The sequence below is a fragment of the Oreochromis niloticus genome, linkage group LG7 (assembly GCF_001858045.2).
Source record: "Oreochromis niloticus isolate F11D_XX linkage group LG7, O_niloticus_UMD_NMBU, whole genome shotgun sequence".
NCBI lineage: Eukaryota > Metazoa > Chordata > Actinopteri > Cichliformes > Cichlidae > Oreochromis > Oreochromis niloticus.
The window spans coordinates 54,939,345-55,011,433 of record NC_031972.2 but is presented as its reverse complement, the minus strand read 5'-3'; the positions used below and the strand labels follow the sequence as shown (position 1 = coordinate 55,011,433).

The window sequence follows — 72,089 nt, the reverse complement described above, 5'->3', positions numbered from 1 at the left end:
ACAAAATAATTGTCATGGTCACTGATGTGTCTTTTCCTGTCTTCTGTCAATGATTGATGTATCTGAGTGCGTTCTTTTTCCCTGTGTCTTCAATTTCTCTCCCGTTTTCTCATTTCTCGGTTTGCACATCTTCAATTTGCTTCTTCACTCTCTATCCTCATCTTAGTCCCTCCCACATGACATATAAGAAAAGAAGAAGGCAAGGAAGATAAATCGTGAAAGAGGAGTTGGAAAAGCAAGCATTTCATGCTTCAAAGCTATCATTTTAAACCACTTTGCAATTAAACCCTGCATGTGGTACATGTGCAACATATGTCCATTGTTTTGTGTGCAACATACGTCCAGTGTGTGAATGTGTGTGTGAATGGGTGGATGACTGGATATGTAAAGCGCTTTGGGGTCCTTAGGGACTAGTAAAGCGCTATATAAATACAGGCCATTTACCCCCCACTGTATTTTATGATGTCTGCATGAGCATAACTGTTTCCATGACAACATATATATATTTGCTTTTGATTTTAGGAGACTGTAAGAGAAATGTAATAAGAATGTCAAAAAATATCTTTCTTTTTCATTATTACGCCTAGAATTCAAAGAGAGTCGAAACTTTGATTATGCAGTTGATCATATATCATAGCCAGTGACTTCTTTCCTGCTTTCACCATGATTTATATATTTAATGTCAAGACTCTTTTATACATTACGGGTGAAAGGGATACACCTGTTCACCATCCCTGCTCATAGCTCCTCCAGCAAGACTGGAACCGGGTCTTTGTTGTTACTTAATACGCTTTTCTCGTCTCCTTTGTTGTCCGTCCGCCTGTCTGAGACTGAAATCAATTTCAGCACACCACGCTGAAAGATGTCTTAATTCCTAAAATGCATCTGGAGGACAGAGCAGAGAGCAATCTTGCTAGAAGGGGGAAAAAAATCAAAGATGAAAAGGTGTATTCTCTGTAGAAATGTTTTCACCCTCATTGTAAAAAAGAGGCATGACGCATGGCTTGAATATACAAACCAAAGTGGGAGGAGAAGTTTTGAAACAACTATTCAAGTGCTATTTATATTCATTTGTTGATTAAGCATTTATGATGATCCACTGCATGTTTAAACTTTATGAAGCTTATGTGTAAGTTCAATAAGGAAGAGCTGTAATCACTCATGTGCCTGCTTTGCTGGTTGTTCGGCTGCTTTTCTGTTTACCTGTCTACCGTTTTCCCACACTGTCAGTCTTACAACTGACATCATTACTCTAGTCCATTCATCTTCTCACCTGCCAGCTTTGAGCCAATCATGGTTTAAATCTTTGCTCTCCGTCGTTCTCCCTTTCAGACTGTCTTTTGCACAGCCCACCTCCTCCCCACCTCCACCTCAGACACTTCAGCCAGAGCGCTATTCAAGCCTGAGTCTTCATCTTCACCACCACCAGCGTCTAGACTTCGGGGGTCCTGTCCTAAATCCTATCACAGCTGGGATTCCATTCTGCCATGATGGGTCATCTGAGTCTAATCGCCAAATACATTCATTTCTCTAAATCAGTGAATCATGTTCAGTTCTTCCAAGTGATCTCTTCTTACTGAGCTTTATATTGTCATATTGTGCCATTCTGTGATTATAATTAAAATTAGCAGAAGTTAAGTTATAACAAAATAATTTAGTGATGCCTAAGCATTGCAGCTGTGCCAAACTTCATATTTAATTGACATTGCTTTAAAATGAGGCCCTGAAGCAAGGCTGTCTCATTATGTTAAATGCCTGTTGTTTCACTTCCTCTCTTCTTTGTCTCCTCTGCTCGCATCTCTGGTGGGAGGAACTACGATACAAGGAGACAATGTGAGGTGAGGATGTAGAAACTCAGAAATGAGAAAGGGGCGATGTGTTAGTTGCATCCTGTCTCATTCTTATCGCCGCCTCTGTGATTCTCAGATCGTTTCCAAATGTTCCCAATAAGCCTTTGGCCTTGTCAGTCCTGTTGGTTTGTCTGTTTCTCCCACTCTCCTCCTGTCTCTATAGATAAGTTTATTTCCAACTTTTAAATAATTTATCTGTTTTTGTGTTCACCCATTAACCCTATAGTGCCTGTTGTTATGTATCTCTTCAGTAAGTTTTATAAAACTTCCTCTTTATTTATTCATTTCCATATTTAGCTCATCATTTTGAACCCATGCCGGATAAAGAAGCGTTTACATTCATTTTGGCTAGTCTGTAGAGTTATGGGTCTAAATATCGCAGTTGCTGACAGGAAGGAAAGAAACCAGGCTCACCTCTGCATGGTGTGTGTTAACCTGGTCCAGGCTAAGAGAGAACAGAGCATTCTTGGCACCAACATAAAGCCTCTCGTGGCCCTCATCCAGCAGCATGGTCTGGGGTTGAAGTGACACTCCATGTTTCTGGAACACCCAAGTCCTGTTCAGCTGCCAAAGCTCTATATAGACAATACAAATAAATTGATTACAATAATAAACACCGCACACATTTAGATATACTTTACATGTATGTAGCTTTTTGACTGTAGTGAAAGTCAATTTCAGCCAGATACCCTTCCTCAAGAGATTTCTAACAACTTTAGAAACCTGTGCCTAAAGCCCAACTGCTCAAGTGGCCAAGGTCGTATTGCAACATGTGTTTTTGATTCATACCAACCCCATGAGAATCACAGACAGCAAAGGTTATCTTTCCATCTTATGTCTCCCTTCTTAGTGATACCTATATCTCACTTCAATAGTGGTTATCATCCCTAAATCTGAAAGAAATGACAAATAAGTGATTTCTTAGAAGATGACTACTATTTTTAGTCACAGCTACATCATGAAAATGCAAAAAAGCTGAAACGATTCAGGAAGTAATCTCTTGTATAATAGAAGGGTCATTTGAGTTGCACTAGGCTATGGTTTCTTGTACTGAGAGGAAGCAGTTTTGTCAGACAGGAAAGCGAACCGGCTCCTTATCAGCCATTAGTTTAGATGAGCTGCCACTCCCTGTCAGTTTTAATTTAGGTGATTTGAAATCTTATTTTAAAAAGGAGCCAGTGGACCATCACATGCATATCATTTTATATAAACATAAACGCACCAGCAAACACAGTTTGCATCACAAATACCACCCATGCACATGCACACCTGAGATTGAGCTTGGCAGGCTGCCCCACCATACCTGCTCTCTGTAATCTTCATGAAAGACTGAGGGTGAGGGATTTAAACTAAGTCCCAGACTTCCAGAGGCGTGCACTTCCTCTGGGCTCCACTGGCCTGAAAAACCTTTCATTAACACATGATCGGTTGGGCTAGGTGCCCTCGTAAAGGAAGAAAGGGGATCTGGTGTGTGTTAATGGTGCTTTTGAGACCTTAGGTCAACCCAACCAGAGAAGCTAGAATTTGTGAAAAAAAAACCATTTATTAGTCCTACTTTTCATGAAAATGGTAGTTCATCTTCACACTGTACATCAAACTCCTTTTGAAAGAAGAGAAAAAAAATAACCTCCTTGCTCATATTACTGTACCAGCCTTTGGATTATTTAAAACAATGCTGAGGTGCCTCTACGTGCCAGGGCTGCAGGGGGTAATTGTATGATTTGTTTTTCTAGGCGCTGTATATTTTTAGTGATACTCGATCTCCAAGATAGGAGGAGAGAGTGTTTATCCTATTTTGCAGATCACTCTTGGCAACAGTACTCCACTCCGTGGAAAGTTTTATTTGTTTAAAATAGGATTAGGTATCCACAGAGGAATGGGTGATTGTGTATATTTTGTTGCTATTAAGATTTCTGCGTTGGAGACAAGTGACAGTTTGTTTGAGTAGAATTAAATCTTTGGTGGTTAGGTGGCAGAGACGGAGAGTGGCAGTGGTGTTCTGCCAAGGCTCAGACATGCTTCCTGTAATTATCTAATCCACACACATACACATACAGACAGCCCCCACCACACACACACATACACAGAATTCTTTCAGTTTTTGTGTCACTCACATACAGATTTTTTTATCTCCTTGATCCCTCTGTGCTAAGCTGGACTTGCATTGAGCACAATCCCCTAACACTGGCTTTCAATCAGCTCTTTCTTTTTTTTTGTGATGTCAAATTTGCAGCTACTCACCTTAGATGACTGACTTACAGGGCAATTTAAAATGATGGAATAAACAGTGTGTAAGTCAAACCCATTTTTCGATCTGCTTTTCACTTGTCTATGTCAATAAAGATGAGTTGCAGCTGATTTATATGGACACATGCACATAACAAGGCGCTAAGATAGACCTGTAGGACTCTCTCACACACACACGCACAACTGCAAATAAACTTACATTTAATTGTGTAGATTTGTTTTTTACATTGTAGATATATCGTGTTCACCTCTTTTGAACTGGAATGTTTTTACAATAAGCAATGTTTATTTGAAGAAAGAAAACGAAAAGGAAATGCAAAAATGCAAGTTCTAAAAACCTATAATCACATATAAAAAATGTTATAATTACAGTTGAAGTTACAAAAATACAATCAGTGGATCTCCTGATTATACAGATGCACTGAAGGATGTTTCAGAGGAGTTGTTTAAAGATTTCTCCTCTGTCATTATAAGTGCATGCCACCCCACTGGCTGAATAAAGGAATGGGGGGATTTCCACAATTCTCCATACTTCTCTCTGTCTCTCTCTCACTCTCTCACCATCTGCAGCCAGTGACAGCTCCTTAGCCAACAGCTAAGTAGTTGGAAGGAGGAAGAGGGTGTTTCTCTACCAGCAACTTTGCCAAAGAGACACATGGCCCTACTGTGATCCCACTTCAAATGACAGACACAAAGAAAATGGACTCCCACAAGGCACACACTTTCATCCGTTGTCTGAGGAGTGCTGATAGATGTTTAAGGAGATTTGGTGTGATGAAATCAAAATAAACTTTGTCATCTCTTCTTTATCCATGTATGGAAATACTGTTTTGCTGCATGAGGGGATACAGTATGTGTATGCGTGTGTCTCCGTGTGTGCAGCAGTACTTTAGCAGCATTTCATCTATAGCCACATACACCAAGGTAACTGCACACAGGAGATCATGGAGAAAAAAAAGAACATTCCCCTGGAAACTTAAAAACACAAATTAAAGTTTCTATCATAATTTTGTATATTGCCAAGGACTAAGCATACATTTAACCTAAACTTGAGGCAGACAGGCTCATATTTCCAGCAAAATAAGCTTACGCATGTTACACTGAGTAATGGGACTTGTGCAGGAACAGAAACAAAGAGAATTATTGAAGTGAACTGTTAAAGGGTAAAAAAAAATGAGAAGGGGGTCTGTTCTCCTGAAAGCCTGAGTGAGACTGCAGAACTCCTGGGGGTGGGGTCAGGAGCAGAAGAACTGTGGTGTTATGCCATTATCGGTATACAGCCTTGTGTTTCTATATTCCCTTGTGTGAGGGGGAATGATGTCACAGAGCAAAATGAAACCCACATGGTGTGTCTGTGGAGGGTGAGACAGAGTGTGCTTCTCTGTAATGACAAGAGTGCAAGTATGTTTCCTGATTGAAGTTATAAATTAAGATAAGACCTGAAAACCACATCAAAAGGCAAGCAGATACATACACTTCATCTGTACTTCATCTCTTTGCAAGGTTTGTGAATATATCACTGTGCTGTCTTTGACTGACATGTAATTAAAGCCTGTCCCCATCTGTTACTCCTTCACTCATATATGAAGTAGGCTATGTGGCCTCTGAGACAAAAATGAATGACTTACTGGATAACTTGATGTATATCAGCGCTGTATGTTAAAGGACCAGAATGTATAAACTGATTTCAATGTCAACTCCAGCACGGTGAATGCAGTAGTGTCCACAAGTCTTTAGCCACACTAGCGAATTATTGAATCATACTGGAAATGTGGTGTATAAGGAAAGAAGAGTTTTTCAAGACTTTTTCAAGGTGGTGTTGCAAAATTCCGATTTTGCTAAGCTCTCCAACACCACTGGCTGAAATTCATCCCCAAACTATGACAGAGCATCCAATGTGCTTTACAGATGGCTGTGGGCACTCACTCTTTTGAACATAATTAGCTGCATATAATTAGCTGGGGACATTAAAAACATTTTGGATCAATATTGTGTGAAACCATTTATTACAGTTCTCCTCTCTTCGTATTTCCTCCCAAAAGCTGGCAGAGTGAAATAAAAGAGAACCTCCCTGTTATTTCCTCTCTTTGATGCACCAGCCTACAACAAACAATATCCACAATGAATCCATCACTTTTGCCATCCTTCATCCTCCTCCCTTGTAATATCATTGCAGCTTAGACTCTACAGAGGCAAACAATTTTTGTCCCATCTCTGCTTCCCTGTTACAAACTTAACTTATCTAGTCTTCATGCTCCCTTCACTGCGAAAAGGTCAGAAAGGATATTAGAGTTTCACCAGCTGCCTTCCCCTCTGGACATCTCATTAATGAACCAGAGAACACATACATAACACAATGGGTGAAAAAAATGATGGTGAGATGTACACACACAAAATGAGAATATGAGAAGGGTGATTGTAGAGGCGACTGGAGAAGGTTGAAAGATGATCCCTTTTCCTGTGCTAGCCTAAAAGGTGTGATTTACGCCACCATTCCCTTCATTTTCTAGCTGTTTGATTTAAGGTCTACAGTATGACTTGTGCTGTGACTGCGATGCGGTGTGGTAAATGCTAATTATAGGCCTCTTCACACACAGGGAAGAAACATAATGGGACTCCTCACTTAACATATTATATGTAAGTAGAAAAAACAAGAAGCAAAAATCCCCATTTCTTTTGAGGCAAACACATCTAGAGTCACACTGGTGTTTTCCATCTTAGCCCCAGATGAAAGTCACTCACATATTCATCATTTCACGATTGTAAAGTACACAGAAAGAGCTTTTTCTTGTCTGGAGTGGCACCTCTAAAATTATAGTTTCAAAGGACACGAGTAATTACTACCTGTGTTCACAGATGCTTGCACCTCAGCTGCCTCTGCTCAAATCACACAGTTTTACAGTTTCTACCTAAGAAAGGCAATGCTAAGCACAAGCTTTGCATTTCTCAACAAATGTATTTACTTATCTATACCTACACTGTAACATTTTTAAATAAAAAGCGTGTTTCACTCACACATGTGAAAGAAAGAGTAAATGATGAAATTCAGCTCAAAAGTTGTTTTTTTAACTTTCTTTCTCTTAAAGTTTCCAATTGGACATAATGAAGAAAGTGCATACGTTTATTTATATAAGCAGTCATATACAGTATGATTTTAACCTTGCCAGAACAACTTTTTCACCTTTATTGACTCGCTGAATTAAAATATTTATGTTACTAAATGCTTACAGCTTTAGTGAAAATGTGTCCTTGGCAGACGACTGAGGAAATTCCTGGTCAATTTAATTATTTTAAAATGGTCAATATTTTTCTTTCTTTTTTCTTTTTTTCTGTTCTGGATAGGTATCTTTTATGTGGCAGGAGAAAGTGATGTTTTAGCTTTGCTAAACAAGCAATGTATTGTTCCAATTTGTTCATAAATTAAATGCACAAGTTTCTGGGTGTGACTTTTTTTTCCAGTTGGGTCATTAGAACTATGAAAACTATGAAATCTGCTGCATCAAACTCTCTGCAGCTTAGGCCGAGTATGATGAAAGTGCTGAGGAAGCAGCAAAATAAATCTAAGTCTGACCACCTATCTGCAGCCTGTCAACATGCTAGCTGTCCAACAGCTTCATTAGCAGCAAAATTGATGGCTGTCCTAAAGGAAGAGCTCATTTCACTTCACAGTCCTGGAGAGCTGAAAAAACAACCTGCTGCCGAGCACCTTGAATGATGCAAATCCAAACTGCATGGCTCTGTGTCCAAAATTTTCAAAACAAACAGTGTCTTTTTATTTCTGTTTTATGGTCCACATATCTCACTACAGGGGGCTTTCTGTGTGCTATAGTCCAAGATTTAGGGAGTTTTATTGGGCAAAAGCCCAAACAACTGAGATGCATTAACATCTTTATGTTATTTTTAAAGCCTTTTAAATCTGTGCAGCAGAAGATTACGGTCAAACAGCACAGAGTCTGTGTTTGTAACTCGATACACCATGTGATTTAGGTAACAGCTCGGAGTTAACTGGATGTGTAAGCACATGAAAGAATGAGTGGGATTAAAGTGAATTAAATGCATTTAAAGAAGTTTTCACTGGACCAGAAGTCTTGAAAAGAACATTGGGAAAAGATCAAAAAAGAAATAGTGAATAATTCTTCCATAAAATGTGCAAAGTATGGCTCACATCAAAGTGCAGGGAGATCCATACTGTATGGCAGTAATGCCATCTTTGAAACACATGGTAATGGGCCCAGAGGAATTCAGTAACTCTGAAAATTTGACCTGTTCATTTATTGAGCTTTCTATTGATCCCACACCATGGATCTGACCATCTAACCAGAAGCAGAATACAAGTATTTCATTATTGATATTATAATATTTTCTTTCCCATTATTAAACTTTCTCTTAAATAGAAGAATTTAGTTTTGTAACCTGCTTTGATACCAAATGTTATGATAATGTGGTCATACTTCTAGGAGTAGGTTAGTAAAACCACATCCATCTCTTTCCATCTTCCTGAACTGCATTCAAATTGTCAGCGTGTGAAGAATTTACAGAATTTATTTCGCCTGTACATGTGTCTCTCTTTGTTTATGCATATGTGTGAGTTTAGGGTGTGTGCAAAAAATCACTGACAGAACAGCCCATGAGGCATAAATTAGGACTTAGATGTTTTTCATTCCATAATGATAGGATCCAACTGCAGCCATTTCAAGCTCCCCTGTGCTAGCCAGAGCATGTAGCGAGAGAGAGAATGGGAGAAAGAGTGCTAGGTGGTATGTCAGTGAGTGTCTCAGCTCGCCCCTCGGGCAATTAATAAACCGAAAGTAACAATGATAATTAATACCTACTTTTTGTGACTAAGCACATGGTGATTTTCTAACATTTGTTTTGGTGTGAACTTTGCCTTACTTTTCATTGAAAGTTATTGTGCTATTGCTGACACATTTATCTGAGCAAAGACGAGGAAAATAACGCATGCTGTACATATCATAAAACAGCACACCCTCTTACTGATGAACCAGACTTGTCAGCTTTCATAACTGAGTCCAAACACGTATTTTTGAGTTATTGACCATCCAAATTCCACACCTATTTTCAACCATGACTAACAGGCTTATGTGGAATCATCACCTTCTGTTGCTGTAGAGATCAAAGAAACTGTGAGAAAAGGCCAGTGTTTACTCAAGAGTTTTATCTGCAAAGATAAAACCCTCATTATTGTCTGAGAGATACACAAAAATCAGTCTACATACCAGGGCATCGCAAACTCCCACACACACTTTAACTGGCACGTGCACGCACATTCCCGCGCACCAAGAAAAGAAATAAACAACGTTTCCATCACACCACCAGTATAGCATGAGAGAAAGCCACATTTTAGATTCTCAACCACCATGGCTGGGGCACCAAAACAAACTACAAGGAGGCTCCTTAAATATCAACAGTGGGTGAAAAAAAGGGTGCACTTCCCAAAGTCAAAGCAGAGCTCAGTCTTCCCTGAGCCAACGCTGCACAGTGCCAGGTTAAAACATAAATCTTCAATAAACATCTAATTACATGGTAATGATAACTAACAGCATCCTGAACTCACGTCCAAAGAATGGTACTTTTTTTTAACTCCACTATTTATTCACAGAGCATTTGAGCATTTCATTTTATTGCTTATGTATAACTTTATGCATATTTTCTGCAGGAAACTATAATGCTTTAAAACTGTATAAAAACTAATATTACCTATTAAATATTTAGTGCAGTCATCAACTATGCTGCAGTGACTACTGGCAGAGAGCAGAAATCTATTAAAGTATAGACAATGATTTTGCATTATACCTGTCTCATTTCCAATTTCCAGCTATTAGTCTGTGCAGAAAAATCAAAGTGCGCTGACTAATTTTTGACAGTATCAGAAAAATCAGATTGTCTCTATATTAATGAAGCACAGGGAGCATTTTAAAGCATGCTACATAAATATTTTTTGACAAAATAAATGAAAAGAAACACACAGTAGATATCTCTTACCTTTGTTGGAGAGCCGTATCCTTGGGTTGATGCTGTGTGCTGTGTGTGTCATGCCCAGCAGAGCAATATACAGCAGCATCAGCGAGAGATACACAGTCCGTATGCACTCTACCGTCATCATTGATATACACATTCTACATTTGCCTATTTAGAAGCCATGCAAGTCCAGAGTCTCAACATAACCTCCAAGGTCTTCAGAAAAAAGAAATTGCCCACAGGTGTTTGCTCAGCAGCGTCCTGCAAATACTCTTCAGTAAGATACAATCTTTAATATAACAATCCAACAAGAGCTTGCTTGGAGGTAGCAGTCCATTTTCTAATGATCAAAACAATGTGAATTGGCTCAATGTATCTCTGCAGCTTCTATATAGCCTCTGCTTTCCCCTATAGCAGTCGACTGAAAGCTGCATCCACCCACTACCTCTGTGGACAGGGTAGTGCTTTGGGTATTATCCTTGTTTGGTTTTAGTAACCAGGGAGAAGAGAAGTCCACTTGCTACATTCACGCCGCAGTGCTCACTGTCCTCTGTCCATATGTCAGTCCGTCTGGTTTTTTTTGTCTGTCTGTATGAACAGCTTAGATCCACTCTTTCTGATGTGATGAATGAAGAGAAGATAGAAAAAATCTGATCTATGAATCCCACAAAGGTGTAGATGCAAATTTGTAAAACCTCAGTGTATAAGTCTATCCCACTTGGAGGGCAGACAGGCAGATCTGGAGCTGGAGCTGGTGTGCTCTGTCTTCAGTCTGTGTTCCTCCTCTTGGGTCCACTGGAGCCAGTCATTCTCTGGACGAGAGCCCAAGCAAAGGATGAGTAGAAGAGGGGAGGAGTGGAGAGCCTCGTGCCTGACGTGCGGTCTCTCTGCACTAGGAAAGAAAGTGAAGCTCTAGCTCCTAACTCTGCTCACGCTCAGTCAGGGAGGCTCCAAACCTCAGTTGAAACCTCTGTCAGTCACTTGAGATGGTTTCTACCACAGCTACTGATCTGGGCAGAGGCCACCTGCCACAGTGTGGTGTGTTTGAGTAAAAGCCTGTGTGTGTGTGGTTGGAAATGGACTGAGTGTGTATCAGATAGAAGGGCTGAAAATTGCCTGCTCCTTCCTCTAAACTGCCTCAGGATCTGTTTTTCCCTCCCAGGCAGCTGGATTAAGTGCAGTGTGTCTCCCAGGCAGACTTCCCCTCCTCTAATGTCACTGTACAGACTACCCCCACTTCTTCTCTACCCTTGCTCTACTCCTTCACTACCTTCGGTTTGCTCCTGCCCCTTCTGCATTAATATGGACCACAGCCAAGGTTAACTGGCACTTCTTTTCATTTTCAATTATTTCCCTCTTTGTGCTTGTTTCCATGTGGATAGTCATTACCACTGTTACCATGGATTTCCATGTACAAGGTTCCTTTCATGAAGATTTTTCCTTGCTTGCTTAGGTTCTCATTCTTTTTATCTTCCTCCCCATCCATCAAACTCATCAGTTCTTTAAAACCTTGTTATTAGTGTATGCTGCACCGTCTTCTCTGGTTTATCCTACCAGGACGTTTGTTTCTGTAGTCTGTCTAAAGTTAATTTCTATCCCAGGTTCCCGCAGCCCTTGTGTATCTGTTACAGTGTTTAAGTTGAGGTATCCAGGTCTTGTCAGCATTGTAGAAAAGACTGACTTAACATGTTTTGCAAACACATGCAAAAACTTACCGAAACACACAAAAATAAGTGCAAGAAGAGAACGGAGTCATTACTGAATTGCAGATACCCCTCAAGAAAATAACATAGACGTCAGTCCACTGGAGCAGAACTATATCTGTCTTCTGTGAACCTCTCTGAAATACATCTGTTTTTCTCTGTTCTTTCTCATGGCTGAGTGTTGACATCAACATTAAGTCATGCTGATCCATGCTTAGCACCCCAAGCAACCCATCAGTCTCTACAGAAAGAAAAAAGAAATTTGTTTTGTTATTCTCAAATCTGTGTCTGCTTTGCATTGCTTTTCAATTTGTGAAGCAGGGATTTAATGAGAACATTTCCCAGTGACAGTACTCATTCATAATTGAGATCCCCGAGTCAATTAACAGCAACAAAAAGGGGGAGTGCAAAACAAACAAATGTGACTTAATAATTAGAAAGAAAGCTTGAAAACAACACATACAGTAGTGTTAACATTACAGATTCTATAAAAATGTCCTCATCAACAAATAGCAATTAAAAGACATGCAGTCACAGAAATGATTGCATTAGGCTGTACGTGGCAGCTGCACCAGCAACCCCACGCCCCTTCACCACCCTAGGATATCATGACTACACTCCCACGTTGCACCTGTTCCCTGCAGAACAGAAGGACTTTGTAAGTATATGGAGGTCTTGTAACATATACTATCTCTGTTATTTCATTGCCTGGTGCAATTATAGACTCTCATCTGTTGTTGAGCGTGAGACAACTGTTCATCGTCAAAGTTCCCGGAGCTGGCACCGTCAGATTGACTGTGACACAGAGTTTCATCAGTTTGAACCCAGACATTAATGCAAGAACATATTTTAGCTCTGCCTCCAGATGAAAGCTTCTCCAGAACATTTTCATTTCCGATCTCTTAAGCCAGTGCCTAAGATTAATAGTCATTTAAAGAGTCTAATGTAGATAGTCTGGCAATGCATTCTTTTGCTTATATTATCCCATCATTGACTGAATGGGTCTCTAATTCCTCTACCCTGTCTAAGAGCAGTAATCAGTCAGGAATATGCCTCAATCCAGAAACAATAAAAGCTCAAATAACCTCTGTCTGCACTCCTTTTTTATTTTTTGTACTATCCTCATTCAGTGTGTCCCTGCTTCCCTTACGTTTTCTTGATTTGTGTGTTTCATTTCAGCCTTCGATGTTGCTATTTGTACGAATCAAGTTTCACTGGTAGCTTTTTACCCAGGCCCTCCAAAGCAGCACCCCTACACATGTTAACAACAGCAGCTACTTTCTTACCAGCTCCATTGAAATTCTGTCCTCTTACACGTGTCCCTGGGATTCCACCAATACCTGAAATTTTTATTCAGTATGTAGTGCACTGCAGAGATATTTGCTCTGCAATGTCTGCAGTCTGTGAATGCATCAGACTGCAAGGATGGCAACATTCATGGTCACATTTTTTGCCTGTTTTCACATCACTAAATGCCTTCTTCCGTCCTAGTTGCTGTTTTAGAAGCCTGAGAGGGTGAATGTGTTTTTGATTGAGTACTGGTGTCTAATGTTTGTTTGAACAGGCCATGTCAAAATGTCTGGTGGCTTTCCTTTCATGCCCACTGAACACAGAAAATATTTTCATTCATGATAATGCTGTGTCAATATGAACCCTGTTCAACAGGAGCCTCTCTCACCTCCTGTTTGACCTGCAGAGATTGACATGCACTCCCACTGCTCTCCTAAATTACACATGCAAACTCTCCATTTTTGTCTTTTTAAGTATTCTACAGCAATGCGCACTGAACTGCACTTTGTCATAATTTAAGAAAAACAAAAGGAAATAAAAAGATTAAAATCAAGCACTGGGTAAATATGCATAGATTGATACATACATTTATGCATGAAACCGTGCCTAGGTGTATGTCTACTACTGACCACCTGCAGAGCAAAGAGGTCATGTCTCTGGTCTTCCGTAGCAACAGAAGCAACACTCTGAGGATCCAGTGTTTTCGAGCCATGATGCACTCCAAGCGTTTACACAGGTGGTTATCATATGGCCAGTAAGACATACTTAGAATCTGAAGGCATGTATCAGTACTTGTTTCCTCCAGCAGTCATTACACTACATGATATAACTGAAGTGAGTAATCTTTGCACTTTTTGGATTTCGTCAGAGAACTGAAGTTTCAGTGTGTGTGATATCACGCAGAGACAGGGAGTAACATGGAGAAATTAACCAAGAAAGCGAGACAAGCAGGGGCACTTTCTGACGGGGAAGCCGGGGTGTTATGGTTGGCTTAGCTGTGTCTGCTGCGTGTGAGTATTACAGTATAAGACCTACTGTGCACACCTTCACGCATATGAATTTATACTTGGAACCACTTTTAACCTAAGTCTTGAGATAAGTGGAAATAAGTCTGTATATACTCTGTCACAGCCCATTTGTGCTCAACATCTCTTCAACCGTGTGCTGTCAAACCTCAGCTGAGGCCCTATGTGGGTGAACATCTTGCATGTATGTCTATGGCACCAAAGGATAGTAAATGCAGAAAACTAGTGCCAAAGACCACAATGTGTCAAAGCTCAGGTGGTTACAAAACAGTTATCAAAAATGCTATGTGGTCACCATTTTCTTGCTTCCTGTGATTCAACTTTCAGGACATATTTCTTTGTTATAGGTATAGTAATGGGAAATACAGACCAAGGCAGTGGTCTGCGGTCACAGACTGTGAAGAGGAGGAATGGGTTACGCCTCTGGAGTGATATGTGGAAGTTGCCATCTGGTCTCTTTTGTATTCTCATCCATCATCATGGTAACCATCAACATAACCTACAGGTGAGGGAGTGAGGGTCAATTTTTGTGAATGCATATGCGTTGTTTACATGGGTTTGTGAAGTCAAAGTTTAATGCGTTGTACAGTTAAATGACTCCAAGTTTAAAATAAGGCTAAATCGGGCTGTTTGAGAAAAAAAATTCTTTAATACTCTCTGTCTTGATCATTGGTTTTAAATATGTTTAACCATGATTGCTTTTGGCTGACAGATACATATAATAATAATGGTGAGAGGCACAGACTAAACATCTGCCTTCAACATGTACTTACTGCTGTTTTTTCTACCTCACTGGTGGGTGATTTAAGCGCATACAGAAATGGCAGACACATTTCCGTCAGCAGCAAAACGAAAACAGAGGGGGATGCGCGGAAAAGCAGCAGGGCAGTGTCGTGCACTGCATCAAAATGCACAAGATGTTTTGCTCGAAGAAAACCCCTCAGCATAAAATTGTTGCTCCTTGGTGTGTATGACTGTGGACATCTATCCATGAACCTCAGTGTTTATGAAATATGAATAGGGACACCTTAATTGAATCAGTAATCCCAGGCTTGCTCCAGGGCAGGACCACCATGTGTTGCTACGAAGAAGAAGCACTTTCTGACTGTCTGCTTTGAAATGGCTGAAAAGCAGTAAGAGTTCCTGAAAGCAGTAAAACACAACTCTTATGTTTAAACCCCTCCTTTAATTGCACAACCACTGTTGTTTGATATACAAAGACAAAAATACTGAAAACAAATTAATTGAGACCAAATGTCACATCCACATCACGCATTTAAGAGTCTGAGTCATACTATGTGTGTATCTTCGGGCTTGCCTGTTTCCTCTAGTAAATAACTGTTTTAGCCGTTTCCTACATTTTTGCCACCTATAAATACCAGGCACTCTTCAAATCAACGCCTCACCCTTGTCTAAATTCGGGCTTTACTTATCAAAGAGGACTAGATGTGGAGGTGAACCTTCAGCACTATCAGGGTCACTGTGCTTCAGTTGCACCCAATGAACAAACACAGTGACAAGTTGTGCATATTAGTCACTGTCAGAAATGACCCAAAGTGTGAGTTGGAACACTAGTGCTTTTTCCAGATGTGTTGTTCATTGTGGGAGAACTATCAGTTAACCTGTTAACCTGCTCTATATCACACTGACTGTTCCAAAAGACACTGTCGGTAATTTGTGTCAAAACCTCCTGTTAATCCATCTGTCGATGTCACTGAGTTTACATTGCTCCCTAACTGATTAATAACAGCTAACAGTCGTTTGGACCACTATGAGACAAATTCCAGAGATATGCAGTGTAGGCTGACATATTGTGTTGATATTTTACGCGCACACCTACGTACAGAAACATGGCAGGCAGCATCAAAACCTTGGAAAAATAAAGATAGGGTTAACATTAAAGCAATACTTTGGAATTTTCAGTGTCTTATCCAGCTAGATGAGGAGATTCATGGAGAAATTCCAAAGTTACCACCGACAGCTGGTTTTCTAAGCTTACCACAAAGACTTAAAAACGTGGAAAATGCTACAGTGGCTCTATCCAATGTGACAAAATCTCACTGAACACAGCTTATCTTATTTGCTTTAAGTGTTCAAAAGTACAAGCATAATACAAACACATTTTCAGGGATTTTGTTATGGTATTAGACGTCTTTTCCAAAATCAGTCTTCCTAAAAGGCTAGTCTTTAACTTCAGCTTGCCCCTGTCTCTAACCAAGGAAGAAAACACACAGTTTTAACAGACTAATAAAGTTTTACAGAAATACTCACAAATAAAAAATAAACTCCCTCATGCTATAAATCCATTAATAAGTTTCAGGCTGACGCCACCGTGTCAGTACTGCCAGTAAGTTTTGTGTCAGCGTGGCTGTTTCTCCACCAGCTTTGTTTGTCACTTCATCTGTCCATAATTACTGGACTTACAATTCCACAAGATCCGCTTTTGCCCTTAGAGGAGGACAGGAGATAAACACCGGGCTTTTCAAAGTCACTCATTTCTGCACTTTATGTTAACTGACAAACACTTTTCCTGGAACAAAACACACTTGTTATGGGTCGCATATTTTGAGCCGCCAGTGTACACTCATCAGCATCATCTCACACAACCAGTGTGAACTATAAGGTGGCGGAAGAAATCTCTTCCCTTGACCACTAATTGAATAGTGTGGCAACAAAACAAAACAGAAGTGTTATTTTCACATGTTCACCACATGAAAAGTTTAGCTAATAGTTAAATTTAGACAAGAAAACATCACAAAGTTCACACCTGCTTTTGAAGCTTCTGTCAAATGCCACAATTTGTTTTCTCATCAGATTCTGACACAATCAACAAATTCAAATAATACAAAAACAGCCCAACAGTTTAATGGACTTCAGGAACGTGAGTGTAATGTGAGTCACATCTAAGGCATGCCTATTGTCTTACTCTGTCCTTTGCATGACTTGACAGCTGTAACAAGATAAAATATAGACTTTTGTTAAAGTCTTTTGTTCTCCAGCACAAGATCAAAAATTAGCTTTTTAACTGTGAAGGAAAATTTATCCCTAAGTTTTACTGGTAAATGTATGACTAAAACCTTGATGCAACCATAAGTGAATTTTGCATACAAAGTCTGAATAAAGTGTTTGGCCATTAATAAAGGAGCAAAATTTGATCACTGACAGTCTTGTGTGAACTCCTTTCCAGGCTAAAATATAAATTTAAGCAAGACAATTAAAGCCACTAAACATAAAAGAGAAAATATTCCACGGAACAATAGGCAAAACATTATGCCTGAGGTTGCTATTTGTGTTGACTAAGTGATGGGTTATGCAGGGAGAGGAATAAGCACTGGAATATTTTTGAGTGCACTTCAGAACAAAGACTCAGATCTGTTATGTTTCTGATGTATTCTCTTCAGGTTCAGTTACTTTCAAATGAAGAGACAGATATTTTTATTCTACTTTTAAGTTTCTTGCCAGAATGACACAGCGCTGAACCCACCGTCCCACTTGTGGATAATGTTTTGCAGGCGTTTGAGCTAAAGCTAGCTTAGGCAAACGTCAATCAGTTACAGATTAGAAGTGTGCAAGGGAGCAGCCAGGCAGCAGTCAAACACATAGCAGGGTACCTATACATTTTTCTCTGGATAAATTAACCTCTTGCTCCTTGGCGCACCCTCAAACCATCTCAGGGTCAGCTAAGGTCAAGCTATGGGCCTCATTCACCCACTGTCTAATCCTATCTCATCATCAGCTTTCATGCTTTTATTTTCATTAACTTTTTTCAGCCTGGTTTCTAGTGTTTCTCAACAGCATTTCCTTTCAAGCCTCAGCAGATTTTTTTTTCTTCTTTTTCTTACCCCGTTTTTTGTTGTTGTTGTTAAAAATACACCACATTTTTACACTGGCAGCAGTACAAACTCTATAATACCCACAAACATTTTTGCCAGTAATGCCATTTCAAAACAATAAAAGCACTGTCTGGAACTACATTAAACAGAATTACACAGAGTACAGATACACTGATTTGCTGGAGTTTGTATGTCATGCAACGTGCTTACAAACAGGCTCAGTATAATTTACCGTCCCTAGTGACAGTTATTCTTGTATGATTGCAGGTTTAGATGATTACTTTATGAGTCAAGTGTGAATGCTAAAGGAAGAAAAAGACATTACTCTCCTTTTATTTACTTTATTTGTAAGCTGTTGTCTGATTTGAGTTTTATGCTTTTGAGCTGTCCAAATTATGAAGGTAATCCACTGCTTACAATGTCATTCAAATTTACTAAAGCAGTTAAACATCTCAAAATATTTGTTTTATGTCATGGCAGCTCAGCTAGCATGCGTGTGTCTTATATTTATAGATGATTATAAATTAATTAAAATATATTTTGCTTTGAGGTTATATCTGTGTATGAACCTAAACATTTATTATATATAAATAGTAACTTGGTATGTATGTGCTAAAATAAACAGTATATAAACACTGTGATATAAGGTCAATATATGGGAAGATCATGATGCTTGTTTCTCAAGAGTTCCATAGATGTAAGCAGACTCCAAAATGAGCATCACATGCAATAACCATAATTATAACATTAGAGCAGGTCTTTTCCACATAGGAAATGAGCTAAAGGTCTTGTCATATCTCCAGTTTAATTTTTTTGTGCCAAGCTGCCACTCATAGCAGAAAGGCCCCCGAGATTCCTGCCAACTTTATAGAGCACTACCAGGCACCGCTGTTGCTAAGCTGCCGCAGCTGTCACAGCTAAAAACTATGTCCTCTATTTTACCCCAGGCAACGGATATGTCCCTACATGCTTACAAAATCTAACACCCTCCCATATCCTCATCGAGAGAAGCAGACTCTATATGGTGACAGAAAAACCCGATCATGTTACAGAGCACTATCCATCGATGATCTAGTAACTCCCCACCCTCAACCCAACCTGCAAACTGAAGATTTATGGAAAATGCCATCCCACTCACATTTTCACTTCCAAGTGTGCTATTCCCAGCAGTAGGGTTACAGAGTCTTTGACTCCACAAATAAGTAACAGAGGGAAAGCAATAGATTATCACCTCACTCAGAGAGCACCTTGTACTGAAGTGACAGAACTGAGGTATGTCAAACTGATGCACCCTGTCTAATAGGCAGGATACTGTCAGGGGCCATCATTTGGTTGAGTAAATGCGAGACATGCTGTGGTTGAGTGGTTTTGGCTGCACTGATGCTTTGGTAATGCGGCTCTCTCCACAGATCCCAACTATGCAGAATATCTTTGCCTTATATTCAGTTCGGTTTTTGAAAATAAATTGCAGGGAGCCTCTGTGTGGTTAGGCCTATGATTTTCAAATACTGAGTAGCATGCATTTATGCTTAAGCTAACTGAATCTTCTGCTTTTGGAAATGTTAATCTTCCAAATAGCCCAAGGTGTTGTATTTTGAAGTGATCCAGAACAGACCATCTGGAAAGCACCTGTGATCCATACAAGTATTTACATGTCCCCAGCAGAAACCTGCTGGGTGTAGTGAAGCATCAGTCTAGCAGATTGTAACAAGGGCAAAATAAGCGCTCTCTGGTGCACTTTACTTTTCCCACGAGTCCAGATAGGAGAGAATACAGTTAGGCAGTAAAAACTGATGTCTGTCTGACAAAGAGTATAATGTTTTCTACAAGATGTGCTCTTACCTGTGCATTCAGCTGTATGCCAGGTGACTGCTAATCTGTTTTTTTATGGGAAAAATCAGTTTCAGATGATTATAGCTATTATACATGATTATAGCTAGCTTGCTATCTCATTTCTATAATACATATGCATTTCTTCTGTGGAATATTCTTTTGAAGTTCAAAAGCATCGTCAGTGCAGTAAAAGTAGCAGCAAGAAAGTTTTTAACTTCTCTCTGTTTTCTTTATTCTTGCTCTCTGACTTTGTCACTTCTATGTCAGTTTTTCCACTGAATCTAGTAGTCCTTTGTGTGAGTGTCAGGGGTGTTTTCACTCAACCATGGCCTTGGCTGCGAGTCAGAGGGAGTTTCTGTTTTCCACTGGACTGGAATAGTGGAAAGATGTCTCTCATCAGCCACTGGAGGGCAGTCACGTGCTGTATAACAGGTATGACTACAATAGCAGAAGCAATTATATCAAGGCTCTTTGGCCATTTTTGAAAGCGCTTCATGATCCCTTTGCTGATCAAGTCCAAAAGCATATATATATATATATATGTATATGCTGTATTTAAACAGGCAGACAGGCCATAGTAATATTCCCTTTGAAGTGTCTGTTTGAAACTCCCGTGGCCTCAGCTGAATTGACTGCAGAGGTCAAGGTCATAACCCAGGTGGGACATCCACCAACTGACCTTTGACCTCAGGCCAAAGGTGTCACCAGATGGTCAAAAGTGATAAAACAAGTCTGCTGTGTTTCCAACAGCAGCTTCAGTACCAAAAATGTATAACAAACACCTTTATGACTACAGTAAATGCTTTACAATCATATAGAAAAGAATTTTTTTCCATTTATAAAACAATATGTGCTGTGATAAAATAACCACCAGAGGGCGGTAGTACAACACACTTAATATTTTGTGGCAGGCTACGCTGTCACACCCTCAGTGGGTGAGTTTTGGTAACTTTTTTTTTCTCCTCCTCATTTTTTTCTTTTTATCATTTTTGTCTGAATTGCATATGTCGAAAGTCCGAGTTCAAATGTTTGCAGCTCATGTCGGCATGCTAATACAGCAGCTAGGCTTCAGTTAGAGACTGTAGGGATCTAATGTTTTATTCACAGCACATCACCCATCAAGGTTTTAATATCAACTTACAGTAACTCCTCTACTGCCTGAGGCACACAAGAGTACACAGCTTCACTTTTTCAATACACACCATAAGAGGCACTTGGGCTGTCTTTTTAAGCAACATTGATTTTTAATATCTCTTATGTTAATTGCTTCAGCTATAAATCATTAATTAGTCAGTTTTGTATGTACCGTACAGCAGTTCGTGTCTGCACAGAGAAAAGACAAGTACACCATTAAATGAATCCCAATATTAAGGATACGTTACATGAGCGAATATAAGTTTTCCTCATTACTATGCAGATGCACCAAAAAGGTATTTCAAGATCTAATCTGATCATCTACACTACATGAGCTCACTGTATACCATGCAAGCAGCAGGGCATAGCATATTAAAACAGATTTAATGAAGCTAGCACTTTATGAAAAGACATTTATTAGATCAGTAGAATACATCACCATCACCATCATCATGCCAAAAAGCAGCAAGAGCAGCACTTCATTTCCTCAGAGCCACTCCATGTGCACTACAGGTCCCCCACATTTTCTCTTCATAATCATGATCTTATCATATATGCACATTCACAACTGGTGTTTAACTTGATTTGTGAGCCTCAAATCTCTTGAGGCTGGCCCCAGCTGTTTCTCATCTTCCTCTGTCTTGGCTTCCAAAAGCAGATGAAGCTCACAAACACACAATGTTATCTGGCATACTAATGTGCTGCAGAGTTGAACTGGTTACTGTTGTTCACTGGTCTGTGGGCATTTCAATCCATAGAGATTATGTTTAGTTCTTGTTTTATATCAAGTATACAATTTAGAGTCCTAACAGAAATAGTATGTACAGCTTTCAAATAATAACTACTGTCCACTAGAATAGCAAACAATTGAACTCTACAACATCAGAGTGGTTATCATTGCCATAGTAAAACAGCAACACTACAATAGCACTGACATGCACTAGCACATACTGTCATATTTCTCAAACATATACCATAGTATTTATATTTACATGGTGTTCACAGCTACATTCCAGGTTTGTGTTTGCGTGGATATTCATCATATTCAGAAAAAAAAACTGTTAAGCTGTTACACCGATCTGTGAAGAATATGGATATGAGTCAATAAAATGCAAAAAAAAAAAAAATATATATAGATACTGGCTTATTGCTCAGTACATTTGATATGTAATGCATTTGACACTGAACCAAACTTGTGATACTGTACTTCCAGTCCTACTGCAGACAATACAGTTATTTGATTAGATTGGTCCTGCAAATCAACTTAATCAAACCAAATATTAACCTCCAAGAAGTCTCCTGCGCATGAAAAAAGGGAAACACACAATGTACAGAACTGTTTATCAATAAATACACAAGTAAAGGAGACAAAGTGTATACAAGGTATAATTAAATAAATATGGAAGAACGCAGAATGAGATTTGGCATACTGAAACGATAGAGTTAGCAGCCATCCATATACTGTGAACTGACACTTAACTTTAAATGTTGAGGCTAGAAGGAATCTGATAACTACAAACAAACAGAACAAGTCTTTGTTTTGGAAGCTTATCTAGGGGTAGGACACAGACACGTACAAAACCTCCTTGTTTACAACAGCTTTTGACAGATATTTTTTTAAAAATAAATTTCTACACGGGAAAGCAACATGAAGCAACTTGATAACTACAAGCATTCCCTTTCAGATGAGCAGATGTTACAGAATACAGTATTTACACATTTTAGTTACTTAATTAGTTTCTTTTTTTTAAATGAATGATAAATGCTCCTCTGGATTTCTTGCAGTGATCGGGCATCGTGTCCTTTTGATGAGCTTCATGTTTTTGTTGTTGACGATGAGTCTTTTAATTCTCAAGACCTTATTCGTATAATCTCAGCTACTTTTGCTTCATGTTTCTGTAGCAGAAATTATCGGGGGTTTATCTGCACTGACACTTAAAAGCATACCATGTAACTGCCACTGTCAGATCCACCTCCACAAGAGTCTTTAAGGTGGATATGTCACTCTGCAGTATTCAGACCGCATGAGCCAACTAAGATAACATGCTCCAATGGTCTTGCGTGATACAACATCCTGATTCCTGCAGTCCTCCATACTGGTGAACTGTAAACATGGCTTCCCACGCACAGAACACTCCAGCTGGCACTTCAGGGTAGCATCTACTTTTTGAGGTTTAACTTTTCTTGTTCCATTCTTTGTGGAAGAAATCTGTGTCTCAGAATAGAGGATAAAAACAGGATGAGTTTACTGAATGAGAACTGAGTGTGGTTAAAAGTCTGTGCTAACAGTCAAGGTTTGTAAGTCACACACTGCGGGGAGCCCTCTCCAGTTCATGGGTCCTGCGGTTGCGACCCTTTTGCCTCTCTTGCAGGTGTTTCCACTTGGCTGCCAGCCCTTGAGCATGCATGTGGTTGCGAGGACTCATGGCAGTCTTCTGCTGCTGTTGCTGATGTAATTGCACTTTCTGTACCAAGTGAGATTTTTGCCTCTTGTGCTTCCTCTCCCGTTTCCAAACTTGCTCGCAGAACTCGTCCACACTATTTAGAGTTGGGTGATTGACCAAAGAGAGGAAGTCCCTGTACCACAGCTTTTGATTGGGAGTTTCTCTAGAAGAGGAAAATTCATGGGCAGGGGCACTGGCTGCTTCTTCATCGCGATGCAGAAGATCTTCCAGACGCTCTGTGTCAATGACCTCTAAGTTAACTTTTAGAACTGTCTGCATGAAGCCGTGTTCCACTGCCTGGCACAGATAAATGCCTGAATCCTTCTTGTTAAGTGTGCGAATCAGGAGGCCCTGCTCGGTGTGGATAAAGCGCTCCTCTGAATTAATCTAAAGAGTGAAAGAATCAGTGATGAGAGAGGCAGAGTGAAGGACAAAGAGAAAAAAGACAGAAAAAATGCATTCAGAATCTGAAATCTATTATCATATTATACTGTCCAAAAAATCAACTATAGTATTTGACTAAAAAAAAGAAAAAGAAAAGGTAGGCGACAGGTAGGTGATTCAAGGACAACCTGAGATAATGAGAACTATAACAGATACAGGTACTTCTACACTGGTGCACTGCATGATTGCAATTATGCAATTAACATTCAACAATGGTCTAGTTAGGCAGTATGTATTAAAATGCTGAACAGGCCCAGTTGATTCTGAATTTGTATCAAGATATCAAGTAGATACAATGTAAGTGATTTTGGAAAATAATTAATTGGTACGACATGGAGGGCTGGAGCTTCAGTCAGAAATTGCAGTCGATATTTCGATAACCGTAAAGCATTTCTGTAGGTGCAAAGTATTTGCAAAAAGGTCAATACCTGCATCAGTTTGGGGGGTTTTTTGGCTTGTTTTTTACAGTATAATAGGTTTTGGGGAAAATGCACATGGAGTATAGATTTGAGAAATCATCCGTGATGAAAAGGAATGAGTCCCCTACTGTAGAGTGACTATATGGTAACTAGAGAGTTAACATCAAAACACCAAATACATTTTAAGAGAAGGATGTTCCATCCCTTTAACATTCCAGTAGCCAAGGAATGTGGTAGTTCAGTACTTTACTGAGTACTTAGATACTTAGTCTGGTTGTTTTATTGGGGGGGTTTTGTCACCTGTATTATGTGTTACCTAACGCAGTCTCTTTCTTTTCTTTATTTACTTTCTGTCAAGACAGACTGTATCTGAGTCAAATTGATCCAGATGCAGTCTGAATCTATTTTTCTGAAATGAAACACATTATGTGTGCTGTGATGAAGCCCACCTCTTGTTTGTGGTCATCCGTTGTGGATTGATACTGCCAGTATGTCGTAGCTCTCTGGGACTTTGGACTACACTCCAGGAAAGTGCTGCTGTTCTCCACACCGTACACAGTTTTATCCTGGAGGGTTGACTGTCCACTTAATTCATCTGGGGAAAAAATGTATTTTGTTTAGGTATTGCAGGTTTTGGCTATGTGATTTATTTACAGACAATAAGTTAGAAACATTAACTGAAGGTTATTCAGTTACTGCCAGTCACAAAATGTTCTAATTTCTCATCATGCTCAGTCATAAACAGCATATAAAGAGGCAGCAACAACAACAATGACATTTACTAGTCAATATCTGAGTTTTACATACAATTAAATATATACGCCACAATTTTTATTGAGTTTTTTTGTAGTGTCTGGTTAAACCTTCTCAACTTGGAAGCTTTTACTAACATTTTCTTCTTTTGTCTATTTCAGTTAAAGAAAGAGATGTATAATTAAGATAGTGAGTAAGTATATTAGACCAGTCCTGCTTTTGTACAATTACAGTGCATTAGACTGAAGGGTTTGGCAACAGAAAGCAGACTTGGAGGATTCCTTAACGTGTTAATTACAAGCTTCACTTCAACTGACCTTAATCTTTAAACCACCAGAAAACACATAAAACAAGTAGATACGACACCACACACATTCAACTCTACTATCTTCTCCACCCTTTTTGATCAGGTCAGGAAAGGCCAGTTATAACACATATACATATATCGAAAAAATACCATGGTGTTGCAGATCTGAGCACTGTGTGAGTGGGTCTCCATTCCTGATATCTTGCCTCCTTGTTCTCCTGCAAAAACAAACAGACAAAAAAAATATTTATATACATACACATATATATATATATATGAACATTTTCCCAAGTCAAAAGAAGCAACAATTTCATGGGTGTGGGTGTCTGTGTGCTAAAGAAAATAGGTGTTCAGTCACTTTGTATGTGTGTGTGTGTGCATCTGAATGAGATTTGCAGAGATTTGCAGCTGTACTGGTGGCCAACACAAACAAATAAGCATCATTCAGCTTAAAGCTTAGCAGGAAAGCTTTAATTATAGGGTGTGTGACATAGGAATTCAAATTAATAAATCTTTCTAGCCTGTCATCTCTGTCGGTTTCACATGGAAAAGAGATAGAGTTTCATGTTTACTGTCAAGCATTACCATGAGAATATTTCAACCATCAGCAATTGAAGCAACTATGGAGACACCAAAGCAAACTGAAAAATAATTCACCTTTGTTTCCTCATGTTCCAACTCAAAGTTTTTATATTGGTGCTTAGAAAAATATTAGAGTCCAACTAACACTTAGAACAGGATGCAGCTAGCATTTAAATCAATAAGCCCCAAGAAGCTATGAGTGGGCGGCTGCACAAAAAGCACAACCACACAAGCACACATCAATCAGTCCACGACTACTACAGCATAACCAAACCACCGCCGAACCTACCTCACCCCTGGTTCACCCAGGCAGCCTCCAGACATCACTGACACTGGCTCTCATTTGCAGTCAACACATGAGGCAGTTTATATTTCTAGTTTTCTGCTAGAAACAGGATCCTGTACCTTCAGGGGATTTTGGCAAATACGCAAAGCCTGCACTAAAAGTGCACCCTAGCTCTAGTGCTGAATTGCGGCTATGTCCTCAGTCTATTCATATAATCAAGTTTTACCTCAAAGAAGTATAGACTGTAGATTTAACCAACACAATTTAATAAACAATCGTGATTAAAACCCTAACAGGACAACACTTGTGTTTTAAAAAAAGCAAGTTGCTCAAATAAAATGTTTTTTTTTCTTTTTGCATTATATACTGTATTTATGTACATGCATGCCAATATATAAAATGTTGTATGTGAATTGTGCTGTTGGAGGCATCATTTCCATTGGGGTGAAAGTCAAGCAGGCCATTTACCAATCGGAAGGTCGTGAATGGATTCCTTGGCCACTCCAGTCTGCCTATTGAAGCATCCTTGGACCAGAAACTGAACCCCGAGTGCCCCTGATGCATAAATGTGACTGTGTATGTAAATGTTAGACAAAGCTCTTAGGTATAGAAAAGAGTGTGATTGGGTGGATGGGGCTTGTAAAAAAGCACTTTGAGTTCCCAGTTAGAGTACAAAAGTGCTATATAAGTACCAGTCCAGGCCATTGTAGGCAAACCTAAACTTGCTCTGTGTCTTACAGATCTGATTAGCTGCAACGTAAAAGATCTCAAGCAGCTTCAAAACACTGGCAACATGTTAAGTATGACTGTGAAATACGTATTCACTACCTCTTAGCCATGGGAAAGTATCTGGAGCACTCTGTGCCATCCCATGCACAATAAGGGTCTCTTGCCAAGCAGCATTCAGCACAAGCCTTCCCATAAACCTCACAACGATGCAGAGGCATCTGCGAGACACCGATGTCTGAACCCAGGTAGAGTTGTTGCTGTAAACAGAAAAATATCAAATATTTGTTATTTTATGTCTTAGGAGCTCTAGTTTAGGTATTAAGTCTGGGTGGGCAGTGTGGTTTCATTAACTACTTTTGGCTCAGATGTTGTTTCTCAATAGAGCAAGAAAAGAAAGATAGATACATTTTACTACAATTATCAATTATCATGCTCATTTTGTCTCATCCTGCAATTTCAGTTGACAACCCAACTGTTGCGACAAACCCAACAATCAAGATTTTTCTGTGGCAACATGCTGTTGTTTAAATTGCGCACACAAGCATGTCTTTGTTCTGTCTTTTTACCCTGAAGCAAGATGTGTCACCCATAAGAGATCGCTTTCTCAGAACGGTTTTTCAGACACACTTATATAAACAAGAGTCACTTGTTTGCCACGAATGTCTACAATATGACAGCTGTGTAAAGTTTAATCATAAGCAGTACTTTAGTCTGTACCTGTTTTGTAGATAGTTCCATAGCTGTAATGGCTGCAGGCTCCTGTAAAATATAATAAAACAAAAATAATTAAAAACAAACAACAGATCTTTCTGATTTTATAGTTTCCAAAATAAAATAATATGGCTGATGGGAGAATAGCCTACTCTGAAAACAGTCATTTCTTCTAATAGGACTTCCTCTAAGTCATGCCAGGAACCTCTGGGGATGGATACCACTTTCAGAATTGTTCCCATGTCTAGGATATAATGAAAGTACAAATTTTAGGTTAACACTGCTTCATAGTTTCAGTCGATTCCTTACTACAGTATGTCTGTATGTTTAGTTATAAATAATATAGACTTTATACTCTTTATTTGTTTTACCTGTGCCTATGAACATAACATCGTAAAGGCCATCTTCTGCCTCGACTTTGTCCACCACTATCTGGGTGAACTGGTAGTCCACATCTGTTTTGACTATGATTGGTCGATTATTAATGGGGTAGACAGGGTTGAACATAGCTGGATGGCTTCTGGCAAACTGCACAACTTCATCGGGGAGGTCCTTTGTTGTGTCAAATCCACCAAATGTCTTGCTTGGACACTGTGGGGGAAAATAAAGGTAACTGTGTCTGTTACATTGTTGGTTGTAAAGAAGCAAGAACTCACAAGCTTTAGGACATCCTCTTGTAAAGAGGATATTGTACTCACTGTGCCAGGCCGTGGATAGGGAACACGTCCCTGGAAGGGCACCCACTGATAGCTGGGCCCATCTCTGTGGGCGTACGGACCCAGGAACACTCTTCTGATGTCTGTCATGCTGTACATACACACAGCTGAACCCTTGAAGATGTTGCTAATAGAAGAAAGAATGAGACAGAAAAACACATGTATTTTTGAAGTTACAAATCATGTATTAAATGGACATGAACTACTAAAAACCATTTAACTACTTCAAAGTGAGCCACAGTACCTGGAAGTAGTGAATACTGCATATACAACTGGGCTCTTGGGATCTTTTGTGCTCATGAGAAAAACATCCTCTGAAAGCCAAAAGAAAAGGCAAGACGTATAAAGATATTGTGCAAATATTTCAAATTAAGGAAATAATATGTGGAGGTTTGGGAGCGATCACTTACGTAATTCATCAAAGTGTGTGTCTATTCCATTATTCCCGGGCACAGAGCAAATAAGTCGAGCTTTCAAGAAGGTTGTCCATTTATTTACCAGACTCCTGTGACCTCCCAGGTCATTCTGTTGGACGTGGCAAAAAATGTTACTGTCTATGCTTACTGATACTGTCATTTTCACTTTTTTAACACTGTTTAAAGCATACTAAAGACACAATACTAGCATTCATATTGTTATTATTATCATATTCAGTCTCTCTAATTCCTAATTTTTATTCAGTGAACGCACAGTAAACTCTCTGTACAAAATAAACTACCAAAACTACCAAAAAAATTCTATAACATATTAAACAAGTCGAATAAACGTCCATGTTTGGGTTTTGTAAAATGTATTTCTACATTTCTATACATATTTTTATATATATTTTTGTGAATAATGCAATTCTAGATGCTGTACAAAAAGAGGACAGCACATATTGAACTGTTTGTTCCAGTGCACTTTTTAATAATATGCATCTCTGTGCCTCACAGGGTAGTGTTTGTCTTCATGAACATAGCACAAAAACACAGACGCACAAAGCTCTGGCTCATAAAAATGGATTTCACTTTGTGTTGATTTATGACAGTAAATTATAGTGTATCCAAGAAATGCATATGCTGGAGTTAATACCCCATTTTACATAATGGATGGCTTGTCTTGTGTTGAAGATAGCAGATTCTTGACATTCTAGATAATCAGGCAGTCATGAAGGAGGCATGATGTGCAGCTAAACAGGGGTTTGAGGCTGACATCGCTCACTGATCTGCAGTAAGCTTACTGAATTCCTGCTAAATGAATAAGAAATGGATTTAGGCTGTGAAATTTGATACAAGGCCAGTTCTTTAACATAACCATCCCCTGGAGCTAAAGGCCCAATAAGTGCCAAAGCTTGGCATTAGGATAACAGTGCTGCCATTGATGGTGTGTTTGCCTCTCAGGTTCTGGCGACATTTGACATTTCTCTCAGGTTTCTGTCTTCCGGGGCAGTTGTACCACGCAAAACAAAGCCCACTCTTCTCCAGGCTAAAAATAATCACAGATAACAGCTCCTGAAAGCTACCATTATGAAAGCCACTCAGACACCCGTCAAGTGTTTTTTCCAGATACAGGAGCTATTTCACATAATGCTGGTGTGAACGTGTATGTGCCTTTGTCTCTCTCCTATTGTGCATATTGGGATTTTCCTTTGTAAAGGCCACCCTGCATGTCCTCTGTGTGCGTGCGTACTTTGCAGAGCTGTCCGACACGAGCATGCGTGGCCTTTCCAGTATGCTCTCCGTCTATAGCGTTTTCTCTGAAGAACAGGTAGATTTTGTCATCTTCTGGGTTGTCGCTCTCTGAAATAAGATGAATTCCTAAAAACCTAGGATCTGCAAGTGACAAACAAACACACACAAAGTCAATGTTAGTTTTTGTGTTTCTTAATCTGGAATAAACAACCAAAAAACCGCTTTGTAACTAGTTTTAAACCAAGTGCTAGATACTGTGTGAGAGTTTAAAGATGCTGTGAAATAGCAGACATGTACTCAGGGACTTCCCTCTATAGAGCCTGAAAGGCAATAACAACACTTAATATTAAATTTCACAACTCCACTGGAGACAGGCCAACTAAATGAATTATGTGCTTCTCGTTCTTTGTCTGGACTGCAATATTTTGAGCCATGAGCAGACAAGCTGCAGCACCTTAGCTGAAGCAGAATATGATGAATTGGAATAATATTAACTGGTGAAAAACAGTAAGTAAAACCTACATTTGAAAACTTGAGGTATGCCATTCCATCAACAGAGATGATAGTTCCGGTTATTAATGATATTTCTAGTATATTTTTCTATATTTTTCTTATATATTAGCACTCCTTAGCATTCATAGTGGTTGAATAAAGCTCAGACTCAGGGTAGTTTAATTTAAAGTTGTTTTAAGGTCAAACTCCCTTTTTTTTAGTACCAAACTGTGATAAATGTAAATCAAGTGATGGTACATTGAGATCCATGTCCACGAGGAGATCAGTGACGAACTCTGATCATATCTATTGGAAGCTGAGCTCAAATCAAACAAAAACACAATTGGGATCTAAGATTCAGCTTGCCAAATTAAAAACAAGAAAAGTACTGTATAATCAGAAGGGATTTTCCTCATCTCTCTCACCATTTAACCATCGGGAGTCATGCTGCTCTGTTCTGATTGGGTGATGCTTTCCAAGAGTGCGAAAGATGGCAAAGTCCCGCCCCATGAAATCAGCTGATGTTCCTGCATACAGTTCTCCATCTGAGATTAAGAGGAATAAACCGAGTTAGTTTAGTAATCTCAGATGAGAAAACAATCTTTAGGGATTTTTCCCCAGTGATGCAGGCGTGAAAGTCTGAGGGATTGTACAGGGGCTTAGCAGTATAGATAAACTTGGAGTCCTGAGAGAAAACAGACAGTGACAGATGTGATGAACATCAGGAGTGTGAAATTGACATTAACACCGTAGGCAGGGCTAAGAAGGGAGGAGAGAGGAGGATGAATGAATAGGTCAGAGGAGGAGGAACAGGACAGAGGTGCGAGATAGGAGGAGTACATAATAAAGCTGGTGAGAAAGGAAAGAGAAAAGGGAGCAGAGATTAGGGGTGATGGGCTGGAAAATGGCCATCTGCTAGGTTAAACACTCAGATGTAATGCAATGTGACTGGCAATGATTGGAGTAAGAGAGAAAAGGCATGCTCACATAGTTCACTTGCCAAAAAATGGGATTCTATGCAAAAAAAACTCAATAAAGTGTCACTGACCCCACACCCACCACTTAAATGATGCATAGTCACGGTGAAAAGAAGTTTACAATCGTGCCAATGAAGGGTTCCCAGTGTTTAAATACAAAGCTGGTCCACTTATAATGAATGAGAAGAATGCCTGTGTTCTGTTATTTGCTTTTACTTTGCACCCTATATATCTGCTGCAATGACAGAGCAAACCAGCGGGTGTATCTTAACTTACATGTTTTTATATGACCTCACTCTAACACACACAGACAGACAGCGCAGTGTATCCTCTCTTAAACTCACCAATTAGCATGGATGCAGTGAGCAGCTTGGGATCATAGGGACTCTTCCCACGGCCATTTTCCACGTGGGGCTCAAGTCTGAAAACACTGTCCTGTACATAGTTGGACAGACAAGCACAGAACCTTCAGTATATCATCAAATATCACTTTTTGGAAAAAGTTTTGACATGAAAAAATACACGGTAGTTTCCGTTTAAGTCAAAGTTTTCTGGGAAAGTCATTTTGTTGTCAGCATTTCACAACTTCCAGAACAGCATTGCTCGAGAGACCACAGGATGGTATTTAGGTTGTTTTTTTTTTTTAGTCCAAACTATCTTGGAAATATTGCGACATGATGCAAAAGTTGTTTTTGACAAATACTTGTGTGATAATGTTACACACTGTAGAGATAATATATAATACAAATGTTAGTCATTATGTAAAATAGGTGCAGTTTAAAATATTGAAGCATTTTTAAATTTTTACAGAATGAGTATTAAAACAATAAATTTCATTTCTCTCTAACTCTGTGACACCAAAGGACGCCCTACAGAGGAATTTCATATTTTGTTCATGATTTCTACACATGAGATAGATGGATTTCCTGCATCTAATTATCTGTAAATAGCTGTTTAATGAATTGGAAATTCACATCAGTCAGACTCAGTGACATTTGGAGGAGAAAAGAGTGCACATTAGACTGATGCACTGGAAATTCGTCAGACTATGAAACCCTGCGTTTCCACCTCATTTTGCTGAATGAAAACCACTTTTTATGCACTTATATAATCATCTGTTAGAAAGACAATTCTCTAACCCTCATGGCCACTGAGAGCTTTAAATACTTATACTTGATATGTCAGGAAACTCAGCTTTTATATTCTAAGGGATTATATGTTTGATAGAAATTGGAAACTTCAGTGGAGGTGTAGAGTGTGCCTGTACCTCTGATTTCTTGCCCACATCCAGGTAGGAGCACACAGGGTGGAAGGCTCCTGTCCCACACACATAGAGATGGGTCTGGTTGAATGGCTGCAGCACCTTCACAAAATTTGAGCATTCTCTCTGATGTAGCAAAGACAGAAAACAGTAAAATTATTATTTTTCAAAGTGTCATTCAGAACAGAGTGCCATTCAGAAAAATCCAGTGCCTGCATAAAAAAGACTTGAGACAAAAACAGAGCAAAGCTTAAAGTAATCTGCTGTATTTCCCCAGAGAATGACCCATAAACCCTACCAGTGTGCCGAGTAATAAATCTGGAAATAATATTAGGAGCCCACTAAACACTGTCATCTGATTCTGTTTTTTTTTCATTACATACTGTACTCAAAAGTCGAAGAAAGCAGTGTGTGTGTTTGTGTGTTGCACAACTGTAAGTGAAATATTGCATTGCTCTGCAGCCATATGCCGCATTTCCTCGTGTTCTTGCAGCACATGCCTGAGCGAACCTGACCTCAAATAAAACTGAATGTGTCACCACATTTTCACAACAGAAAATGTAAAAAAAACAAGAATACTGCCACAAATTATGCATGACTAAGTTATCTGGTTATACTAGGTCATGAGCAGCACAGTTTTTTCTATGATGCTGACCCTGACTGACCCAACATTTGCTGTGATAAACTCGTAACACTTGTGCTTTTTAACTTGTACTTGTCTGTCACACATATCAGACCTTCCTACTTTTCGTTTACTCTCCGTTTCATCTTGTTTGTTTTGATTGCATTAAATAGGATTAGTGAACAGACTCTTCACCTCCCATTAATTCTTACTCTTCTCCAACTATGTAACACAGAGACCACCCCTCAGGATACCCTATATATCCATGACATAATGTTTATAGAATAAAATAACACAAAACACTTAAGTGGACTTCAAATCTGCTGATACACATCCAGCATTTCCATGATTTTACATTCCAGCCTTTTGCTTCAGGGCCCATTTAGAGATAAAATTCATAACATAGCTTACAGGGAGCAGGGGCACAGAGTTTCACCACATCACAAAAGCTATTCTAAAACTGCACTTGGCCAGACATAGAGAAAATGTGATTTTTGACTTGCCAAAGCTCTGAAAGAGGTACAGAGTCTAAAAAGGCCCTGAATGCAAATGCCAGACAACTTGGATTTGTTTAAGACCAGCTTTAGTTGGGAGCAAAATTTTAGAAAGTATTCTAATCCAGAGAACTCTATAATCTAAAATTATGAAATGTTGTGTTTTATCCACAACTATGCTACTGTAGGGTTCAATGCATGGATAATGTGATTTATTGTATTGTTTCTGTGGTGGTGTATGTGCTAGTTTAAAAAAAACACTCCCACAGAAATGATATTAGTAATGTAATGGGATTGGGTGACACTAGTTTGTCCTATTTAAATTTGGCAAATTAGTAGTCTTTCAGCTTTAAAGGCCTCCCCTGAGGTCAGTCTGTCAAATATTAAAGCAGAAACAGAGAAAAAATAAAGCCCAATAACACTGGAACACTACTGTCTGTGATCCTTGAATATATGGAAGTAGTTGTTAATAACAAAGAAATGTTATACCTAAAAGTACGTTTTTATAGGCTAAATCAGATATATCAGATGCTAAATCAGATCTTTTAAGGAGAAGGGAAATTATTATGGTCTCAAATATGGCTCTGAGATTATTATCAGATCTACAGCGAGTCTGTGAGTTGTCCATATAACATATTGTCAACAAACTGGTATAAACAAACTGAAAAAGGAAAAAAAAAACTCATATAATCTATGATTAAAATGCCATATAAAAAGAGCTCATATAACCCCAGTGCAACTCCAAGGGAGATTTGCTTTGAGACCTGCAGAACTGCACATTGTTCATCGTATAAGAGAACAAAGACATTTGAAAAAATTAGTGGGAGTAGAGGGGCAAACCGCTGACACCCACTTAAAAGGTGGATGGTTTTAGCTCTTACCGAGAGATCTTTTCCTGCCCACTTGCATTCATCTCTTCGGGTGGAAGAAGCTGGCCAAGGGATCTGCAACATAAACACAGTTCCTGCACATGTTAGAAAAGAATTACCCCCACACAAAATCAATTTTACAGAGTCAGTCGAAAGAGGAACAGCTTGTGTGCATGGATGTGTATATAGGAGAGTTGAAGGGGTCACATTGCGATTTGTTATCCACTTTGTTTCGGTTTATTCTATTATTCATCCAGGTGTGCAGAGAGCAGCTTACATGCCTGGCACAGTGTGTGATCGTGTGCAACAGCCCTGCTCTGAAATATTCATGAGGCACTTTTCGGTAGAAACAGAAAAGAGATTCCCAAGACACCTGCGCCCCTGCCTGGCACTCTGGATGGAGATGCACGGATACGAGCGAGGTAATAAGTCGGTCAGAAACAGCAAACACACTTGGAGTCTGTCGCAGAATGCATGAAACCAGTCATGCAGTCGATAAATTACAGGCTTCAGCTACCTGTGCAAACTCTTTGCTGATATTGAGAAGATTAAAAGAGAAGATGTGGTCCTTGGCTCCAACTACTAGTCTTCCTTTCTCCTCATCCAACAGGAAGGTGTGGTAAGCCGAACTGTTGGGCAGGCCTTCAAATGTCACAAGGTTGTTAGACTCCAACATGTCTGTAAAGAAAAAATGGAAAGAAAAGCAGGAATCAGCATAAAATATTTATCAAAATAAAGGGTTTGTGGATTTGTGTTGCATGAAAGTCAAATCTAATTCTCCAGATCAGTATATTTTTCTGAAACTCTATTAAATTTTCAGTATCTTTTTGCTTGACCACCATATGCCTTTCCATATCTTAAAATCTTGCTGCTAAATTGTAATGTTCCAAACATATACCTCTATTCCCCACAGCTACACTGAGCCAATTTAATCAAATGATATTAAGATGCTTGTGCTTGTTTCACCTTAGACTGCTGTTTCCGTTTTTTTATCAACCCCCTTTTTCACATTTTTATATGTTTTGATTTTTACATAAATGTTATTGCTTCCCCTTTTCCTTCACAAATTGCTCTCATAACCAGAGACTATACAGCTTGGCCTAGCTGACAGATAGTTTAGAGCCACTGCCAAGCCAAATTGAACTCGGCAGGTAAAGCCAAATCTGGGAGCCAATAATCAGACAGTCTGCGCTGAGAAGTGACCTTCACCAAAGCAGCCAAGCAGAACTTTGTACACTCACAGTGGAAAACTGTGGAGCATATATAATGTCATATTACTCTGCTAATATTTCATAAACCAAACTGCAAGACTACTCTAAACCACATAAACTATTAGCTGACTTTATTACAGGCTACAGCTCACGTTTTGGAACTTAATGCAATGGTCTGCCAAGTCTAGCAGCGACATTTGGTTTCCCAGCAGAAAGCCAGACTTGACACAAACACTGAGGATCTAATTACTGTAACGACCTCTAAAGGTGGCACTATGACTGTAGTATTGTAACACCTTTTGTGTAATCTGTGTAGATACACACACAAACACACGCACATATTAATTCTTTCTCCTTCTCACATTTTGTTCTCACCAACAAAGTCCAACCACACCATGGCCCCCCTCCCATTGACCACCTACACAAAAGGACAGAGAGTTATGGGAGCAGAGGAGAAATGGTGCCTTCCTCTCTCACTCTCACTCTCTCTTGCTTTCTCATCCTCAGTGAGGCAAACAACAAAAAACTCTCATGAATGCTTTAGCAGGGAGAATGCCCCTTCTCTTAAGTGTGTCAGAACCCAAGAGAGTGAGAAGACACAAGCTAGAGGGAAACTGGTACAAGAAGAAAAACATCAAAGAACAGAGGGCATTACACTAAATGCTTTTAGGGTGTTTTTCTCAATCATAAATTCTAATTTTATTAAGATTTTTTAGGTTAAAACCTACATGGTCATGAATATTGTGCTATGGAACCTATAGACTACTTATCATTCACCTACTCCAAGGCATCATGGGTGCTTACAGTGTGAAGTGTAAATTTAATGGAAACATTACCATGTATGTATATGTTTGAGATATTTGCCTAAATGCAAATCCAATCAATATTTTGTATCACAAAAGAAGCCAGCTGGCTGACATTAAGGGGCTTTGGAGGGTTGGGTTTATGGGTATACTCTTGATATGGGGGCAACAATATCTACATCACAGGAAAAATAGTTTGGTTTGAAAAACTGACCGGCAACCTGTCCCGGCCGTACCCCAGTTGGGATAGACTATCCCCCAACATGTGCTGGATAAGTAGAAGAAAATGAATGGACGAATGGTTTGAAGAATTTAAAATACTGTTAAAAGGTGCTGAAATACACCTGTGAAAAAGAAATGCTGTGAAAAACGATGCAAACAGACAATCAAGTTGCCTGTTACATGAAGACTTGCTTGTCTTTATGTGATTTTGGTTTATGTATCATGGCATTTTTATAAACATGTGCCTAATTCACACACACACACATACGCACACGCACACACATGCAAATAACAGTACTCATTGGATGGTATTACAAAATAGACTGACACCCTGTCATTATCACTGTCTCTGTAATTTAGTTTGTTTCCTGTTCCTTAATGCAAACTGTGAGAAATTTGGAAAAATCATAAATAATAATAAACTAATCTTTCACTCAACTCCCCACTCCACAGTCTTAATAAAAAATCCAACCTTGATCTCACAGTCCCATGAGTTTTCATTAAGTTATAGAGAACAGATGTTTTCTGGTGTATAACTGACTGAATCTAAACCCAAATAGTGCAATGACACAGTGATGATTATTTGTTAAATACATGCTTATTGTTTCAGTTTGTGAAACATATCTTTGTAAATCATTTGTTTTCTGTTGCAAGATTAATCTAGTTGCATTTTATTGAATATATTATTTTGAAATATTAGACATTTATTTCATAAACACAGTTGGAAAGAAGACTAAAGTCATAAAAAATTACAGTCAGTAGCCATGGTGAGCAACCTGATCAACTGTAAACTCTGCACCGCACAATAACATCTGCCTTCTACCTCTGACCCTTTTTTACCTGTATCATGGACACATTTGAGCGTGGGGGATGACAAAGACAAAGTCAAACCAGAAGATGAAGACTTCTTCTAGTTCTCAAAGTAAAAAAGCACAAAAGGATGTCTGTGTTATTTGTCATTAATAATTATTTTTAAGTAGAAACAAGTAATTGCTCCCAGAATGATATACTTGTTTTATAAACAGCAAGGTGTAAGGGAGCAGTAGGAAAACTACACTTCACTTTTCCCTAAACCACATCACTGTTTGACAGCAAGGAGAATGGCATCACAATATCCACCCACCAGACACATACAGACGCCCACACGCACACATCTCTGGTTTGTGGAAATTGTCTATGGGAGTCGTGTCCATAGCAACAGACCATTCAACAGAGACTACAGCTAAGTTATTAAAAGCTAATCATCCAGAGACAGATACTCTGTGGGTATTGTGTGTGGATCTGTGTGTGTATGTGTGTTTATAGGGCATACTGTGCCGTGTGTTATTGGAAAGAAAAATGTGTTTACGAGCCACACCGGAGGTAGTAGCCTATACATGTCTGAACTGGTGTCCCCTCAGGTCAAATTTATGTATACATTAAACAGCGCTTGTTTTTTTTTTTTTAATTCTTTCCTGTTTAGAGCTTGATACTGTAGTGTACAAAATCATGTTTGAATGCAGAACAATAGAACAGCAGAGAGAAAGAGACAGACGTGCAAAAAGGGGAATGTGTGGCCTATAAGAGATTTTATGCTACAACTGACAGGTAGATTAGCCAAAAATCCCAAAATTTATTTTTTCTCCAGTTTTCTATTTTCTCCTGCTCTCTCTTTTTCTTCCTTAGCATTACTTGGTAAAAGCCAAATGTACTAACTATTCTCTTCTGGGTCAGGGACGGGGAGTGCAAAAGAATGAGTTAGGGAACTGGAAAGCAAGCAAGTAACAGACAAAGACACAAAGGGAGAGCGAGAGATGGAATAGATGCGAAAAATCAACAGTCCCATGTGAGACTGATAAAAATAAACTCTTTTACCCTACATTCTGTCCATCTTTCTCTTTCTCAACTGGAGGGCACGTAGAGTGTTATCTAAGTGCTTCCCAAGAAAAATACACTTCTTAATAATAACCCACACATGGCAGCATAAGACACTGATGTTTGGGCCCAGTTCAGCAGCTTCACTGATGTTCCTTACTCGCACGACTTGTTGTATTGCTGCACACTGTCAAAGTCCAACACATCACTGTGTCTCTCCAGGTGTATACAGTTACTGATTCACCTATGCCCGAGGGCAAAAAAAACAAAGCTTCAGTCAAGAAATTTGCTCAGTGTCAAGCAGAAAAGCAGGCAAACACTTATTCACCCACTATGAGATAATGCAAATTAGTCCTGCTTTATTGTTGTTGGCTGAAAGAAAAATGGTTTTGAACTTTTTCTTTTTTTTGGCAATGAAGTTATTTATCAAACTTGACAAGACTGGTTTCTTCAGAGCTGAGCAAAATCAAATGTAGTACTATGCTGTGATTACACATAAATCTATTCAGAATTGTAGTTAGAACTTTGCTAAATTAAATTTAAACATTGAAGTAAACATGAAGCTTTAAAAAAATACAGTTCTGTATAATGTAGCATATTGTAGAAAATGAAGATAATTTTAGTTTAATCATTTAAAGCATGTGATATCTTGATTGATACAGGTATGAATACTGTACTCAAGTGATTAAACAGATGTGACTTAAGATGACACCTCACATTGTCTTATTCATCTCATATAGAGGTGCCTAAAATCAATCAATACACTACACTGCATAGAAAAACACAAAAAACTTATTTTCCTGAAAATAGTTGGTATTACTTAATTCATTGACAATGGGTTTAAAAAAAACATCAGTAAACATATTCAATCACTTACAGCTTTGTAACAAAATGCTAATCCATTTTTTTTTTTTCACATATGGTCCATTTGTGCTTGCTGTATTTTTGCTTCTTCAACACAATTTGCATATTTTATTGGTTTCTTTTAACTGGACAGGATGGCCTTTTGGCACTGATTCAAAGTAACAGCCATTATGCATTAGGACACATTTTAGGCTGTCAGTGAACAGCTTCCACTCATCTGTATTGTACTCACAACCCATTGCACCCAAAAGACCTTCACTGAGGCTAGACCCAAGCAACTCAGCCACTTCCTTTGGCCGATCCAAATGCGAAGTCATTTAACGCTGGTTCACTGAACAACTAGGGGGCGGGTAAGCTACTAAAAGACAAATCTTCCTCGTTCCAAGTCCAAGTCCTAGAACGTTGTCTACTGGGAGACAAGACATCATCAGACTCTTCTCTTTCATCGACTTAGCCTGTAAAACTAGGTGGTAGTATTTCATTTTAGTGTGGCAGTTCTCATTGCTGGTGGCAGATTAGTCTAACTCAGGGGTAGGCAACTACCCCTCGAGTGCCGGTGTCCTGCAGGTTTTGGATGTGTCCTTGATCCAACACAGCTGATTCAAATGGCTAAATTACCTCCCCAACATGTCTTGAAGTTCTCCAGAGGCCTAGGAATGAACTTATCATTCGATTCAGGTGTGTTGACACAGGGTGAAATCTAAAACCTGCAGGACACCGGCACTTGAGGTCTGAAGTTGCCTACCCCCGGTCTAACTGATAAATGATTTAGTTTTGGAACTGCATCCAGAAATATTGATTAAACAGAATTAGCAGCCACTAAACTGATTCTGTGACTCCCTTCATATCACTGGAATACTAAAACCCAAGCTCTTCCTCTTTCTCTTAGTCCATTTTGGTTTCTGAGATTTTCAACACATGCCCAGTAAACTGAATGAGGTCCCTATGGCTTGTCTTGGTCACCCAATTTGAGTTTTCTGCATGTTTTCTGTAGATACAATTTAGAAATAAAAGGACCCCAAATTAGTAAAACTTCAGCAACTTCAGACCCTCCATGTTCAAACTGATAACTCCACACCCTTTTAAGATGGTAGTTACTTTGTAGCTCTATATCTCACTACAGACATATGTAAGTCAGTAGACACAGGAAATTTTGCAAGCAGACATATCCCAAGTGAATCTTTCAGATACAGGTTAAGTTAACTGAAACAATAATTCTTTTGAAAGCTCTTGGGGAAGCTAATGATTTTTTTTTTTTTAATGAACACTGCAGAATAAATCATCCAAATCCAGTTAGAACAGAATACTGAGAACATTAAACTGAATGTATGGAATACCTTCCATGGCCATTCAAGGCCAGTCAGAGTTTATATTGCACACACCCCAAGAAACCCAACTCCACTCCGAAGATTCTTAACATGCTTATGGATTAAAGGTCTTTAGGAGAACTTCTCCATTCTCCAACTCTGATTAAAAGTCATTTCACACCACAGTGAAAACAAGAAAAACACCATTTGAAAAAAACAGATGAAGTATGAATGCTGAAGAGATATTTTGTGGTTAGTGAAACTAAGGGGTTTCTAGTGTGGCGTCATTTTTCAGTTCTTTGCTCCTTTTCTTTCTTGCTATCCAAAGCAGGACTTTGTTGTGCTCCTCTGAATGCATTTGCCTGTACGTGTGGCTGCAGATATGTGTATGTGCTTTTGTGCAAGCCATTGGCTCAGCTAAAGGAAGGGGTGGACAGGTCGGGGGAAAAAAGAGTACTTTTTGGCAGAACACCCACATTCTATAAAACTCAAGTACCTTCTTTTTTTCTTTCCCTGGACAGTAAACAACATGTGCTCTGCTGCTTGTGACCCATAAACTTGAGAGCCATATGTTTAATCCCTAAAGGGCCCATTTACCCAGAGGGTGTGAATCGATCTTACATCAATTCATGCCAAAGTATAACATATGTAAAACATTCATGGTGCTTTATGGTGTTGCCGGCACTGTAGGTCCATGGCCTTCTACTCCTACTTCTTCATCATCAACTAGTCACTTAGTTGTTGATACAGTTGGAACTCAGCTCATGTTTAGGTAGCCATGGGGTACCACTGTTATCTTTCCCCTGCTCCATTGCCCTTGTGCCCCTGAACCCTTGCTTTTAAAGATCTGTTGGAAGTTTCAGCAATGTGTGTGTGTCTGTGTGTGTGTTTCTTGGGGTGTGGGTGGGTGGTAGGAATTGGTAGGTGTGCCTCAGAGTAATTAACTTTGTCCACTGGGGGGTTCATACTGTGGTGGGCCAAGCTGCTGTATAGCTACACCATTCCAAGATAAAACTTTCATTCCACATTTAAATGAATGAAGTCTACAAGAAATCCAAAAACACGTGCCAATGTGAGACCTGCATAATCAGATGCATTTAATTTGACCATAAACAGATTCACCCCTTGTTCCCAGAGACCTGTAGGGGTCAGGTTTTCTTCACCTCACAGAGCAGTATCTCACTGATCTGACACTGCTTCCTCAGGACTGGACAACTTCTCAGACTGTTTAGGCAGGTACTGCTCTTTAATTCACCACAGTGAACAATCTGATTTCCTCCACGAGTAAATGTACTTCACCTACACAGGGGTAATACATAATTTATATTATGGCATACATTATTCATAATTCAATAATCCCATGTCACTTGCCTAATGGGACCTACAGTGGATAATGTTTAAATTTTTTCTGCAGTATTACAGGAGCAATGTTTCAACCACAGTGCAAGCATGAAAATTATACCTGTTCACTCTCCTATTATTAAGCGCATGCTAAGCACTAAATACAAAAGATAAAGCACTGACTCCTCATATGGGAGAGGTGCAAAATCCAAATTAGTACTAATAGAAATAATAATTATAGAGGTGACTGCAAAAAACAAGCTTGCCAGACTGCTACCTGAGGATCTAACTCGAAATAGAGATATCACCACATGGGCGTGTTACACCAGTCTGACAGCATGCAGTTTTAAATGACTGATACCCTCACAGGTATCATTTGCTATCTACAGATGGTCATGCATTTATGTGCGCAAGTGAGCGAGCCTCGTTGCATGTGTGTGCATGTGTGTGCATGTGTGTGTGTTTATGTATGGGCATACTTGTGTGTATAATTATGGATCCCCCAGTGCTGAGCGAGAAACATTTCTCTTTGGGAGAGCCATCTGCTGAAACAGACCTGCACCATTCATCCTTAGTATAATTGCCATGCAGGAGAGAATTGAGTGGAAAAATGACATTTAGGAAAAAAGAAAGCAAGAGAAGGATAGATGAAGCTCAGTTGCAGGGGAGTCCATATCTGGCACTACTTTTCATTTCAAAACTGACAACAGCAGTTGATCAAAACGAGGACAGAGAGGCAGAAAGAGAGAATGCATTCTCTAATAACCAGTTCATTTATGCATGTGCATTAGACTTGAGGACTTTTACTATCAAGCTGGCAAAGTCACCTTACCTAATTTTATTAAACTGTTTTCTTCGCTGGATTTATATCATATAATATTATTTATACTTATTCCTATTTGTTAGTCTCAGCTGATTACTGAGTCAAGACAGAAATATTTTTAATGGTGCAAAAGCTTTCCATGACAACACCAGAGTTTCCCGGCTACAGGTAAATTAAACATAATTGGATATAAAAAACTCCAAATAGTATGAATGCAGGTCTGTAAAAAGACTGAAACCGTATAAAACAAATATGCACAACCCTCTTAAAAGCCAGAGCCTAAACCTGATAAGTCATAAAGTTTACAACCTTGTAAAGAATTTATGTACTTGTTGCTTAATTTATAGATATATAGCATTTTCAGAAGTAATCATAACTAAAGCCTCATACAGACATTTAGGGACTCACAGTTACTGAAACTTTCTATAGACACTGCCTTTTATCAGTCACTTGGCCAGCACACTATACGTGCTGAAGGGATTTGAACCTGCATGAGAAGGAGGTAAGAGTCTAAGACATAAGCTCTACCTCAGACAAAATATTTAAGGGTAAATCACTTAAAATAATAACATTTGAAGACAATAAAAACTCACAAACGCACCTTTATAGGAGAGTTTTAGCCGGGGGACGTTGTTCTTGGTCTGCTGGGCTCCGCTGCCCCCGGTATTGAGCAAAGCCACCCCACACAGCAGCATAATGCTGCCCCAGAAAAAGCCCATGATCCTGGGGCTATAGGGGCCAGAGAGTCCTTTAAATACCAAACTCCAGTGCCGAAAGTCTCAGATCTGGTTTAAGTTCTGGTAAGAAGAAGAAAAAATTTGTTTTCCAATAATTGTGAAAAAATGCTGACGGGTCAGTCCAGGCTGGTTCACGGCAGGTCTCGTTCACTGCCAGATCCAAAACCCTTTCCTATTCCAGGGGTCAAAAGACAAAATTAGAGTCCAGCTCAGAACCTGCAAAGCAGAGTTGGGGGTTATGGGTCAGTGTTACTGCAAGTGAGCTTCCCACACCGATAAGTCAGTGCTAAAGTTAACCAAAGTAGGCACACACTAAATGCTAGGAAGAGCAAGCAGGTATGACTGCCATACTTTTCTGCCCTGGTACCTGACCAGTATGTAACCCAGTGAAAACAGCCATCTGCATTATCTACCTCTACATCTACCTTTAGCTAAAAATAAGAAAAACAGTTCCACTTTGTTTCAACTGTTAAGCCTGTCCTCTCTATAATCATACTCTTTAGTGGCTTTCTCTTTTCCTGTCCACTGTGATCCTGTCTGCCACTCTACCTAAGACTCCTCTAAACTAGTTCAGCCCCACTCAGCGCAGCTCTGCCCTGTCCCCACAGCACAAAGCACACAGTGCAACTGAGAACAGCTGAGGCAGACAGCGCAGAGTGAGCGAGAGACAGCGAGAGAGGGAGTGAGAGAGAGAGAAGGAGAGAGATTGAGAAATAAGGGGAGCGTGGTGTAGGCGGGAGAAAGTGAAGAAAGCATGAGAGAAATGAAAACTGTGAGTTGGATAGGAGAGAAAAGGTTAGGGCAAGCCAAGAGGTTATGAAGAGTGAGAAAACAGCAAAACACAGCTGATTATTACCGTGCAGTGTTTTGAGCAAACTGCTTTGTGAGAATTTTTTATTTTTATTTTTTATGCTTTGTTCATTTTTAACTGCTGTATTTTTATACAGGTAAGACTTTTAGATTAGAATAATATGACATGTTCAGCACCTTACAGAAAATAAGCCCTGGTTCAATACAGGTGAGCGCAAAACTGTTTGTTTATCCATTACCCTTTTGGTCAAACATGGCATTATTTATGGCCAAACTTACATTTCAGGTAATCCCTACCTCTTCTTATTTTACTTCTATTGTCTTTTGCACAAGGTCTGTACATATATTTTTACAGTTATCACTCATGGATGTATGAATAAGTTTTTCTTTTGCTTCTTTTGTATAAATCAACCAAACCCTCTTGCGTTCTTCTTGCTATCTTTTTCTGAGAATCTACAACATATTAAAAAGCATTCGTTCATTTTATAATCTGTTTCGCAGCCAGCTGTATAATACACTTTTACAATGAGCTCACCCGAAACCCTGGCTGATTAGGTCCCACACCCGCTTTCACACCTTGGCGCATGTGATTAGAGGATCACCAGGGGGTCTTTTGTCCCTCCTTGGGGGGATACTCCCACTGGGTTTAAATCTGGGACTCTCGGCCATTTGACCTTAGAACTGAAGAAGCTTCTCGGATGAGAGGTGAAACGTCTTCAAGCAACTTAAAGAAGTCCAGACGCTTTTCTTTGCAAACTCCTTTGACTACGATGACCTGGATGACTGAGAACCTTCACAGACAATACACTTTTACATACTAATATCCTCTTTACTTTGTGATTTGTATCACAGAAGAAAACCACCTACATTATTTAACTGGATCTTTTGTAATATGTAACATCATCAGCTTCATTTAAATCAGATGATTCAGTCTGATGATGATGATCTGATTAGTGATGAAGATGTGACTGCAGTGTTTTCAGTGTTTAGATATAAACAATATCTATAAACAAACAGATAAATACCTCTTATCACATCAGTGTGATTGGTGATGTCACAATTCAGGTTTTACAAATAAAGAAGAGAAACCAAGAATCCAAATAAACATCAAGCTAAACTTTTTGACTTTTTTATAGAATAAAATATGGAAAAAAATACAAACCTTTGAAAAACCTATCGGTCCCAGGATGGAATCCAGGGATTTTACCGAGGTGGTAATAAACTTTTACACTATGTGCAAACATAGCATCGCGGTCTTGGTGAAAAGCTGTTTATGTCCCCCAGAAACAATGCCTAATGTACATAAACACACTTTTCAAAAGAAAAATTACAGGGCCAAATTAGCCATCTAAAATAGTTACTTCATTTATTGGTCACTCCATCAGAGACTGAAAGGGAGTTCCCTGTCTTTTCTTTCAAACCATCCCAAATGAGATGTCAGTCTCAGTCTAAACAGCAGGCCCTCAGTGAGCTGATTCCTTCTCGTGGTGAATGATAATGACTTTGGTGGCAATAGTGTGGTTAAGACCTTTAACAGGCTGTATCCATCTGGATAAAGAGCCATCAGACAGTGGGAGGAGAGCTGAACTAATCCTGTAGTGAAGGGATGGGCCTCACGGTTATGCTAATGTAAGCTGTTCTCCAGTGAGAACACTAGAATCTATGGGGAACAAGTGTCACGCCAAAGCCTGTGCTTTGCAAACAGACTGGATTAGAAGCTGGAAGAGGCAGATTCTCTCTCTCTCTCTTTTTTTCTACTGGGATTGGCAGTGTTGATGTAGTAGTTTAATATTCCAAGGATCATGCAACCCAATCTGCCATAACTAAGACCAGAAAGAGTGATGGTTGGGGGTGAAATAGGAAGGAATGGCCCTCTTAGGAATTTTACTCCAACTTTAGGGGGCCATACTTCTCGCATGTTGATAAGATGAAGATTTTAGTGCATTTGATGGTTAATTCTTAAAGGAATAACAGTAACTTTCTCATACAGTGTGCTTCATCAGCAGTGCTTTTTTTAAAGCTCAAAGTTACTGAATATTTTTAAAATACAGATGAATTCTTCCCCAAAATGGTCACGAAGACTTGAGAATTCCATGTTAAAGTTTCTTCTTCCTCATCTTTCTCAATTCTCACTTTCCACACATGTTCCCAAACATTAGCTCTTACCCTTTTCATTTCTTTATCTGTGTTGAAATGTTATTGAGCTTGTTAAAATCTAGCTATGATTGAAAAGTGCACTGAATAACATGGGTCCAATAAAAAGAGAGACTCGTCCTTGATAGGTTTATACACCCCAAAGAAGTTGTGTGCTTCAGGGAGAATAAGCCCCTTCTGAAGCACCACTTGTATTCAGTAAGACAGAAGCCTCAGAGTACCCTGACCATCAGTTCATCAACTCATACGTGTGGGCACAGCAGGGGAGGGGGGACTTCTTTAACTTGTGGAGGGGCATTGGTATGTTTAGAATTGGGGCTGATGAGGGCTATGAAGTAGGGACAGCAGTTGAAGAGATCTGTCAATACCCTTTTGAAAGCTGGACCCCCCACCCCATCAGAATTCACTTCACCCTCTTCAAATAATGGCCTTCCCTTCTCACCACACCTCCCGCCTACACAGTACACCCCTAATCGTCACAAATTTCCACTTACAAAATGCTTTCCTCTTCGGCCTCTCTCTAGGCATGAGCTCCCCCACTCTCCCCAAGTGGACAAGAATATACATTAAGCATGAATGGACTCAGGAAAGAAGGGATGGGAAGAGTTTTCGATGGGTATATAGGTGCAGTGGGGTGGAAGACATGAAAGCAAACCCACAAAAATGTCTTTCAATCACTTCCTTCAATCCTGTGTCTATTCAGCGTTTCTGACCTCCACCTACTCTTCAAACCTGAGAGTGCATGATCCCAAAGGAGAGGATTTGGCTCAGCAAAATAAACCACAAGTAAAAGACAACCACATCTGCCTCCCACCTATCCTTTAACAACCCTTTAACAACAACAACCTGGACCCCTAGATCCATGCATCCAGCTTTATTGGAGACTCCCTTCACACCAGATACAAGTAAGCAATATAAATGGGCAGCCTGCAAGGCATACATGAGCTCCAGAATAAAGGAAGAAATATTTTTTAAGTATTATTGCCAGTTAAAGTATGGATTTAGAAAAGGATTCATTTACCATTTCTTTTTCACATATTTCAATTTTAACATAAGAAAGTTAAAATGTATTTGATGACTGTCTTCTCGTGTTCCAAATGAAATGAGACAATGCAGTGATGCAGTTTACCCCACTGACATAGATATTGGGTTGCTGCCTTTTTCATGCGTGATGTATTGAAACTGCGGTTATTGCAGACATAGTACACACATACACAAACATGCAATGATGGAAGCCAGCTGTGTGGAGCTGCAGGTCTTGGTATGAAAGAAAAAGCTGATCCCAGTGCTCTGGAAGCTACTGGAATCAATTCAGGTCCTCACCAAAATTACCCAAGGGGCATCTTGGAGACAAGAAAAACACATACAGATCGAACCACGGCTGAACACTAGTAGTATTATTTAAAACACTAGTTTGGACAGAGTACAATTGTACTTCAGCATATCTGTCACCACAAAAAGTTTTAAACATTTTCTTCTCTCTGACTTTTCCATGTAAGCAGACTCATGAGAGCATGGCATAAATAGACAGCGTACGCAATACACTATTTATGATGGAATAAACCACATGCTGTTGGTGACTGACTCTTTCTTAATAAAATATGGATGAAAAAATAAAGCAACGAAAACTCTGAGCTGGTGCTACTGTATGAATAAGTGACTGAAACGGTTTTGTCTTCATCACTGTGATGACCACACCCTTTTTGTGGTTGCAGAGGGTCTATATGACAAAACTGAATTTGTTCACTCATAGAGGATAAACAACATTTGTGAGCACAGCAATATTAAAAAAATGTTTGTGCATTTAAAAACTTGACAACAAATAACAAGAATTTAATCTCTAATTCATCTGAAACATTTAGCATTCAGAAAAAGACAATTTGCCAGATGACGAAAACACTAGAATCAAAACTTCAAATGTCTGTTTGGTTGTTTTTTTAGTTAACAGCAACATGAATTTATCATCATCCATCAATATTTCAGCCTTTAGGCCTACCTGCATGTCCACAGGGACAAAAAAACAAACAAAAAACCCACAGTCTCTTTCTAAATCACATGCACATACCCACCAATAATACGCACATATGGACTGGGGGCAGGGACAGATCCAGAAAACTGGTTGCAGCTTTCAGATTGCACACCTAAAAGATAAAGTCACATTATTAAACTCTATTCATACAAAACTTCTGAAACAAAGACAAAGCTCTGTGAAAAAGAACTTAAATAAATAGGTTGCAATCAAAAAGACAGTAGTTGTATTTACGCTCAGAAGCAGTGCTTCCTGGATTCAAATAGTTTTTATTTGAGGAGGTTTTTGGTTCATGTGTCTCGGTTGGATTGTTCGTCAAAAGCTGATGAAACTCACTGTTATTTAGTTGAGCTTCTTTAACTTCCACTTTGACTGCCGGGTCAAATTGACACAAACAGTATCTGTGTAATATAAACATGCAGAGGGGTTTGCACATATGCCAAAGGAACTGTTTTTATTTTATATGTTGATTATCCTTATTTAGCCAAGCAGAAGAAGTTTCATACTGAAAAAAATACTTTGAATTTTTTTTTTTAGATTTTTAAAATTTAAAATGGGTCAATTTGACCAGCATCATAACAGGAGGGTTAGTCTTGATTTTAAGACAGCGGGTCAATTTGACCCAGAACAGAAGAGATGTCACATGTAATCTACATCACTACATAAAAAGAAAAAACAATTAAATGATAAAATAAAATTTAAAAATAATCAATGCCATGTATAACTATTGTGTTTTATATGTAGGTCTTTCCAGCGTACATTAAAAAAGATTTAAAATGCATTTTTTATGAAAAACAAGTGAATTATCCTCATTGAACCATGATCTGTGAGCCGTAAAGAACAACATTACACCAAATATTAATTAAAATGGTTAGTAATGGAGTTAATAATGAGATATAAACAATGTTTATTGGGATTTTTTGGTTTCTGACACTTTTGGATAAGTAAACATACCCTGGGTCAAAGTGACCCAGGAACATTATTAGTGTTCCTGAGAAACCAGCATAACAGGAGGGTTAAACTATGCAGCAGAAGTCATTCAACATATATTTGTGCCTAAAATGGGATATCTTCTTATCATGATCTTTTGAGTGCACTATCTATTACATTTAACATGCATAATGTAGTCTCACAGAGAGCAGGCAGTGATAAATGAATAGCAGCATGGTGTGTGATATTTGTGGATTTTCATGACTTCTTCCCAAATAGGCTGGAAGCATTTTAATGTAATGTGTTACTTTTTGATGACCCTGCTTTCAGGAGGTTAGAGTACAAGGGTTAGCACACTGCAGACTTTTAGTTTTTGTTTTGGTGTGTTCGTTTGCTTATGTTTTTTTGTTTTGTTTTGTTTTGCTTGCTTTTTTTTTAATGTTATAGCATAATATACACAGTTCAAGGTGTCAGCTTAAATCAATTAATAGAAAATATTCTATTTTTTCTTATATGTGAGATGTTTAATGCTATAGCAATTCCAAGGTCCTTGGCAAGGCTGTGCAGCACCACATGTCAAACAAGTTTAATTTTCTTGACAATATTTAGCACTCTTGGTCTTCCTTTTCCGTGATCTGTTATCATTGTGAATCAGCTTCATCTCTAAACTGTATTTGTCCCAGTGAAGCTTTTACAGCTGGGAGATAAAAAACAGACATAACAGTGCAGCTTAAGTTATGCACCACTTCTGTTTTAGTTATCTATTAATGCATTAACTGGAGAATAATGTTAGTGTTACTGCTTAGGAAAAACATTATCATGCTCTATGATCCAGTAATACTTTTTCAAATACACTTAAATAAACTTGGGAACTGTAAACTGTTCTTCTACTGAGAATATCACTGATAATGATCAGAACTGATCCTGGTACACAAATACTGCCTTTCCTCCAACAAAAAATCCACTTTAAAACAACATATGTGTGACTTGAACACTCTTTATCACCAAAAAACTACTGAGTGGAATATCATGAATGACAAGGGAGAACAGGTCAAAGCAAGAAGCCATTAAATTTCAGTTTGGATCCAATCTCTCTATTGCAAAATAGAGAACTGTTCTTGGTGAAAGATGAGCTCTTTGTGTCCCCTAGATGTGTGCCACAGAACACACAAAAAAAAGAATAAATTAGAAAAAAAATATCCAAAAAAGCAAGCTGAATTTAGGTTGCACAACAGCACAAAGGGTGAAATGAAAACACTAACCCACATGCCATTCTTGTTTCAAATTGATCTTTTAGGATTTCCACAATTTCTGATTGTTCTTAACCATTAGGCTACAGTTTTAACACAGCTCTGGCCTGTTTGTATACAGCGCTAATGGTAATGTAGCCACATTAGCTGTGCATTATACTCATATGATGAATTCATGATGTTGTGTGAACATTAACCATCAACATAAATAGCAATCCACTGGGTGTTCATTTTATTAGATGCAGGACGAGCATGAAAACACTTGCAAAACGTCTTGTGTGTGAGAAATTTTAGAGAAGCAGCCCTGTGCAGGTAATACTGGTGGGCTGAGAATCACCGGCATGGTAGCATTTCTCATTCTAGGTGGTCAAATACTGCACTTCTGTAGGATGAAGCCCAACAGATGCAAAGATGCTGGCAAGGTGTGCTTTTGCTATAGTGCATTGTCAAAACAACCCATAGCAATAATGTATAAGTACGAGTCTATATTTGGAAGTTGTGAAAATAAAAAGCGTAAATCCAAAAGTAAAATAACACTGAAAAAAAGTTTATACTTTCTAGAAATATTATTACAGTATCTTGTGTTGTTTGAAATACTTTGCAGAATTATTTCATTCATCGCATTAATTATATATAAGCTTTGAAAGGTTGTGTTTTTGCAGATTTACTGTACAAAAAAACTCTTGAGAATAAAACACCTTAATTTAAAAACCTGATGTGTCACATTCATTTTCCTTCAGCAAATAAAGAAAGGAACCGGGCTGAGAGAAAGAGCAGGAGAATGAGTTACAATGTGAGTGAATGTTTCTGTGCATTTGTATGGTGGAGACAGACAAGCTGATTCTCATCACTAGTGCGGTTTATTGACTTTACTCAGAAGGATAGTCATTTCAACATCACATGGCTCATGTGTTATGTTGAGCTGAACTTCCATGTGCACTTGAAGTTTTGCCTCTGGCACACTCCTGGTATTTAACATACTGAACCTTATCTAGCTTATGGTATAGAAAGGGAAAAAGAGGAAAGAGAAAAAGAAAAATAGCCATAAGGCCCTAAGCAATAGCCCCACATGTAATGGTATACCTTCTGCAAGCAGACATAACAATAACCTCTTCCAAGCTAACATGTGACAAACCCAAACCTTTTTTCCACTCATTGTGGGTAGTACCAGTGGCAAAATGGTTAGTGAAACACATAAGAGCTACTGTTTCTCCTCCAACCTGCTGATACATTATTCTTAGCACATTTACACAACTCTGCCAACTCACACAAAGTCTAGAAAAAATAATCAACATTCAATATTCTCCAGTGGGTTTTATTCTCCATGAGGAAAAAAAAAAGAGGGGAACTGTTAGAAGTGAGCTACTTTTACTCGCAAAATGTACTCTAGCTTCAACATGACAGCCAAATTCAGTCACCACTCAGTTACCATTATCATCGTGTGGTGAGGCTGAGGCTTAGAAGCTAAAGGTCAGACTTCATTAAAAACCAATACTGAACAGGACTCTGCCCCTGCTAAATCTCTGGTGAAAAAGGAAGGGGGTCAACAACACGTGTCACTCTGGGTTAAGTCTAACATCCATGTTTGTAGCTCCAGCAGTCTGAAGACAGAATCTCTTAACATTGAAGTCAAAACATTTGAAATATTTTAAAGTAACCAGCAAAAATTCTGCACTAATATGATCGCTGAAAATCTGTCAAATAAATTATGCTCAAAGAATAGAGTGATGCTTATTGTCTGATGGAAAAATAACAGCCCATTTGAGATACCTCTTCTGTAATCTTTTTTATTAAAAAATGTACTGATGTTAATGAGTGATTGGTTGTCAACATGTCATTTGTATGGACAGAGCATCCAAGTACTCATTACCAAGCAAACATTATATAGTTGCATTAACCTTGCTTTGTCTATATGTTGATGGTTTATGTAGTGCATTACGCATTTTGATCAAAATGCCTTTGCAGTTGACCCCTCAATGTGCACATCAGCAGTGTCATTTCTGAATTAGCTGACCTAGTCAACACTATCTCAGGGAGCAAGGCCCTTGATAGATCCATTTGGACCATCTTCTTTAATGGAGCGTCTGGTGTTATGCCGAGGTCAAACAAAATGGATCCATGAACCTCCGTCCATCCACGCAGATTTATATTTTCAGTCAGAACCTTGACTCTGACATGAACTCAGTGTTTCTTGTTGGACCTAGGACCATTCAGCCCTTGAAAACAATCAACCTTAAATCACTGAGGGTGACAAAAGAAACAAGACATGACAAGACGTGCTGATCATTCGGTTTACTTGGTGTTAGAAGCTAAAACCAGCTTTATATTTGTCTGAAGAAAGAATAATCTGTCAAATCATCAGTTAGCACTGATTTCACCTGATTTGTGCAAAAACAAAAAAAGCATCCCATTACAAGCCTGGCTTACCTCAGTCAAGGACTCACTAATACTCTGAACATTGCCTACAATGAGAAGAATTTCTCTAAGGTTATTATGAGTTGCGGTTTTGCCAGTGATGTTGAAAAGGCTCTAGCCCACACTGTCACTTTTTTGCCACATCTTTCTGCCTCTGTCTTATCTGCCATTGCCTCAGACACCTTCTGGCATTTTATAACTCAGGTCAGAAGCTCAAAGCACCATTTTCAAACTAATTAGTCAAGAGGAAATTACGCCTCATTTTAACTTATGGCTGAATGACTGTCATCCTGCCCAGTCAGCCCAGGTGATGACTCTAAATTTATCATGGCACAAGTCTTTACCATTATTTATGCTTTATGATTAAACGGAAAAGGCTTCTTTGCCTAAAACAAATCTTGCATGTTTCTGTGCAAGACCTGCATCCACACTGATGCATGAAATCTTTGTCCTAAATTGACCTTCATCCATTGATATTCTGTAGGACATACACCCTTCAACTTCTTCCAGCTGCAACAATATAATTTTAACTGGTTTCTCAACATCCTGCTTGTAAATAAGTTTTATGATGGGGCGAGCAATTAGAAAAAGGATTCCACTTTACGAATGCCTCCCCATAATCAGAGCCTTTCAGTTGTGTTATTATTTAACTGATGTAGACACTACACAAACTGTGTTTTTAACAGATCAAATTTCTGGTTAAAAAGGGGCTTTTTTTTTTCAAAACGAATCCCCTGCAGACAAAAACAAGTCATTATGAATGGGTAGTGTGTTTAGTTTCACTTCTAAGTAGAAAGACAGCATTCCTGTAAGTTAATATAGTGCGCTCACTGTCTAGCAAAAGCTTCTGCTCTTCATTACCTAAACAGAACCTCTACAAAATGCAGGAAGGGAAGGGGGTATTATTGTATGACGCCCTTTGCTAAAGTATCAGTAACTACTGAGCTTGTCACAGTCGAGTGAGAAACACAGTTTCTTGGAGGGAACAGGAAAAAAAATCAATTTTTCAATCTTCGATTACAGCACTGATCACAAGCATTCTCTCTGTGCTGAAGCAAAATCAATACTGGGAGAAGAGTACATTACAGAAGAGGAGAGAGGAGAAAGTAAGATAAGCTTACAACATCCTCTTTTGCAAAAATATGCAAGGAAAGGGTCCAGCTGTCCAATTATGCTCCAACCCAGATACTCATGCCCAGGAAGGAACCCTTGGCCCTGCTTTCAGTACCCAGTGTATCACGCCACATTAGCCGGGCCCCAGTCTTTGCCAAGGCATCAAACACAACACAGCAACTACTCTCCAAGTCTAAAATCTCATTTAGCCACCCTTCCTTTCTCTAATCCCTTTATCTCATCCTCTTCCAAGCCTCATGTTGTTCTGCTTGGTTGCCTCATCATGGTTCCCATAGATGTATGGTTTTAAGTGGCCCATGGGTGAACAAAGATGAAGGCAACCACTGTTACAGTGAGCGAACACATTCTGTTAATACTGCTGATTGCATACAAACACAAACAAAGAAACCCAGCAAGCCATCCCAACATGCACAGTCACCCTAATTCTGCCTGTGCCCCTATGGCACCTACATCCAGTGTGTCTGCCTCACTGCCCATGATCACACAAGGTTCAAGTGTCCAGCTTAATGGCACAAAAGTGCATATTTGTCCAACTGGCAAAAGTTGTATAAATGCAAGTTGTGTTCATTATTGTGGTAAAGTAAATAAATACGATACTGTGAGCATTGTAATGTGGTTTAATGGTGGTTAATGAGCTTTTTGTTTTCTTTGGGTGGTCTGTATAGCGTTCACTGTTTCAAGATTCCCTTCATCAGAAACAATACAGTCATCTTTATGTGCATGAACACTCCGCATAAAAGTTGGCAGTCTAGGATAAATCAAATGCTTTCCTTTAATGCATCACAAGCTAATCCAGTGCCAATCATCCTACCGCTGCTAAATATTTTCCCTTGTTTGTTTGACATAATCAAATCGAGTGGGAAAAGGACACAGTGAACAAAGCATAATTGAGAACACAACATTAGCTTAATTGTTAACTTGCGCAATTAACCAAACACACATCAGTGAATTATCCTTGGCTCACCCTCTGTGAGCCATGTTGTTGCATAATATACTGTTTTGAGTTGGACACAGAGGTAAATGAGGAAGTACAGCTGGGCTACACAGGACATTATCCACAATTGAAAAAACAATAATGTTTTGAACAAGTCCTACATTTTTTTTTCTATTCTCATTTTCCTTTTCTCTCTATGGTGTTAGTGAAATTCTCTGAAATGACTGCTGTCACTCACACCTGCACAGACAGGATTACCCTAACCTTCTCCTTGAGTCTGCACTCCACGTGGAAGAAGGTGAGCAATATAAGAGGGAGGAGTGAAAATTAATGGCACACTTAAGAAGGGTTCTCAAACCAAAGTGAAGCTCACCTCAGGACATCAGAGTTGTTAAAACAACGTGTCAATTTCCTTTCCTAAAAAAGGGACACTCCCTTAGGCCCTGTTTTCCACAACGTCTGACAAAGGCATTGGCTAAGGAGTCACATAGGGTCACACGTATTATCACTTAAAAGAGTCACATTAAGCTGAACTCAGTTGACACCATGTCTGCTGCTGAAAGAGAAATGAAATGCAGTGTTCTTTGGTTTAAAGAACATGCTTGCTTATCTATGGTAACAAGCAATTTTTTGGTGATTATTACATCGTCTTTGCAGGCAAATCCCACTGTACTGCCTCTTTTATACTGACCGAATCAATTTAACTATTGTTTAATTGTACTCATTTACATTTTTTTAGTCAAAATGTTTTATCTGAATATTAATAATACACCGTTTTCTCACTTGAACTGGTATTTCCTTATTGACTCCGTTGCTCTATACACACAGCAGTTAGCAGGCTAGTAGATTAATCATGTTGTGATCACTTCATCATTTGTTCTACTTCAGAGACATCCTCGTCTTCTTCTTCTTCTTCCTCATCATCTTGGCTAGTGTTGCTAATGTTACAAACAGCAAGTCAGACGCTGGTATTTCTGCAGTTCTGGAGAAGCACGAAGATGCTGATCTGTCAAAGTACTGAGCTCAGCCAAAGAAACCAACTGCAAACTTCCTGCAAATGTCAATCTCCAAGATAAATGAGCTGGATATCATTTTAATTTAGGAAGCATTCTGCAGTAAAAGCAGATAAGTCGGAGGCGATAGATAATATGTAAATGGATGTAACCGACATGTCAATTTATCATGTCTTAATTAGTCTTACCTTCATTAACTTTATCTTAATAACACTCCACTAAAATTAATGACTTATTAAGCTAATAGGAAATCTGTGTGAGACTGAAACAGACTGCATTTTATAATTATTTGCCTTGAGGCAACTTTAGCAAGTGCTAAGTCATCACTTAAGTTAATATAACAGGGCTGTGTCCTTCACTGTCACAGACTGACTTTTATTATAGATAAAGACAAGCACTCACATTTTCCTTTATTTGTTTGGTGAATGTGTGAGAGAGCATGCGCAGGCTTGTCTGCATGCACCAGTAAATGGGTGTAATGCGTGGTGGGGGTATAATGGGTAATATAAACATACCAAGATCCCTTGTTCTTCCACGCTGCATGCACCTACAGAAAAGGGTAATGCTGATACTTTGTCACAGTTTGCAAACAGAAGCGTCCGGGGCGCAGAGAAGTTCGCCTAATGGGTCAGCAAGCATGAACTAGCAGATCGTCCATCTGTGTCAGCACCAGGAGGATTTTGGTTTGAGAGATGGTGTGTGGCTGACATGAAAAGAAGTGAGTGGTGTAACAGAAGATGGAGAGAGAATAAAAGATTTGAAGTAAAGAGTGTTACGAGCAAAACATGAAGCAAATAACAGTACAAATGAAAGGCAGGGTAGTGATGAGCGAGATGAGAAAGAAACAGATGGAGATTAAATAGGAATATACAAAAGGACCTCTGAGGAAAACAGTTTAGTAAATACAGCAACACACTACTAAATGTTTGTACTAGAAGCTGCTGTAAAAAGAGAACTGCCATGTAGTCCACAGTTTAAGGCAAATCCATTAGTCGGGAAGTGAGTTAAAGGAAATTTGAGCTAGTGTGGGGTTGTTGTTTCTTTTTTCAGGATAACCTTGGAGATGTTTACAGGTCAGTACAATGTTACAGTGGTGTATGATAAAAGGTGGAACACATTTCAAAAACAGTTAAGATACAGTACTGTGCAAAAGTTTTAGGCAGGTGTGAAAAAACGTTGTAAACAAAGAATGCTTTCAGAAATATAAATGATTGTTTATTGGCCCCAAATGTATTCTGCAGCAGGACAATGCAGCAGGACAATGACCCCAAACATACAGCCAAAGTGATTAAGAACTATCTTCAGCGTAAAGAAGAACAAGAGGTACTGGAAGTGATGGTATGGCCCCATCAGAGCCCTGATCACAACGTCATTGAGTGTTTCTTGGATTACATGAAAAGACAGAAGGATGCGAGGACGCCTACATCCCCATAAGATCTGTGGTTAGTTCTACCATCCAAGTTCCTTCAAAAACTGTATGTAAGTGTACCTAGAAGAATTGATGCTGTTTTGAAGGCAAAGGGTGGTCACACCAAATATTGATTTGATTTAAATTTCTCCTTTGTTTATTCACTGCATTTTATTGATTGATGAAAATAAATGATTAACACTTCATCACAATTTTTGAAAGCATTCTTTGTTAACAAACTTTTGCTCAGAACTGTATGCATTTCATTACTTGATCTGTTGTGTCTTTGTTGCTTTAGAATGACTCACAGAAGCATTTTTATGACTGATGTTCCTATCAGCGGGATGTGATGAGTGATTGTTGACTTGTGGACAGTATTTCTAGCAAGATCATGGTTTGTCATTACACAGTCCTACAGTCCTTTGGATCATTTTTTCCTCCCTGACTTCCACATGATGCAGACTGTTGAACCATTACATCACAATTAATATGCCTGCTAGAGGTCTTTGTCACTTGAAAGCACAGTTATCCCAATCTAACTGATGTTTGTACTTTAAAGCAGAGCACATTTCAGTGTATTCTGGGCTGTAAATCAACAATGTAGTAAACCCCCTTTAAATTTATGTTGTCATTTATTTATTTATCATGTGATCTACTGCAATTTCATGTAGTAACATTTAATTGCCATGTTATAATGTGCGCACAGTGAGGAGGTTTAACAATTACTGCTGTTTAATAAAAGCATTGTGACTTATGTACAAGGAAATCATTTTATCTTTTGAGCTTTATATGTAGATTACAGCAAAACCCCAAAGCATTTCTTGGCAATTTCCTCTGTTTACACTTTTCAGAAACAAACCCGGAGACAACTCACAATGGACCAATTTTTCAAGACCCCCTTCATTGCTTGTTTAAAGTTCAAGTTAAACTGTGTGATTAAATATTATTTAGTCTCAGTGAAACTACTTCAATGAAAGAGTGCTTAACAAATCTATCAGACCACCATCCAGTGGAAGGTTTCTGGCACAGCTGTCCTAAATTAACGGTACCGGTGATTACCCAAATCTTGTTTTATGTTTCTATCATGGTAAATCCACCAGTATGTGCAAGCCCTTTAAACATAGTGAAATGTATATTGATTAATCTTTGACTTCTTAGAGCATACATCTTTCTATAAAACATCCAACAGATGTAACACTTAAGAAAGGTTCACAAAGGTCTCCAGTGAGAGAATTGTTTAACTGTTAACGATCAAACATTTGTGCAGGTTGCACGGTCAATTGCCATATCATTTCGTGGGTAAAAGCAAACCCATGGATAACTAAGCCTTAGCAACTTGTATGAAGAGTGACAGAAAACAAGTGACAATGCTTTTTGCTGTTCTGTCTGGTGTTCATGGAGTTGCTTTCTTAAACTTGAACTTTATAATGATATTACTTTTGAGCCATTTAAACCTGGTTGAGAAGTAGCAGATGCATTAAATTCACCCCTTTTACCCTCACCTCCATGTGGTAACAGTCAGCTACACTTAATGAGAGGCACTCTGTTGTATTGTGCCCACAGAAACCAGTGCCGTGTGCATGGTTCTGACTTTGAAACAGCTGACCATGTGAGAGGAAAAATTTAGACCAAATGCCAGGAGACAATGTGTTTTCAGTTCATGCTGGCCCAAATAGAGTGGAGAATCAGCACGTTGTGAATGAATGAGAGTGCATTTAGAATTTGCAGGCGCTGGGACATTAATAATGGTGTTTGCTTTATTTGATTCTTGATCTTAGTTTTTAATTGCTACTTTGTGTTACCACGTGCAAATATATAAGTGGTCCTGCTGAAATAACTGGTCCAAGTGTCCCTGTCTCAGTTTTCCTCTTTGCTCTTCTGAAGAAAGGCAGCTGTGAGCAATCTCTAGCTCTCTATAACACGAGGCTCTGCTCTCTGCTTGTGTGTGTACATGTGTGTCTGTGTGTGTGAGTGTACAAAGCACATGGATTTTTGTGTTAGAGTATTTGGGCATGCTATTTGGACCAACTTGAGCCACTGTCAGCACTCTTAACAAGTCCCCAGCGTGCAACATGACAGTAAATAAGCTTTCTTGCCTTTCAGCCACTCATTTAAAGACATACTTGAACTTAGCTTTTAATTAGAGACTTAAAAGACCACTGTTAACACACAAAAACATGGGGTATACTGCCCAGAGGACTGTAGAATTTACACAACATATAGTCTTTTGCAGTTTTAATTCCTTTAACAATCTGAAAAATACCCAGTGGCGGATGGGTCATGGGAACAGACTTACAGATTTGGGTATGTGTCTGTGGAAGGGAGAGTTTAATCTACATGCTCAACAAAGCTTATAATATGCAGTAGAAAGATTACTAAAATAGCAAATAACTAATGCAAAGACACTGTACTTTTGGAAGGTTACTAGGTAAATAATCTCCACAAACAGCTGCATGTGATTATGGAAAATCTGTTCTGGTGTCCATTTGCAATTTACAGTACTTAAAGAACTTTGAATCCTTTTTTGACCAATCAAATTTGAGCAAGCTTTGGTTGCATACAGGTAAAGTGTTTATGTGTAATGCAAAATAAACGAGAACTGAGCTTCCACTGATATTTTTTAAATTTATCTGCAAACATAAGCAATGACCAGCTAAGTGAACACAGAGTCTTGGCCCTTAGTACTGTGATACTTTTCCTTTATAAACAACAGACTCCAGAACAATATGTTAATTATCAGAATGCACAGACTTCATAAAAGCCTCCGGTTTATTACTGAACTCTTCACAATTCCATTAACTGGCCGGGCATCATAAATCATGCACACACAGTGTTGCTCTCCTGGTTACCATGATGATGTTATGTACACACTCAGAAACGCACCAGGTTTTGTTATGATATCATACAGCACGTCTTCTGCCCCCCAGGCTAAATTTTCAGGCTCAGTTTCCATCACCCCAACAACACCAACAAACTGTAAATGAGACTTTTTTTATTGCCATGACAAAAGATGTGATCACTGAACTCCTTTCCCCGACAGCGTGACATTAGCGACGACAAGACAATAGACCTTTCCCTGCATAACTAACAACAAGTGTCCCATCTCTTACCAAACACAGACATATCACATCTCCTCTAATAATGCTGGAAGAATGCCGTTGAAACAAACAAAAGGGTGTACACTTACAATTATTAATCCAGATCGATGTTTCCTCCGAGTCCATGGTATCTGAAAGAGTGTGTGTGAAAACCTTTGCCTTCAGGGTGTGTGAATGAGAGCGCATGTGGATGAGTGTGCAATGAGTCTAGCTTTGTGTTGGGGATTGGAGTAACAGAAGATGGGTTTAGACGAGCAGTAATATCAGCCCGTTCTACATTACTATTGCTGATCATTATTATTTCTAATTCTCTGTTTTTTTAAAGGTAAACTGCACTTGTATTTGTGTATCTTTCTTCAATAGTTCAAGGCGATATTGAAAAAAAAAAAGAATACTAATGTGTAAAATTGTTATGTGTCACAAAAGCACCTGGGAGGAGAAGAGTGGTGACGTCAGCCAGTCTCAAAGGAGAAGAGGGCTGATACTGGGCATGCCCTCCTGCTACCTAACTCCTTGGGGAACCTGAGAGTACAAAGTATTTAGTAAGAGTAAGAGCAAGAGCTGGAGACTGGTAAGCAGGTGAATGAAGAGTGTACACTGGGAACTATATTGTACAGGCAAATGCCTCCCAAAGGAAAAAGAATGTGATGGGATATAAACAACGTACCACTGAGATTGAACCAATAAAAAAAGACTCATCCGTAAATCATTCATGGAGTCTGTGTGACTGACTGTGAGTTCCAGATGCCACAGACGTATAAAAGGCTGCAGTATGTACAGCTTGTGGTTCCCAAATGACAAAGATTTACAACTTTCCAAAGTGCTGTACACAGTAGAACAGCCTGCCTGGTAACCATTCAGAATATACCAACAGAGCAGCAAATATTTCCTTTCCAACTGTCCAACTCATGACTTCATGTGACTGTTTCTTGTAAGTGCTCATTCAGAAAACACTCACACATAAAAGAATATCAACGACTATTAAGCAGAGTTGTGTCATGACATCAAATTAGCATAGTTCTCTGTCAGAGATCATTAATGTTATGCCCACTGGGCCTAGACTGCAATCCGTTGAGCTTACTAGCTTGCACACACACACACACACACACACACAGAAATAGAACCACATAAAGTCATGGTGTTGCATGTGGTTTTCATCACCATCCACTGTCACCACCATGCGGCAATGGAACAGCCACATCTCCAGCACCTACAGAGCAAGCAATTTTAAAATAGCTCACATCCCAGAAAGGCCACCTCTGAGGCAGCATTTCCTACACTTAATTTATTTGCACATATTAGTCTCATAAAGTAAAAACACATGGACGACACTGTGCATGAAAATTCTGTCAACCCACATGTAATCTTATAGGTTTAGATTTATTTAACTCTGTCTGTTTGCATTCTTAATTAATATCAAAAGATGCAAAAACTATGATACAGGATGTCACAACTATGGAGAGTCTTATGTGTTAGTACAGTACTCCTATTGTATTATTACAAATAGATGTGAGAGAGGAGTATAGATTCATTTTGGAATACAATAAAATTCAAATACGAGCTTTTGACCCAACCCACATTTGTGAGACCTGACAAGTTCATAAACCCTGTAAGACGCTTGAGAGCATGTCAGTATTGTGAACTTTACTATTTAGCCAATGATACGTAAAGAAACCACACCACAAGCTTTCACTCTAAAACAAAGACAGAAAAAGAGCTGTTTTCATCATGTCACAATAGTGGAACTAAGGTAATTGTTTTTTATATACAGTACTGTGCAAAATCTTGAGCCACCCCTCATTTCTCTTTATTTTATTAAGAAATTTTTAAATAAGTACAGTGATTTATAGAAACATAAGCTAACATGGCCGCCTTTGTTCTTTAACACAGTCAGAACTTTTTTGGACAAGCTTGTAAGTTCTTCAGGTAGCCTTCACAAATAGTTACCTAGGCTTATGAAGAATAATACAAAGCTTTCTTTATACAGTCTGAATACAACAGAAGCCAGCCAGGTTTCTGCTGTATTCTCTGTCAAGAAGATCCAACTCTGCTTCAATAATATTAAGGTCAGGGCTTTGGGTGTGCCTTACATTTTGTTTGTCTATCCATGCATTAGTGTGTTTGCAGTTGAGGTGAAGAAAGACTCTAGTGCAAGTCACTTTCCAGATGATAATGCATGGTTCATAATATCTGACCATACATTTATAATTCCATAAGTTTTCTTTTCTTCTCCAACACAACTGGTTGAAATAAAGCCTCAAACCATGACAAAGCCTCCACCGTGTTTACAGATGGCTGCGGACACTCACCGTCTTACCTCTCTTTGTGTTCATCACTCCATAATATCTGTTGCTACTGATCACCGTTTCAGCTCCTTAACAATGGCTTCTTCCATTGAGGCTATTTCTGATAAGCTCTCAAAAGACAAGCCTCTCAGGTCCTGTGTCTTTTCTAGATTTTTTTTTCCATTTCTTAAGGACATGACTTTCAGATACTGCTCAGCAAAATACTATTTTATGTCTGTCAAACTGTGTTAACTTTGGCATTGTTCATAGAATCAACTAGAGAAATGGGGACATAATTATGCGTTTTTACAAAAGGTTTTTGCAACTGCTAGTCACAGGTATACAATTTAGAATTGGCTCTATTCTATATTGTCTGTTATGTATAAACACAACATGCTGGAATGATTCATAGTTCAATGTGAAGTATCTTAACAAACACAAGGTACAAGGAATGGACTGAAAATGAATAAAAAAGCAATTAATGTGAAAAGACAAATCTTAAAAGATGTTCAGAAAGTCTGGAGAATTATTATTCAAGACCACTTTACAAAGATTACAAGAAAGTCTGTTTCCTTTACAGAAAAATATTAAGAGTGGGTCAAAGCTTTTGCCAGGTATTATGCATGTCTCTTGCAGCACATTTGAATAAAACATCAAAAATAATGAGTCTAAAACTATGTTTTTATTCAGTACTAGGCAGTCATTTCTGCTTATGTTGTCTCCAACAATGTATATATGCATGCAGTCATTTGTGGTTGGTATTATTACTGTCTAGTAGTGTGAGTGTTTATTTCTAAAATCAGGTCATTACTAAGACCACAGCAACCAATGCAGACTTGGCATAAGGTGTGTGAGTAACTGTTAAATTTTTTACCATTGTTATTATGTTTTAACCACATGAATGATTTCACTACATGATAAACAACTCAATTATGCCCCTACAATAAATGGATGAAATGATTGATCAAATGGCTGCAAAAGTGACTCAATGCTTTCAGATTCATTTCCAGTTAAATGTGTGTCTATGTAGAGTGGGTAGAAGCTGAAATGGGTGTCTGTCCTGGTCCCTGTCCCAGGCTGCGCTCACCAGGGTCATGAAGTTATCCAGTGTCACCACAGGACTATTGGATGGCTGTCAGCATGCTAAATTAAAAACCACAAGCACGCAGCATTTAATTTTGGTGTTTTTACCCCTAATGGAGTGGGACTGCTTGCCGCCATAGTACTGGGAGATGTGTGTGTGTGTCAATACATGGATGAATATGTGTGTTCTTGATTACCTGTACAAAGCCCCTCTGTACTAACTGTTTTACTGTCTTTCCTGCCTTTCTTCATAATGTAGCAGCGCCAAAAAGAGCGATCCAATCTAGCACTACATAAAAAACCACAGATGAATCCTTTATCGCCTGTGACCCATTTTTTTTCTTATAATAGAATAAATGCATGATGAGTTGATGAACTGAGGCCTAACCCATTCCATCAGCAATGTCTAATTTAAATCAAATTACTCCAAATGGCAGGATAATTTAAGCTCACCAAAAAGTCACGAGTCTAATGAAAATCAAGGAACAAATAGCCAAGAGACAGTACAAAGTCTTTAGAGATAATTGTATGTCTGCACAGATTAGCATAATGTCGGTGCACTTGGTAAACAACAGCTACTCAAGGCTCCAGTGTGATTTGTGGCTTAACAACAGAAGAGCAGTAGACCCCGTTAGAATGTTTACAAGCTTAAAATTAAACTTAATAGCCTAAATTGGACACTGTTGAGTAATTAAAGTTATAAGTAAAACTTCTGTGAAATCAGCAGTTTTGATTGAATGAATAGAGTTTTGGTGTGAGGATGTTAATGTGAACTTTTAAATACTCTGCGGATTCCACATGCACGGACCATAGCAGACCTTTGACTAGTAATAAAGCATATTTGTGTTCAGCCATTTCGGATACGTGACATTTCTCCGACCTCCATTGTAAAAGAGCACCGCACAATCAAGATTCTGCAGATGGCCTTTAACTACCTTGGTAATGGAAAAGTGAAGAGAGAAATGAGTGCGACCGGGCATTAAAAAGGGGGATAAAATTGTGATGACATAACTTTTAACCTTTCTGTCTGGAGTTGGCATGTTCTCCCTGTGCCCGTGTAGGTTTTCTCCAGGTCTCCGTAGTTTGAAACTGCAGCTTCAATAGGATATAAGATCCATTTGGGGATCCACAGGAGGATGCATGAGATAAATGATCAACTATTATTTTGTATGTAATGAAAAAGCTGCTATAAAGGTTTGACTTTGTACGTTTTTGGGGGGGTGTTATCTACTTTTATCCTTTTCCCTATAGCAGGGCTCTAGAGTGCGACCAATTTGGTCGCATTTGCGACCAAATTTTTCAGTGGTGCGACTAACAAAGATATTTGGTCGCACCGGTGCGACCAACTGTTCGGGTAACAAAAAAAAACAAAACGAAAAAAATCTCTGCAACTCTCCATGTAGTCAACAACAGACACACATTATGCCCCTATCTTGGACTAAACCAATCAGAGATAGTCAGGGGCGGGACCTCTCTGATTGGCCGTGTTCCAGTTGAAAGTGCAGGTGGAAGAGGGAGGTGAGTAGCTTGAATAAGGGGATATCAATTCATTAACGGATTCCACACAAAGACGTAAACACAGAGCGACCCGACGCATCAGAATCAGCTTAGTCTTTCTCGGTTTTCTCACCCGACGGCCCGTAGACGGACACACTGTCGGAGCTCACTGAGCCCACCGTCCGCGCTGTGTTTACGTCTTTTTTGCGCTAATTCTGAGCTGCAGGTTTTGTCTCTCCAACCAAAATTCACCAAGCCAGCAGCAAAAGAAGCAGCAAACTGCGCTTTACATTTGATCAATGTCGTTATGAATTCCCTCTGACTTTTGCTGTTTTGCTTCCACCACGATAAAAATTACACTTCATACACAGCTCTCTGTGTGTACTTCAAGAACAGTTTCCCGTCTCAAATCTCTGTTTTCTGCATTTTTCATTTGCTTATTACCCACCAGTCTACCGTTGTTTACAGCGCTGTCGGCCGCTGTCTTTTTCTTTTCTTTTTTCACGTAAATGACCTCGGACAAGAAAGCCTAATTTCTGCTGTTCAATACTGAAGAAATTTAAACTTTTTAAAATTATGCAAAATTACAGAATATTGCAGAATATTTTTAAGGTTATCTGCTATAAAAAGTCAGGTCAGAAATATCTGTTTGTTTTTTTGTGTTTTATTCTCAGTTACTTTGACACAAAGGCATCTGCTTTGATGTTCACAATTCTGATGATTATAATATTTCTGACTGTCTGAGGCTAAATTGAATCCAATCAGGACTTTGAGAACCGGACTCGAATGGATTATACAAATCAGTGATGATACCCAGCCCTAGTGAGCAGCCTAGGCCTGACAGAAGTGGATGTAGCTGTGGGTAATAAGAAAAGATGAAAAGAACTATTGATAACTTTTTTGTTAAGGCCTGATCCGTCTGAAATTCATAGCCAGCTCTGACACGGTGCCATCAATCTTTGAATGCTGAAAAAGCACAGTGTATCCAGAAAACACATTATATGCTGCAATAAATGCACTGCCCAAGTGTCCCCTCTCCCCACTGCCTTTCAGCAGCATGCAGCAGCAAACAGGTCGTCAGAGGAGGCCAAGATGATGATTAAGTTTAACATTTTCTACAATATTGACAAAGCACTTTAAGCACAAGATTATTAGTTAATAATTTAGAAATGAATATTGTCTGTATGGACTGCAACTTCCCCCCAAAAAATGTGCACATGTAAAACTGCGGTTTAAGCGATGCGGTTGAAACATTTGAGTACGCCTAACTTTTTTGCCGGTGCGCCTAAATTTTTTAAGTTAGGTGCACCGGTGTGCCCAACTTTTTTAAGTTAGGTGCACCGGTGCGCCCATGGCAAAAAGTTAGTCTAGAGCCCTGTATAGTGTCAAATTATCTTATAGAATAGTTTTTGGAGAAGTGACAACATTTGAAAATGTCTTTTACATCCCATCTTTATGTTCAGCATCAACAAAATGCTAAGGACTAATCACTTGCAGCACTGAAACTGCACAGCACACAAATATAATAATCCTGGATGAATTGAGACAAATTCTTCTTTCCTCTACTTGGAAATTTGAGAGCATGACAAACTGATTATTATCTTACAGTTAATCTCTGACGAATTGCTGCATAAAGTATTTCCTCCAAGAACGTTTACACAGACATTAGCAGAAGCCTGGTCAAGCTTCAGTATATCAAATAGTCAAGATAGTGTTTATAATCTCAAGTCAAACCGTTAAAAACAAAATAAAACAAAACAAAACTCTCCAAGTATGCCAGTGAAAACTTTTAATAAAGATTTGGGACATCTTACCTGTCACCATTTGTTATATCCATGTGCAAGACATTCATATTCCCAACTTTTCACAAGTACAAAAGCTACACCTAGAGTCTTTTCTGACCCACAGGAATACTCCTCAAGCATCACTTCAGGAGATAGAGTAGTTGGTGTCACAATCACCCAATTCCCAAAACCTTTTTGCTTTTTTTAAATTTAAACTAACCTTTCCTGTTGCTTTTTGGTGAACGCCAGTATGCATTGTATATACACTGTACCATTATTATACTTCTTCTCCTGTGAAAACTGGAAAACTTAAGACCATGTGTTTTTTATGGTATTTGCTTTACTGGGAACTTTTTCATCAGTGTTACTCATTAAGAACAGTTTCAATTAAATTAAGTTAAATTCAATTTAATTCTATTCCTTATTATTTATATAGTGCCACTTCACAACTGTCGCTTCAAGGCACTTTATAATGGAGGATACGGACCCTAAAAATTTAAACAAAACAATAGAGAAAAAAGAAAAGTTGTTGCTTATTTCAGTTTAAATGCTGTCTGTGAGATGTAAAATATGGCTGGGAGATTGTTATTTGGCATTGGAAATCCCTCTCAAGTTTTTAAGAGTGCATCCTCCCATTGTGTTTACGCAGACATATCAGAGGTCTGGTCAAGCTTCAGCATATCAAATTGCTGGGATAGAGAGAGGGTACCTTATGTAGCTCATTAGAGTGGAACCATCTGTAGGGCATTAGAGCTTCAGTATGCACTTCTTGTCCTCAGCTGTATAAAAATACACACTGTTCTCTCTAATCTGGCCTGCTCAGCCTCACTGTTTATTTTTTTAACCTGAGACGGAAATGTTTGGTAACTGAATCTGCAGTGGACTTGTGGACTTTTTAGACTGTAGGTGACTAGAAACTGAGGAGTTTAGGTGTGTCCAATACTGATAGCAATTACAGTCTCCTTTAAAATAGCCATTTTGGGCCTCGAGCAGGTGTTTGGACAAAAAGCTGCTATAAAAGCACAAGAAGCTTGTTTTAAAATGGTCTTGGTTTAATTACTTTAACTCTTAGATTTACATACTAAGTCCTAATTGTGATCAGTGTCGTGGTTGTTGCTACAAAAAAAATGCAGTGCATTATTTGATTAATTGCCAGAGAAACTAATTACTTACTCGTTACTCCGTAAAATTACCCGAAACAAGCTGTCACATAATTACCAGTTAACAATATAAACCTTAGGCTACAGGCCCTACACACCAACACAATAAGGACACACATATAATCTTTCTTTTAGTTTTTGTTAGGAACATAAAGCTGACAACACAAAGTAAAGATAAAAAAAAAAAAAACAGCCCAAAAACACTTTGAGGTGATCACAACATTGTCTGAAAAGGTGGAAACAGGGAATTGTCTGCTCATCAGACAATTGTTACCTGTTGAAGTTCTGCTGGGCTGTGGTCAGCGTGCGCTCAGCTTTTTCATCACTCTGGGTTCTTGGCTAGCTTTGTGTTAGCATGCGGTCTGTGCAGATGCTTGAAAAGAGCTGGAGCTGTGTCGCTGCTCTTTCTCTCCTGAATGCAGTTTATCCTTTTGTGGAGCAAAAATAAAAGTAATGTCCATATCGCCACTCCTCGACAGCTGTTGACTACTTCATCATTTTCCTCCTCCAGCAGACAAACTGAAGTAGCAAATGGTCAGGAAGACAAAAGAATCTATTTTGTTGGGGTTCTCTTTCTGTTCATCTGCCCTATGGGCAGATAACTGAAGAACCTCTGTAAAGCAAGTAACAACATAATTGCATTATCTAATATTAATGTGATTACAGTACACTTAGTTACACTGATTGTAATGATGTTAGCTGTTTTGTTAAGAGTTTATTTAATATGGGTTATTGTGTTGTTTTCTGTTTCAGTTGAAAAATATTACTGCTTCTGTCCTTTGTCCTATATAATTATGTGTGTATAATTATAGAACTATTATTATTTATCGCTCAGTGAATTGTAGTTAAAGCTTCCTTCAGTCTTTCCTCCTAATCCAGCCCACTTGTTCCAATGCCTGAGACTACTAGTCGCCGGGCTGGTACAAAGTGTCAATGTCTTGTCAGCTTTGTCACAGACTAACACCTCTCTTAATTCCAAGTTGGCTGTGAGCTCAAATGGTTCACAGTCAGAATAAACTGTCATCTCCTCTGTTCCTAAATTTGATTTTCAGAAATTCACCCATGTTCTGATTCCAGACAGCTACTTGGTTCTCTTGGTCTTCAGCCAGTCCACCATAGAAGAATCCTCTTGGATTTCTTTTTTATTTACTCTGATTGGTTGGATCTGTCAACCAACCAAAGTCAAAATCACACAACACCTTATCACAAGTACTGCTGCATGTCAACAACAGTGAGGTCAATAAATAAATACATACATACATACATTAAAATTAAGAAAAAAAATAGAATAACAAGAAGAAATGTCTAAAAATGAACAAACACAGAAAGATTAATCTAAGTGAGCCCTGTCTGTTTGTTCTACATTGAGGTATAAGGTAACGACAACTTGAGAGGAACGTCCTGAACTCAGATGACAAAACTTGTTCGGCATGGATAATAATGTTTTTTTTGGCTTTTTTATCACCTGATTTTCCCAGAATGAAAATAAATCTTTATCTATCCATACACATAAATCCCCGTGCTTTAGTTTGGTACTGTGTGGATTTTCCATGTTCTCCCCTGTGCTTGTGTGGGTTCTCTCTGTGTACTCAGGCTTCCTCCCAAAGTCATACCATTAATGAGTTTAGGTGAACTGATGATTCTAAATTGCCCACAGGTGTGAGTGTGAATGGTCATCTGTCTCTGTGTGTTAGCCCTGTGATAGACTGGTGACCTGTCCATTGATAGCTGGGATAGGCTCCATCCCTGCTGTGACCCTGATAAGGATAAGTGGAAGATAATGGATGGATTCTCTTTTATTTGGCTTATATGTTATTTATGTATGAGTAACTTTCACTACTGTTACTTTTTGTCCTCACTACTGCGTATACTGCATTTGGATCCTCACGAAACAAAAGAGCAATGGAATATTTTCACAGTGGTATAAAATAATTCTTTCCTTTAAGTAATGAATGTTTTGTCCAACAAAAAAAGAACAATCGAAGAGCAGAAAAGAAGCCATGTCATCTATTCCTCCACTCTAGTTTCGCCGCTCCCTCAGGGCATTTTGTCACAGGTGGTTGCCGTTTGTGTCTGACAAAGGGGTGATTTATACTCAAAGCAGGAGTGCCACATGGTAGCCATGGTAGGATCAAGAAACCCCCAAAACAACCTTGTGAACTACAAAAAGTGAGGGTAATGAATAAAATTGAAAATTAAGAGTGAAATATTACAAACATTTTGGGGGGCTTGGGGGCAGTTGGAGCTCAAGTGGGAGTGAGAGGGCACATAAATTTACATATTAGCACTTACTGCCTTTTTATCCATGCTAATATTAAAGACATGTTTATGTAATATTTTATTGCAGCTTAAGCATTTACTACCTGACAGGACCTTTTAACAAAATGAGAACCATAGGTCTTCCCACTACAATCAAAGCATACTGGAATTAATTTCTCCTTAGTTTTACTACACAAGTTTTACACATTTTATCGTAAAAACATCACTTCTTGAATAATAAAAGTAAACAGATTTCTGTGGTATTAACACCTGGACTGTAACTGGTAAAATGTTGCAACATGTTTATAAAAAAATGCTTGCACACAAACACACAGATTATAAGTCATGCAGGACTCCTACCTGGTCATCTGTTTAGCCTAAGAGCAAATGAGTAGTTAGCCATTTCAGGACAATGGCCACAGTGTCCATTTGGCTCTGACCCCTCACACACTCCAGGGCGGCATGGAGAAAACATTCACAGCACTGCGGGAGGCCTCAACCAAATGCACACAATACTGGCCCCTGTGACACTGTCCATGCATCCTGTTGCTGTCAGTGCTCTTTCATCTCTCACTCTCTCTGTTTTGTGCTTTCTCTCACTCTTTCCTTGAATTTAGACTCATTTCAGCTCCTAATATTTAGAAGTCACTGAAATCACTGAAAACCTTTCTAACCTTAATTGCTCAATTTTATTGAATGAAAATGAGCAATTTAACAGTTAATCAGGAAAAAAAAACTATCAGCTAAATAGGATATACATAATTATATAAATTTAAATATTAGCAATAATAGCAGGGAATTAACTGATGGATTAACATTATAATTTATCTATAGACTTTTTTCCTCTCTTAAATCACATAATACACTGCTTTGCCAAACCACTAACCAGAAACGATGGACATCAGAGATGTGAAACCAGAAAGAGGAAAAAGAAAAGCAGAGCCAAAGACATGGGTGTGAAAACAGGTCATATAAGCTGTTGCGTTTGTGTAGGACCAATGAAGCAGGGTGGGG

The 72,089-nt window shown here is 38.8% G+C and overlaps 2 protein-coding genes across 4 annotated transcripts in view; both read right to left on the bottom strand.

Annotated features, from left to right (window-relative positions):
• Positions 1-11,289, bottom strand: part of sema3e (sema domain, immunoglobulin domain (Ig), short basic domain, secreted, (semaphorin) 3E) — a 20,501-nt gene extending 9,212 nt beyond the window's left edge. Inside the window, exons 1-2 of one of the 2 annotated variants that reach the window (XM_003440575.5) lie at positions 10,101-11,289; positions 2,265-2,425 (exon numbers count right to left, since the gene is read on the bottom strand). In XM_003440575.5, coding sequence (XP_003440623.2) covers positions 2,265-2,425; positions 10,101-10,233 — 294 coding nt within the window. In that variant the 5' untranslated portion in view covers positions 10,234-11,289. The remainder of the gene's footprint in view (positions 1-2,264; positions 2,426-10,100) is intronic. The other variant, XM_005470840.4, reaches the window with a different exon arrangement.
• Positions 11,290-20,840: 9,551 nt separating this feature from the next.
• sema3ab (sema domain, immunoglobulin domain (Ig), short basic domain, secreted, (semaphorin) 3Ab) lies at positions 20,841-44,482 on the bottom strand. Of its 2 annotated transcripts, XM_005470837.4 has the most exons (18): positions 39,857-40,197; positions 38,921-39,004; positions 35,188-35,348; positions 34,683-34,745; positions 32,692-32,811; positions 31,769-31,859; positions 30,873-30,992; positions 29,954-30,096; positions 28,696-28,810; positions 28,530-28,599; positions 28,268-28,412; positions 27,941-28,160; positions 27,722-27,813; positions 27,576-27,617; positions 26,958-27,115; positions 25,412-25,479; positions 24,651-24,796; positions 20,841-23,725 (listed from the first exon to the last, which is right to left on the bottom strand). In XM_005470837.4, exons 1-18 carry the CDS (start codon positions 39,939-39,941, stop codon positions 23,198-23,200), a joined length of 2,451 nt encoding a protein of 816 aa, XP_005470894.1. In that variant the 5' UTR covers positions 39,942-40,197; the 3' UTR covers positions 20,841-23,197. The 2 variants fall into 2 exon arrangements, with proteins under 2 accessions (XP_005470894.1, XP_003440435.2); XM_003440387.5 differs by lacking the exons at positions 38,921-39,004; positions 39,857-40,197 and adding an exon at positions 43,697-44,482.
• Positions 44,483-72,089: the final 27,607 nt, after the last annotated feature.

What these genes read in the sequence shown, in the direction of transcription:
- sema3ab (XM_005470837.4), bottom strand. Translation starts at nt 39,941, where the DNA reads ATGACTTCGCATTTGGATCGGCCAAAGGAAGTGGCTGAGTTGCTTGGG. An exon ending in CAATACAACAAGTCGTGCGA is followed by an intron (nt 35,349 to 38,920) that starts GTAAGGAACATC and finishes TTTTCTTTACAG; the next exon opens with ACATGTTGGAGTCTAACAAC. An exon ending in TGGAACTATCTACAAAACAG is followed by an intron (nt 27,116 to 27,575) that starts GTACAGACTAAA and finishes TTCTGTTTACAG; the next exon opens with CAACAACTCTACCTGGGTTC.